At 48.8% G+C, this 72,089-nt stretch overlaps 1 protein-coding gene across 2 annotated transcripts; it reads right to left on the bottom strand.

Moving 5' to 3' along the window:
• Positions 1-14,935: 14,935 nt before the first annotated feature.
• On the bottom strand, positions 14,936-71,230 carry LOC140731928 (sodium/potassium-transporting ATPase subunit alpha-2). Of its 2 annotated transcripts, XM_073053918.1 has the most exons (23): positions 71,082-71,230; positions 67,562-67,657; positions 60,286-60,345; positions 58,360-58,563; positions 57,440-57,553; positions 56,417-56,551; positions 47,117-47,234; positions 45,436-45,704; positions 44,757-44,955; positions 43,901-44,010; positions 43,233-43,367; positions 42,343-42,544; positions 41,383-41,558; positions 41,162-41,298; positions 32,718-32,868; positions 29,772-29,940; positions 29,099-29,253; positions 28,061-28,184; positions 25,931-26,076; positions 25,681-25,811; positions 21,890-21,991; positions 17,653-17,744; positions 14,936-15,218 (listed from the first exon to the last, which is right to left on the bottom strand). In XM_073053918.1, exons 1-23 carry the CDS (start codon positions 71,091-71,093, stop codon positions 15,190-15,192), a joined length of 3,066 nt encoding a protein of 1,021 aa, XP_072910019.1. In that variant the 5' UTR covers positions 71,094-71,230; the 3' UTR covers positions 14,936-15,189. The 2 variants fall into 2 exon arrangements, with proteins under 2 accessions (XP_072910019.1, XP_072910020.1); XM_073053919.1 differs by lacking the exons at positions 28,061-28,184; positions 29,099-29,253; positions 29,772-29,940; ... (13 more) ...; positions 67,562-67,657; positions 71,082-71,230 and adding an exon at positions 27,476-27,488.
• Between the last annotated feature and the right edge of the window lie 859 nt (positions 71,231-72,089).

The raw sequence follows: 72,089 nt of genomic DNA, 5'->3' as shown, positions 1-72,089 counted from the left end.
CGACGTTTAAGAGAAATTTGAAAAGGTACATGAATGGGAGGGGTGCAGGACCATGAGGTTAGGCAGATTAATAGTTCACCACAGACTAGTGAGCTGCAGGAGGTGTAGTGGTTGAAAACTCCAAAGAGAAGACAATGTCTCTAATCCAGGCACCAATCTGGTATATCTCCTCGGTACCCTCTTAAAGCTTTCACATTCTTCCTATGATGAGGCCAGCAGCACAGAACACAATACTCCACAGCTGCAGTATTACCTCACAACCCTTGAACTCAGACCCTGACTATGATGTCTCATTACTGCTTATGGGTTTTTCCCACGTCTGTTTCTCAGGAAGGGGTCTATACTTCATTCCTTTCTCACTGATTATTGAAGCAATTTAAAATTGTTGGCAGGTCACGTTACAGTTGTTAGGTCACACTTGGAGTAACCACACTATAGGAAGTACATGGTACCATTAGAAAGAGTGCAGAAGAGATTCACCAGGATGTTGCCTAGTTATAGCTAGTCAGGCAGTTATAGCTAGCAGGTCAGGCAGCATCTCTGGAAACGAATAAACAGTTGATGTTTCAGGCCGAGACCCTTCATTGAGACTCGAAGGGAGAGGAAACCACAATAAGAAGGTTGGGGGAGGATAGGCGGGTGGGGGAGGGGTATGAAGTGAGAAGCAGGGAGGTGATAAGTGGACAAGGTGAAAGGCTAGAGAAGAAGGGATCTTATACAAGGTGGAGTGGATCAAGGGAGACAGTGAGGAGTCGGGGCACCTGGGGAGGTGATAGGCTGGTGAGGAGCAAAGGCAACAGGCCAGAGTAGGGAAATGAAGAAGTGGGATGGGGGAAGGGAAAAATTACCAGAAGTTGGAGAAATCAATATTTATGTCATCAAGGTTGAAGTTGCAAAGAGAGGTTATTCTTTCTGAGTTATTCTCAGGACAGCGCAAGAGGTTCAGGAGTGGTTAACAAAATTAAGGGCCCTAAATAAGAATAGATTTTCCCTGCCGGATAAGGAGGAATGAAACTAGAGAGCATCAGGTTTAAGGTGAGAATATACAGGTAGGAAATCAGAGCAGGAGTTGGCCCATCAAGCCTGCTCCACCATTCAATAACATGGCTGATCTCAAAGCTGAAGTAAACATTATCAAAGTGCACATAAATCACCATTTACAACCCTTTTCTTGTGGGCATTCACATTAAGTACAAAGAAACAAAATAATAACAACAATAATAATAAATAAGCAATAAATATCAAGGTCATGAGATAAGACCCTAAGACACAGGAGCAGAATTAGTCCATTCAGCCCATCGAGTCTTCTCCGCCATTCCATCATGGCTGATCCCAGATCCCGCTCAGTTCCATACACCTGCCTTCTCGCCATACCCTTTGATGCCCTGAACGATCACAAAATGATCAACTTCTGCTTTAAATATACCCACGGACTTGCCCTCCACTCCACAGACTCACTACTCTATGGCTAAAAAAATTCTTCCTTATCTCTGTTCTAAAGAGTCGCTCCTCAATTTTGAGGCTATACCCTTTAGTTCTAAATATCCCACCACAGGAAACATCCTCTCCACATCCAGCCTATCTAGTCCTTTTAATATTCAGTAGCTTTCAATGAAATTCCCACACATTCCTCTAAATTCCAGTGAGTGCAGGTCCAAAGCTGCCAAATGCTCCTATATGTTAACCCCTTCATTCCCGGAATCTTCCTCGTAAATCTCCTCTGGACTCTCTCCAATGACAACACATCCTTTCTGAGATATGAGGCCCAAAACCATTGACAATATTCCAAGTGCGCCTGACTGTTGTCTTATAAAGGCTCAGCATTATCTCCTTGCTTTTGAATTCAATTCCCTCTGAAATTTGTGTTCACTCTGAAGTTCTTTACCACAGACACAACCTGTAAATTAACCTCCTGGGAGTCTTGCACGAGGATTCCAAAGTCCCTCTGCACCTCTGATGTTTGAAGCCTCTCCCCATTTAGATAATAGTGGACTATTGTTCCTTTAATGCATTATCATCCATTTCCCAACACTGTATTCCATCTGCCACTTTCTTGCCCATTCTTCCAATTTGTCTAAGTCCTGCTGCAATCACATTGCTTCCTCAGCACTACCTACCCTTCCACCTATCTTTGTATCATCCACAAACTTTGCCACAAAGCCATTAATTCCATTATCTAAATCATTGACAAACAATGTGAAAAGTAGTGGTCCCAATACTGATCCTTGAGGATCACCACTAGTTCACCGGCAGCCAACCAGAAAAGGCCCCATTTATTCCCACTCACTGCCTCCTGCCTGTCAGCCATTCCTCTATCCATGCCAGTATCTTTTCTGTAATGCCATAGGATTTTATCTTGTTAAGCAGCCTCATGTGTGGCATCTTATCAAATGCCTTCTGGAAATCCAATAAATGACATCCACTGTCTCTCCTTTGTCCACCCTGCTTGTTACTTCCTCGAAGAACTCTAACAGATTCGTCAGGCAAGTTTTCCCTTTACAGAAACCATGCTGACTTTGACTTATTTTATCATCAGTCTCCAAGTACCCCGAAACCTTATCCTTAATAATAGACTCCAACCCTTTCCCAACCACTGAGGTTAGGCTAACTGATCTATAATTTCCTTCTTTTGCCTTCCTCACTTCTTAAAGATTAGAGTGACATTTTCAATCTTCCAGTCCTCCAGGACCATGCCAGAATCAAGTGATTCTTCAAAGGTCATGACCAATGTATCCATTATCTCTTCAGCAACCTCTCTCAGGTCTCTGGGATGTAATCCATCTGGTCCAGGTGACTTATCAACCTTAAGACCATTGAGTTTGCCCAGCACTTTTTCCTTTGTAATAGCAATGGCACTCACTCCTGCTCCCTGACATTCACGGACTTCTTGCACTCTGCTAGTGCAGAGAGTTCATCTGCCAAAAAAGTTCATCTGCCTTTTCGTTGTCCACCATTACTACCTCACCAGCATCATTTTCCAGTGGTCCAATATCAACTTGCACCTCCCTTCTACTCTTTATATAACTGAAAAGAAGTCTTTTGGTATTCTGCTTTATATTACTGGCTAGTTTGCCCTTGTATTTAATCTTTTCCTTTCTTATAGGCTTTTTAGATGCCTTTTGTTGAATTTTAAAAGCTTCCCAATCATCTAACTTCCCACTCACTTTTTCTACCTTATATGCTCTTTCCTTGGCTTTTATGCAGTCTTTGACTTCCTTTATCAGCCGTGGTTGCCTACCCCTGCTAACTGAGAACTTTTTCTTCTGTGGGATATATCTATCCTGCACCTTGTGAACACCCAGAAACACCAGCCATCTCTGCTCTGCTGTTATCCCCACCAGTATCCTTCTCTAATCTTCCTGGGCAAGCTCCTCTCTGATGCCTCTGAAATTCCTTTTATTCCATTGTGATGCTGAGACATGTGACTTAAGCTTCTCCCTCTCAAAATGAAGAGTTCTTGAAAGTGATTCCATAGTTTGTGGGGACAGTTCAGAATTGGGGAAGTGAAATTATCCTCTCTGGTTCAGGAGTCTGATGGTTGAGGGGTAATAACTGTCCCTGAACCTGGTGGTGTGAGTCCTGAGGCTCCTGTACCTCCTTCCTGATGATTGAGTAATAACTGTTCCTGAACTTGGTGGTGTGAATCCTGAGGCTCCTGTACCTCCTTCCTGAAGTGAACTGTGAGAAGAGAGCATGGCCTTGGTGGTGGGGGTCCTTGAAGATGGATGCTGCTTTCCTGCAACAGGTGCTCAGTGGTGGGGAGGGCTCTTCATTTTGTGGGCAATTTTGTTGAAGGACATTAGTGTTTCCATTCTGGGCTGTGTTGCAACCGATCAAAAAAACTACCTCAGCATGTAATTCCCTCTTTTTTTTGCACTACTTATTTAATTTTTTAAAAATATATACTTAATGTAATTTATAGCTTTTATTATTATGTATTGTAATGTACTGCTGCCACAAAACCACAAAATTCATGACATATGCCAGTTTTAAACCTGATTCTGATATTCAACCTGATTCTGAATCTAATATTAAACTTGATTCTGATATCAAACCCAATTCTGATTCTGATATTAAACCTTATTCTGATTCTGATATTAAACCTGATTCTGATTCTGATATTCAACCTGATTCTGATTCTGATATTAAAACTGATTCTGATTCTGATATTAAACCCGATTTTGATTCAGGTATTAAACCTGATTCTGATATCAAACCTGATCCTGATTCTGATATTAAACCTGATTCTGATTCTAATATTAAACCCGATTCTGATTCTGATATTAAACCTGATACAGATTTTTTTATTCATTTACGGGATGTGGGTGTTTCCAACTTAGCCAGCATTTATCACCCATCCCTCGTTGTCCTTGGGAAGTTGCTGATGAGCTTCCTTCTTGAACGGCTGCAGTCCCTGAGGTAATGTTAGGGATTTTAGGGATGTTAGGGAGGGAATTCCATGATTTTGATCCAGCGACAATGAAGGAATAGGGAAATGTTTCCAAGTCAGGATGAGTGACTTGGAGGGGTATTTCCAAGTGGTGGTGTTCTCGTCCTAGATGGTAGTGGTTGTGGGTCTGGAAGGTGCTGCCTTAGGAACTTTGGTGTATTCTTGCAGTGCATATTGTAGATAGTGCACACTGCTGCAACTGTTCGTCGATGGTGAAGGGATTGGACGTTTGTGGAAGGGGTACCAATCAAGTGGGCTGCCTTGTATTGGATGGTGTCAAGCTTCTTGAGTGATGGAGCTGCACTCATCCAGGTGAGTGGCAAGTATTCCATTACACTCCTGACCTGAGTCTTGTTGATGGTGGACAGGCTTTTGGACTCAGGAGCTGAGTTACACGCCACAGGATTTCTAACCTTTGACCTGCTCTGTTAGCTATGGTGTCTGTATGGCTAGACCAGTTCAGTTTCCACTCAGTGGTAGCCCTCAGGATATTGATAGTAGGGGATTCAGTGATGGTGATACCACTGAATGTCAAGGGACAATGGTTAGAGCCTCTCTTGTTGGAGATGGTCATTGCCTGGCACTTGCGTGGCTTGAATGTTACTTGCCATTTGTCAGCCCGAGCCTGGATATTGTCCAGGTCCTGCTGCATTTAGGTATGAACTGCTTCACCATCTGAGGAGTCACGAATGGTGCAGAACATCATGCAATCACCTGCGAATATCCCCACTTCTGACCTTATGACGGAAGGAAGGTCATTGATGAAGCAGCTGGAGATGGTTAGTCCTAGGACACTTCCCTGAGGATCTCCTGCAGTGATGTCCTGAGGATGAGATGATTGACCTCCAGCCATCACAACCATCTTCCTTTGTGTCAGGTAAGATTCCAACCAACGGAGGGTTCCCCCTAATCCCCATTGATTCCATGTTAGCTAGGGCACCTTGATGACATACGTGGACAAATGCTGCTTTGATGTTGAGGGCATTTACTCTCACCTGACCTCTGGTATTTAGCTCTTTGGTCCACGTTTGACTCTGCTATTAAACATGGTTCTGATTCTGATATTCAACTTGATTCTGATTCTGATATTCAACCTGATTCAGATTCTGATGTTAAACCTGATTCAGATTCTGATATTCAACCTGATTCAGATTCTGATGTTAAACCTGATTCAGATTCTGATATTCAACCTGATTCTGATTCTGGTGTTAAACCTGATTCTGATTCTGGTGTTAAACCCGATTCTGATTCTGATATACAACGTGATTCAGATTCTGATATTCAACCTGATTCAGATTCTGATATTCAACCTGATTCAGATTCTGATGTTAAACCTGATTCTGATTCTGGTTTAAACCCAATTCTGATTCTGATATTAAACCTGATTCTGATTCTGATTTTAAATCTGATTCTGATATTAAACATTTTTCTAATTCTGATATTAAACTTGATTCTGATTCTGAGAAGGTTCAAGAGAATAATCCCAGGAATGAGGAGCTTTTGATGACTGTGCTTGTCCTCGTTGGAGTTTAGAATGATGAGGGTGGATTTTGTTCAAATCTATTGAATATTGAAAGGCCGAGATAGAGTGGATGTGGAGAGGATGTTGCCTATAGTAGGTGAGTGTAGGACCAGAGGGCACAGCCTCAGAATAGAGTGATGTCCACTTAGAACAGGGATGAGGAAACTTTTCTCTAGCCATAGGGAATTTATTGCCATAGACAGTTGTGCTGGCCAATTCACTGGGCATATTTAAGGTGGAAGTTGATAGGTTCTTCATTAATAAGGGTATCATAGGTAATGGGAAGAGGCAGGAGAATGGAGTTGAGAGGGATAATAAATCAGCCATGATGAAATGGCAGACCAGCATCGATGGGCTGAATAGGCTCCTATGCCTATGTCTCATGGACTCCCAAGTCCCTTTGTACCACTGATTTCTGAATTTTCTCCCCATTTAGAAAATAATCTATGCCTCTATTCCTTCTACCGAAGTGCATGACCATACACTTCCTGTCTTCCCGACACTGTCTTGCATCTGCCGTTTCTTTGCCCATTCTCCCAACCTAAGTCCTTCTGCAGACTCCCTGCTTCCTCAACACTGCCTGCCCCTCCACTTATCTTCATTTTGTCAACAAACCTGGCCACAAAACCATCAATTTTTCATCTAAATCATCAACATACAACGTGACAAGAAGTGGCTCCAACACCGACCCCTGCGGCACACCACTAGTCACCGGCAGCCAACCAAAAAGCCATGCCAGTACCTTTCCTATAATACCATGGGCTCTTATCTTGTTAAGTAGCCTCGTGTGTGGCACTTGTCAGAGGCTTTCTGGAAATCCGAGTACACAACATCCATTGACTCTCCTTTGTCTATCCTGCCTGTTATTTCCTCAAAGAATTCCAACAAATTTGTCAGGCAAGATTTCCCCTGATGGAAACCATGCTCACTTTGGCATGTGTCTCCAAGTGCCCTGAAACCTTGTCTTTAATCATAGACCCCCACATGAAATCAGGCTAACTGGCCTAAAATTTCCTTTCTTCTGCCTCCCCCCTTCTTAAAGATTGGAGTGACATTTACAATTTTCCACTTATCCAGACCCATTCCAGAATCTCGTCATACTTGGAAAATCATTACTAATGCCTCCATCAATCAGCTCTTTCGGAACTCTGGGGTGTAGGCCATCTGTCCAGATGACTTATCTAATTCAGACAATCCAGCCTCCCAAGCACTTTCTCCTTGGTAATAGCAACTACATTCACTTCTGCCCTATAACATACCCAGGTTTCTGACATACCACTAGTGTCTTCCACAGTGAAGACTAATGCAAAATACTTATTCAGTTCATCCACCATTTCCTTGTCCCTCATTACAGCTTCTTCAGTGTCATTTTCCAGTGGTCTGATATCTACTCTCATCTCTTTTACTCTTTATCTGAAAAAAAAATTCTCTTGTATATTATTGCTAGCTTACTTTCATATTTCACCTTTTCTCTCTTTATGGCCTTTTAGTTGCCTTCTGTAGGTTTTCAAAAGCTTCCCCATCCGCTACTTTTGCTTTAGTACAGTCTTTGACTTCCCTTGTCGGTCAAGGTTGTCCCATTTTCCTTTTAGAATATTTCTACATCTTTGGGATGTATCAATCCTGTGCCTTCCAAATTGCCCCCAGAAACTCCAATTATTGCTGTTCTGCTGTCATTCCTGATAGTGTCCCCTACCGATCAACATTGGCCAGCTCCTCTCTCATGTCTCTGTATTTCCCATAACTCTGCAATACTGAGACATCTCACTTTATCTTCTCCCTCTCAAACTGCAAGGAGAATTACATCATATTATAATTACTTGCTCATAAGGTTTCCTTTACCTAATGAAATCCAGGCCATTACACAACAACCAATCTGGAATTGTCTTTCCCCTGGTGGGCTCAACCATGAGCTGCTCTAAAAAATCATCTTGTAGGCAGTCTACAAATTCCCTCCCTTGGGACTCCAGCATCAATGGAATTTTCCCAGTTTGCACGTATACTGAAATCCCACCAGTGTCCTGGATGACACAGCAAATCTCAAACCCCAGTGAAGTACAGTCACTGATTTTTCCCCAAACCGCATTAATGTATTTGGCCCAGGAAAGGTCCTCCGGGAGCAAGGTTGGATCACTCTGGGTGCTGAGCTGGTTTGAAGAGCTTGAGGACAGCTGAGAGAATCTGGGCCTGGAGTGAGTCACTGGTCAGTGTGATCTAGGCCTGGTACCTGGGTCCTAGTGCGAGGTACAATTTAAACACCATCCCAGATCTGAAGCAAAAGCCACTTCCTATTTCTCTGCAATGTCCACTCCTCTCTCCAGGGCACGGAGCTTTTTGCTGTTCCATCATTGGGTCAGTTTAAACACCAGTCCAGACAGACTGAAAAGACAGAGTATCGCTCAGGACAAGAGTCGATTTCACCTGTTCTCCACGATGGTTATCTTCATGGCACCGAAGCTGTGAAGTCTGCCCCGGCTGCTGTGCTGTGGGCCCGCTAATACAACAAACTAACAAATGAGGCTTTGGGCCTACTCTGAGCTGTTCCAGCATTAAGATCTATGAACTCAATTTTGGTTCGGAATGGGCCAATTGCTTCAATTGTTAACATGACTTTTTTTTTCCTTTCTGATCTTTTATTTTTATTTTTATTCTTATTTTTCTTTAATTAGGTTCTTTCAGGTTTTTTAATTTGTGGCTACCTGTGAGCGAACAAATCACAAGGTTGTATAATTTATACACTCTTTGATAATAAATGTATTTGAATCTCGAAATGTTTATTTTTGTATGGCACCTGAGGTGATAGTCAGCGAGGAGGAGAGGTCACCACTGATCTGCACTGACTGATCTCCGGACAAGGAAGTCCAGGACCCAGGGCAGAAGGACGAATCTGTTGAACAGCAAGCTGTAATTGGTTCATGTTCTATCCAACAGCCTCTTAAACACCTCTGCTACCAGCACAGGCACCCACCATTGTGTGTAAAAAAAAAAAAACCAAAAAAAAACGTGTCCATCACATCCCCTTTCAACCTACACCCTCCTCTTAAACACTCCTTTGTTGTATTAGCTATTCCAACCCCGGGGAAAAGGTACCATCTGGCTACTCTAGATGTTTGCTATAATCTTATAAACCTCAGTCAGATCTCCCGTCAGCCTCTGCTGAACCTTTTGTCCAGCCTCCTTGTAGCATGAATTCTGTAAGGCCTGAATATAATTCTGATCCGAGGCTGTAAGGGGTCTACATTCTCTTTATCTCTGACTTATAGACAATAGACAATAGGTGCAGAAGTAGACCATTCGGCCCTTCGAGCCAGCACCGCCATTTTGAGATCATGGCTGATCATCTACTATCAATACCCGGTTCCTGCCTTGTCCCCATATCCCTTGATTCCCCTATCCATAAGATACCTATCTAGCTCCTTCTTGAAAGCATCCAGAGAATTGGCCTCCACTGCCTTCCGAGGCAGTGCATTCCAGACCCCTACAACTCTCTGGGAGAAGAAGTTTTTCATTAACTCTGTCCTAAATGACCTACCCCTTATTCTCAAACCATGCCCTCTGGTACTGGACTCTCCCAGCATCTGGAACATATTTCCTGCCTCTATCTTGTCCAATCCCTTAATAATCTTATATGTTGCAATCAGATCCCCTCTCAATCTCCTTAATTCCAGCATGTACAAGCCCAGTCTCTCTAACCTCTTTGTGTAAGACAGTCCAGACATCCCAGGAATTAACCTTGTGAATCTACGCTGCACTTCCTCTACAGCCAGGATGTCCTTCCTTAACCCTGGAGATCAAAATTGTACACAATACTCCAGGTGTGGTCTCACCAGGGCTCTGTACAAATGCAAGAGGATTTCCTTGCTCTTGTACTCCATTCCCTTTGTAATAAAGGCCAACATTTCATTAGCCTTCTTCACTGCCTGCTGCACTTGCTCATTCACCTTCAGTGACTGATGAACAAGGACTCCTAGATCTCTTTGTATTTCTACCTTACCTAACTCTACACCATTCAGATAATAATCTGCCTTCCTGTTCTTACTCCCAAAGTGGATAACCTCACACTTATTCACATTAAATGTCATCTGCCAAGTATCTGCCCACTCACCCAGCCTATCCAAGTCACCCTGAATTCTCCTAACATCCTCATCACATGTCACACTACCACCCAGTTTAGTATCATCAGCAAATTTGCTGATGTTATTCTCAATGCCTTCATCTAAATCGTAAACAGTTGTGGTCCCAATACCGAGCCCTGTAGCACCCCACTAGTCACCACCTGCCATTCCGAGAAACACCCATTCACCGCTACCCTTTGCTTTCTATCTGCCAACCAGTTTTCTATCCATGTCAATGTCTTCCCCCCAATGCCATGAGCTTTGATTTTACCCACCAATCTCCTATGTGAGATCTTATCAAATGCCTTCTGAAAATCGAGGTACACTACATCCACTGGATCTCCCCCATCTAACTTCCTGGTTACATCCTGGGAAAACTCCAACAGATTAGTCAAGCATGATTTACCGTTGGTAAATCCATGCTGGCTCAGCCCAATCCTATCACTGCTATCTAGATATGCCATTATTTCATCTTTAATAATGGACTCTAGCATCTTCCCCACCACCGATGTCAGGCAGACAGGTCGATAGTTCTCTGTTTTCTCCCTCCCTCCTTTCTTAAAAAGTGGGATAACATTAGCCATTCTCCAATCCTCAGGAACTGATCCTGAATCTAAGGAACATTGGAAAATGATTACCAATGCATCCGCAATTTCCAGGGCCACCTCCTTTAGTACCCTAGGATGCAGACCATCTGGACCTGGGGATTTGTCAGCCTTCAGTCCCATCAGTCTACTCATCACCGTTTCCCTCCTAATGTCAATCTGTTTCATTTCCTCTGTTACCCTATGTCCTTGGCCCATCCATACATCTGGGAGATTGCTTGTGTCTTCCTTAGTGAAGACAGATCTAAAGTACTTATTAAATTCTTCTACCATTTCTCTGTTTCCCATAACAATTTCACCCAATTCATTCTTCAAGGGCCCAACATTGTTACTAACTATCTTCTTTCTCTTCACATCCCTAAAAAAGCTTTTGCTATCCTCCTTTATATTCCTGGCTAGCTTGCGTTCGTACCTCATTTTTTCTCCCCATATTGCCTTTTTAGTTAAGTTCTGTTGTTCCTTAAAAACTTCCCAATCATCTGTCCTCCCACTTACCTTAGCTCTGTCATACTTCCTTTTTTTTAAATGCTTACTGTGTGACTTACTGTGGAAACAATTTATATTTGCTGAGCAGTCGGAAATATTTACATTTCTTAGGGCACCTTGGCTAGCATGGCACTGTCAAAGCTCAGTGTTTCGGTCTTTTGTATATTATTGCTAGCTTACCTTCATAGTTCATCTTTTCTCTCTTTATGGCTTTTTAGTTGCCTTCTGTGGGTTTTCAAAAGCTTTCCCATCTGCTACCCTCCCAAAAATCTTTGCTCTATTGTATGCCTTACCTCTTTTGCTTTAGTACCGTCTTTGACTTTCCTTGTCAATCAAGGTTGTCCCATCTTCCTTTCAGAATACTTCTTCATCTTTTGGATGTATCTATCCTGTGCCTTCCAAATTGTTCAATTCCGGTGCCAAGGAGCTTGTACGTTCTCCCCGTGACCCCACGATTCCTCCGGGTGCTCCGGTTTCCTCCCACAGTCCAAAGACGTGCCGGTTAGTAGGTTAATTGGTCATTGTAAATTGCTCTGTGATTAGGTGTGGGCTGCTTTGTAAGTAAGTAAAATCAAACTGAGTTGTGTTAAGTTGAAGAGTGCTGTTTAATCGAAGGCTGAATTACGAGCTATGCTTTCCATGTGGATTCTATTCATTTGACGTATAGTGAGTATCCATTTATATTCCGTATATTGAGCAAGTTGCTGTCATAATGATACTGAGATGCTGCTGGTTGAGAAGAGTCCAACATTCTTTAAATTATCCAATTCCATGCCTCATATTAGGCACTTGACAAAATACCCCATGCAAGGCTTATTGAGAAAGTAAGGAGGCATGGGATCCAAGGGGACATTGCTTTGTGGATCCATAGGACACTCAAGGCTGCTATGCAGGTTGAATCTGTGGTTAAGAAAGCATACGGTGCATTGGCCTTCATCAGTCATGGGATTGAGTTTAGGAGCTGAGAGGTAATGTTGCAACTATATAGGACCCTGGTCAGACCCCACTTGGAGTACTGTGCTCAGTTCTGGTTGCCTCACTACAGGAAGGATGTGGAAGCCATAGAAAGGGTGCAGAGGAGATTTACAAGGATGTTGCCTGGATTGGGGTGCATGACTTATAAGAATAGTTTAAGTGAACTCGGCCTTTTTCTCCTTGGAGCGACGGAGGATGAGAGGTGACCTGATAGGGGTGTACAAGATAATGAGAGGCGTTGATCGTGTGGATAGTCAGAGGCTTTTTCCCAGGGCTGACACAGTTTTAAGGTGCTTGGAAGTAGGTACAGAGGCGATGTCAGGGGTAAGTTTTTTACTCAGAGAGTGGTGAGTGTGTAGAATGGGCTGCCGGCGACAGTGGGGGAGGTGGATACGATAAGGTCTTTTAAGAGACTCTTGTAAGAGGTTAGTACAGACATTACATGGTCCCTAGCAGAGAGCACAGCTCACCGGAGAGGGGTGGGCTGCATCTATTGGGTCTCTGAATCTGTGGCTCAGGAGGGAAGTGGGGAGAAGAGGACTGCAGTAGTGACAGGGCATTCCATAGTCAGAGGAGTAGGCAGGAGATTCTGTGGATGTGATAGAGACACCCGAATGGTTTGTTGTCTCCCAGGTGCCAGGGTCAGGGACGTCTCAGATTGGGTCCACAGGAGAGCAGCCAGAAGTCTCTGTACATATTGGTACCAATGATGTAGGTAGGAAAAGGGATGAGGCTTGAAGAGAGAATTTAGGGATTTAGGCAGAAAGCTGAAAAGCAGGACCTCCAGGCTTCCCGTCCCATGTGCCAGGGAGAGTAAGAATAGGATGATTTAGCAGCTGAATGCGTGGCTGAAGATTTGGTGCAGATGGGCAGGGGTTCAGATTTCTGTATCAATGGGATCTCTTCTGGGCAAGGGATGGGTTACACCTGGCAAGGGTGGTAGAGGCATATATATTAGTGACATTTAACAGACTCTCAGATAGGCACATAGATGAAAAGGAATGGAGAATATGTGAGAGGGAAGGGGGGGGGGAATAGATGGATCCCTTTAAAAGGTTATAAAGTTGGCACAACTTTGTGGCTGAAGGCCCTGTTCTGTTCTGTGTTGTGTGAATATTGAACATCACAGCCCAGTGCAGACTCTTGCACCAATCTACTAACATACTCCAAGATCAATATAAACTTTCCTGCTATTTAGCCCTCCATTTTGCTATCACCCAAGTACCTATCGAAGAGTCTCTCAAATGTTTCTAATGTATACCCTCGCCCCCCCCCCCCACCTTCAGCAGCACATTCCATACACCCACCATTTCTCTTCCTCCGGCTCTCCCCCTATACTGTCCTCCAATCACCTGCAAATTATGCCTCTTGTATGAGCCATTGCTGCCCTTGCTCTGCACTCCATCAGGACACCTCTCATTCTCCTTCAGTGCTCAGTGAAAAGCTCTGGCCCACTCAGCCTTTCCTCGGAAGCCATCCTGGTGAATCTCCTCTGCACCCTCTCTAAAGCCACACGCTTCCTGTAATGAGGCAACCATCACTGAACACAATTCTCATGTAGTCTAACCAGAGTCTTAGAGAGCTACAACATTACCTTGTGGCTCTCAAACTCGATACCCCAACTAATGAAGGCCAACACACCATATGTCCACCCTGTCAACTTGTACGGCAACTTTGAGGGGTGTATGGACATTGCTCCCAAGATCCCTCTGATCCTCCGCACTGCTACGAATCTTGCCATTAACCTGTACTCTGCCTTCAAGTGCCACCTTCCAAAGTGAATCACTTCACACTTTTCCAATTGAACTCCATCTTCATTTCTCAGACCAGATCTGCATCCTGTCAATATCCAGTTGTAACCTTCACAACCTTCAACACCATCCACAACTCCACCAGCCTTCCACACTGTCCACAACTCCACCAACCTTCGTGTCATCTGCAGACTTACTAACCCACCTTCCGCTTCCTCATCCAAGTCATTTATAAAATCACAAGAACAGGCCTCCACACAACACCACTGGTCACCTACCTAACTCCAGGCAGAATAGGTTCCACCAACAGCCACCCTCAGCCTTCAAAGTGTACTGCTAACATTTTAACATGCACACCCTGGGCCTGTCAGTAGTTGGGGAGACATTGGTTAATATCTCATATGTTTAGCTGATTTAAGCTGCTGAGCCACATTTAAAAGATTAAGACATTAAGGCCAGGGGCAAACAATGAACCAGTGTTCACTCACTACTCTGTGAGGCTTTACTCACTAAAGAGGCTCCGTGGCTCTGGCCTGCAGCTTTCGGGCTCCTGAACAGGTGCCTTGGCTCTAGCCTACAGGCATTGTGACTCTGCCATTCATGATCTGTGTGCTATTTGTTTAATTTTGTGTGATTTGTACCTTTTCTCCTACATTGGATGTTTGTCTGTTTTGGTTTTGCAGTGTTTCTACCTGGATTTTATCATGTTTAGTTGTTTTGTGAGCATCTGGCTGAAGAGGAATCTGGAGGTTGTTAATGATTTATATACTTTGATTATAAATGTACCTTGAAGTTTGAGATGTCAACTGGTATTGACCAGTCTCTGCTCTCCCCATGAACCAAAGCAGTGACTACTTCCCATGCTCCCCACCAAGGCTGACAGAGGGTGACAATGAAGCCTATCAATGCCCGTCAGCCATTCAGCCCATCAATGCTACCACGTGGGAACAGCAGGATGTGACAGCTCCCACCCAGAGGAGGCTGCCTGCCCAAACCGTGCATCTTCCATGGGAGACAGACAGACAGAGATCCAGCAGTCAACAAAAAGAGTTTATTTCCAAGGGGGGGGGGTGCAGAAAGGAGTTTGCTGTCACTGTGCAGAATTCTGGAGCTTGAGGAACCGTCTGGGGGAGTAGATGGTCGACCTGAGAGGGTCAGGAAGGAGGGAGCTCAGGAGAAGGTTACAGAAACAGAGGGGTGATAGGGAAAGGGGAAAGGAGAGGCAGCAGGGGGAATGGATACCAAAACTTGCTTGCTGTTCTCTGAGGGCAGGGGAGGGGTGCCGTCAGTAGTATGTCTCACGTTCCACCCAGCCTGGAAGAGAGGTTTTGGGGCAGAGGGTGGAGAGAGAAAGAAAATCAGTTGAAAAAATTCACACCTCGGTGACAATACTGAATGCGATGTGAAAGAGCACGATCCCACCCTACACCTAATGTGACCTGACGCAGTGCGATCCCACCCTACACCTAATGTGACCTGACGCAGTGCGATCCCACCCTACACCTAATGTGACCTGACGCAGTGCGATCCCACCCTACACCTAATGTGACCTGACGCAGTGCGATCCCACCCTACACCTAATGTGACCTGACGCAGTGCGATCCCACCCTACACCTAATGTGACCTGACGCAGTGCAATCCCACCCTACACCTAATGTGACCTGACACAGTGCGATCCCATCCTACACCTAATGTGACCTGATGCAGTGCGATCCCACCCTACACCTAATCTAGATAGCAGTGATAGGATTGGGCCAAGCCAGCATGGATTTACCAAGGGCAAATCATGCTTGACTAAAGTATTGGAGTTTTTCGAGGATGTAACCAGGAAGTTAGACAAGGGAGATCCAGTGGATGTAGTGTACCTTGATTTTCAGAAGGCATTTGATAAGGTCCCACATAGGAGATTGGTGGGTAAAATCAGAGCTCATGGCATTGGGGGGAAGATATTGACATGGATAGAAAACTGGTTGGCAGATAGAAAGCAAAGGGTAACGGTGAATGGGTGTTTCTCGGAATGGCAGGTGGTGACTAGTGGGGTGCCACAGGGCTCGGTATTGGGACCACAGCTGTTTACGATTTAGATGAAGGCATTGAGAATAACATCAGCAAGTTTGCTGATGATACTAAACTGGGTGGCAGTGTGACATGTGATGAGGATGTTAGGAGAATTCAGGGTGACTTGGATAGGCTGGGTGAGTGGGCAGATACTTGGCAGATGACGTTTAATGTGAATAAGTGTGAGGTTATCCACTTTGGGAGTAAGAACAGGAAGGCAGATTATTATCTGAACGGTGTAGAGTTAGGTAAGGGAGAAATACAAAGAGATTTAGGAGTCCTTGTACATCAGTCACTGAAGGTGAATGAGCAAGTGCAGCAGGCAGTGAAGAAGGCTAATGGAATGTTGGCCTTTATTACAAAGGGAATTGAGTACAAGAGCAAGGAAATCCTTTTGCATTTGTACAGGGCCCTGGAGTATTGTGTACAGTTTTGGTCTCCAGGGTTAAGGAAGGACATCCTGGCTGTAGAGGAAGTGCAGCGTAGATTCACAAAGTTAATTCCTGGGATGTCCGGACTGTCTTACGCAGAGAGGTTAGAGAGACTGGGCTTGTACACGCTGTAATTAAGGAGATTGAGAGGGGATCTGATTGCAACATATAAGATTATTAAGGGATTGGACAAGATAGAGGCAGGAAATATGTTCCAGATGCTGGTCCAGTACCAGAGGGCATGGTTTGAGAATAAGGGGTAGGTCATTTAGGACAGAGTTAAGAAAAAACTTCTTCTCCCAGAGAGTTGTGGGGGTCTGGAATGCACTGCCTTGGAAGGCAGTGGAGGCCAATTCTCTGGATGCTTTCAAGAAGGAGCTAGATAGGTATCTTATGGATAGGGGAATCAAGGGATATGGGGACAAGGCAGGAACCGGGTATTGATAGTAGATGATCAGCCATGATATCAGAATGGCAGTGCAGGCTCGAAGGGCTGAATGGTCTATTTCTGCACCTATTGTCTATTGTCTATTATCTAATGTGAAGCGACAGACACTATGTCAGACACCCTCCACCAGGCCATGCTCTCAGCACAGACAGCCGCACCCAAACCCCACCCCCAACACCCATTCCCCCCCCCCATCACGGGAGCAGTTTTCCTGAGAAGACTGAGGTCTTTTAACATCTGCCGGATGATGCTGAGGATGTTCTACGAGGCTGTGGTGGCCAGTGCTATCATGTTTGCTGTTGTGTGCTGGGGCAGCAGGCTGAGAGTAGCAGACACCAACAGAATCAACAAGCTCATTTGTAAGGCCAGTGATGTTGTGGGGGTGGAACTGGACTCTCTGACGGTGGTGTCTGAAAAGAGGATGCTGTCCAAGTTGCATGCCATCTTGGACAACAACTCCCATCCACTCCATAATGTACTGGTTAGGAACAGGAGTACATTCAGCCAGAGACTCATTCCACCGAGATGCAACACTGAGCGTCATAGGAAGTCATTCCTACCTGTGGCCATCAAATTTTACAACTCCTCCCTTGGAGTGTCAGACACCCTGAGCCAATAGGCTGGTCCTGGACTTATTTTTCCACTTGGCACGATTAACTTATTATTATTTAATTATTTATGGTTTTATATTGCTATATTTCTACACTATTCTTGGTTGGTGCGGCTGTAACGAAACCCAATTTCCCTCGGGATCAATAAAGTATGTCTGTCTGTCCGTCAGTCGCAAATCATTCTGGAAGGAGTGACTCACCGCCAGGGTGTCGGCGCAGAATAAACTTCCGCACTTCGTCGTAGATGAAGATGAGGAGGCTGTAGGGAAAGGCACAGAACCACCATGGCAGCCTAGTGAGGGGGTGGGAGGGAGAGGGTGGGCAGAGGGACAGGAAGGGGGAGGGAAGGGGAGAGAGAAGGAGGGGAAGAGAGAGAGAGAGATCGGAGAGGAGGCAGAGGGTGGAGAGAGGAGGGTGAGGGCAAGGGGGAGGGAATCAGAAAAATAAATTTCAAGGTGACAATCTCAGAGGATTTATCTTGGCCCCAACACACACTGGTGGCTCTACTTTACTGGAGGAGATTTGATATGTCACCAAAACTCCAGCAAACCTCCAAACATTACTGGTAGCATCACCATGTGATTTGGACACAATAGGAAGAGGCTTCAGAGGGTTGTAGACTTAGCCAGCTCTATCACGAGTCAAACCCCTCCACCATCAAGGACATAAGAGTAGAATTAGGCCATTCAGCCCATCGAGTCTACTCAGCCTTTCCAACATGGCTGTTTTATTATCCCTCTCAACCCCATTCCCCTGCCTTCTCCCCGTAACCTTCAACACACTGACTAATCAAGAACCTATGAATCTCTGCTTTAAATATATCCAATGTCTTGGCCTTCACAATCATCTGTGACAATCAATTCCACAGATGCACCGCCCTCTGATGAATGAGCTTCCTCCTCATCTCTGTTCTAAATGGATGTTCCTTTATTCTGAGGCTGTGCTGTCCCACTATAGGAAACACCCTCTCCACATCGACTCTTTCTAAGGCTTTCAGTACCTGGTAGGTTTCAATAAGATCCCCCTCATTCTAAACTCCAGTAAGTACAGGCCCAGAGCCATCAAACACTCCTCATAAGTTAACCCTTTCATTTCCGTTCCAATCATTCCCCATCTCTGTATAACAACCCCCACCCAGTCCCTGACACCCCTCCCGATGTCATCCTTCTGGTAATCTCCGTCCCAACAAAGCCAGTCACATTTGTCCTCTAAACCTTTCCTGTCCATGTTCCCATCCCAGTATCCTTTCAATGTTATCACTTCTATCTCTGCCATGTCTTGCAATGCCCTACGCTGTCCTGAATCTGTCACTCCACTCTCTCTAGCTTTGTAGAACACACAACACTCCAGGCCCCTCAACTAACCATCTAACCTACTCTAGTGTCAATTTAACCCTTCCCTGCAATGTTACTCTCCACTTTTCTTTCATTCATGTGCCTATATTAGAGTCTCTGAAATGTCCCTACCACCACATCTACCAACGCATCCACCACACCTACCACCATATCTACTACCATGTCTACCACATCTACCATGTCTACCACCATGTCCGGCAGGATGTTCCACGCACCTACCAGAGGTAAAAAATGTACCACAAGACCATAAGTCATAGGAGAAGAATTAGGCCATTCAGTTCATCGGATCTGCTCTGTCATTCCAGATCCCACTCAGCCCCATACACCTGCCTTCTCACCATATCCTTTGATGGCCTGACTGATCAGGAAACAATCAATTTCTGCAGTCTGTCGCAGAGCATTCCACATATTCACTACTCTCTGGCTAAGAAAATTCCTCCTTAGCTCTGCTCTAAAAGGTCGCCTTTTTCATTCGGTAGGTTTCAATGAAATGTCCATGCATTCTTCTAAGTTTCAGTAAGTACAGGCCCAAAGTTGCCAATTGCTCCTCATATGTTAACCCTTAATTCCCGGAATCATCCTCGTGAACCTCCTCTGGACTCTCTCCAAAGACAATTTATCCTTTCTGAGATATGGGGCCCAAAACTGTTGACAATACTCCATGTGCAGTCTGACTAGTATTTTCTAAAGGCTCAGCATTATCTCCTTACTTCATATTCTATTCCCTTTGAAATAAATACCAACATTGCATTTACCTTCTTTACCATAGACTCAACCCTGTAAATTAACCTTCTGCAAGTCTTGCACAAGGCCTCCTAAGTCCCTCTGCACCTCTGTAGTTTGAAACTTCTCCCCATTTAGATAATAGTCCACACTATTGTTCCTTTTACCAAAATGCATTATCATACATTTCCCAACACTGTATTCCATCTGCCATTTGTTTGCCCATTCTTCCAATTTGTCCTGCTGCAATCACATTGCTTCCTCAGCACTACCTACCCTCCACCTGTCTTCATATCATCCACAAACTTTGCCACAAAGCCATCAATTCCATTATCTAAATCAGTGAAAAACAATGTGAAAAGTAGCAGTCCCAATATTGACCCTTGAGGAACACCACTAGTCACCGGTAGCCAACTGGAAAAGGTCCCCTTTTATTCCCACTCACTGTCTCCTGGTTGTCAGTCATTCCTCTATCCATGCCAGTATCTTTCCTGTAACACCATAGGATTTTATCTTATTAAGCAGTCTCGTGTTGGCTCCTGCTCAAAGTCCCAATCATCCAACATACCACTCACTTTTGCTACCTTACATGCTCTTTCCTTGGCTTTTATGCAGTTATTAACTTCCCTTGTCAGCCATGGTTGCGTACCCCTGCCATTTGAGAAAGTCTTCCTCTGTGGGTCATATCTATCCTGTGCCTTGTGAACTATTCACAGAAACTTCAGCCATCCCTGCTCTGCCGTCATCCCCACCTGTATCCTCCTCCAATCCACCTGGGCAAGCTCCTCTCTCATGCTTCTGTAATCCCTGTTATTCCATTGCGATACTGATACATGTGACTTATTTGCAGTATGAATTCAATCATATTTTGATCACTGCCTCCTACATCAAGCTCCCTCATAAGATCTGGGTTATTACACAACACACAATCTAGGAAAGGCTTTCCCCGAATAGGCTCAAGCACAAGCTGCTCTAAAAAGCCATTTCATAAGAATTCAACAAATTCTCTCTCTTGCGATCCAACACCAACCTGATTTTCTCAATCCCGTTGCATATTGAAGTCCCCCATTACAATCGTGTCATTGCCCTTGTTACATGTCTGTTCCAGCTCCCTTTGTATTCTCAACCCCACATCTTGGCTATTATTTGGAAGCCTATATCCGATTCCCATAATGTTTCTTTTTACCCTTGCAGTTTCTAACTCCACCCACAAAGCTTCATCATTCTCTGACCTTATGTCACCTCTTTCTAAAGATGTAATTCCATCTCTTACGAGCAGAGCCACACCACCGCCTATGGCTTCCTGCCTGTCCTTTCAATACAAAGTATATCCTTTGGCATTAAGCTCCCAAATATGGCCACCTTTTAGCCATAATTCAGTAGCTCTTACATTCCCCCCCACGTTTCCGCCCTGGGAAAAAGTCTCTGGCTATCTAAACTCCTTTGTAGCCCCTTCCAACATCCCTGCACCCCATCCGATCTGATGGCCCCACCAGCTCCTACACCCATCTCTATCTCTGTAACCCATAAGATACAGGAGCAGATTTAGGCCGTTTGGCCCATCGAGTCTGCTTTGCCATTTAATAATGCCTGAAATGATCCTTTTATCTATCTCCTCCTCAACCCCAGTTCCTGGTCTTCTCCCCGTAACCTTTGAAGACATGCCCCGTAACCGTTTATGCCTATCAAACTCTGCCTTAAGTACACCTGACCTGGCCTCTACAGTTGCATGCAGCAACAAATTCCACAAATTCACCAAACTTCTGGCTAAAGACTCTCCCTCCATGGGAAACGTCCTTTCCACATCTACTCTGACTAGGCCTTTCAACATTCGAGAGGTTTCAATGAGATCTCTCCTCATCCTTCTGAACTCCAGCAAGTACAGACCCAGAGCCATCAAACATTCCTCATATGATAACCTTTTCATTCCCAGAACCATCCTTGTGAGCCTCCTCTGAACCCTCTCCAATCCCAGCACATCTTTTTTTCTAAGATGAGGTACCCAAGACTGTTCACAATACTCAGTGAGGCCTCACCAGTGCCTTATAAAGCCTCAGCATCACATCCTTGCTGTTGTATTCTAGACCTCTTGAAATGAATGCTAACGTCGCATTTACCTCCCTCAGCACCGACTCAACCTGCAAGTTAACCTCAGTGTGTTTTCTGCACAAGGACTCCCAAGTCCCTCTGCATCTCAGATTCCTGGATATTCCCCCCCATTTAGAAAATAGTCCGCACATTTATTTCTGCTGACAAAGTGCATAACCATGCATTTTCCAACTCCCTCCACCTCTTCTGACCCTGTGTCCTCTCTCCTCCCTGCACCACCCTCCCACGTGGAACTGGAAAGGTTGCTTACTTCAGAGGGTACATGCGGAGGGCGACATCCATTCCTGGGCAGTAGGAGAGGAAAGCAGCCAGCGCCGTCTCCTCGAAGAGGCCAAAGATCAGGATCTTGTTCCTGAACAGGGGTAGGGTAGGGTGACCGTGAGACATGGAGAAAATACAACTTGTCTTTTCCTTCTCCTAACCACTCCCTCGCCCTCATGCTCACTCCATCCTCCTCAGCCTTGATCCCCTCCCCCTTCCTTCCCCTGACACTCTTCCTCCCTCCCCTGGTCCTCCTCCTCTCTGCTTCCCATTCATGCTCTACCCCCAACACAGTAATGTAGGGATTAGCCTAACACTGGTACCCCGGTTCAGTTCCTGCTGCTGTCAGTAAGGAGTTTGTACGTTCTCTCCGTGACTGCGTGGGTTTCATCCGGGTGCTACGGTTTGCCCTCACAGTCTGAGTAAATTGTGGGTGTGTTATGTTGGTGCTGGAAGCGTGGCGACAGTTCCGGGCTGCTGCCAGCACATCCTCGGACTGTTGGTTATTGATGCAAAACGATGGATTTCACTGTATTTACTTATTTGTAGATATACACAAACAGGCCTTTCTGGCACCCTGAGCCACACCGCCCAGCAAAACAACTATTGAACCCAACCCTAATCACAGGACCATTTACAATTAAACTACCAAACAGGAGGGGACCCCAGAGAGGATGGTGCACCTGGAGGGGACAGTGGAGCCCGGAGAAAACCCACATGCATATGGGAAGGAGCATAAAAACTATGTTACAGAGAATACCGGAATTGAACTCTAAACTCCAACACTCCAAGCTGTAACAACATCACGCCAACCCCTACACTACCATCACGCCCACCCCTACACTACCATCACGCCCACCCCTACACTACCATCACGCCCACCCCTACACTACCATCACGCTAACCCTTACACTACCATCACGCCCACCCCTACACTACCATCACGCCCACCCCTACACTACCATCACGCCAACCCTTACACTACCATCACGCCCACCCCTACACTACCATCACGCCCACCCCTACACTACCATCACGCTAACCCTTACACTACCATCACGCCCACCCCTACACTACCATCACGCCCACCCCTACACTACCATCACGCCAACCCTTACACTACCATCACGCCCACCCCTACACTACCATCACGCCCACCCTTACACTACCATCACGCCCACCCCTACACTACCATCACGCCAACCCCTACACTACCATCACGCCCACCCCTACACTACCATCACGCCAACCCTTACACTACCATCACGCCCACCCCTACACTACCATCACGCCAACCCCTACACTACCATCACGCCAACCCTTACACTACCATCACGCCAACCCCTACACTACCATCATGCCCACCCCTACACTACCATCACGCCAACCCTTACACTACCATCACGCCCACCCCTACACTACCATCACGCCCACCCCTACACTACCATCACGCCAACCCCTACACTACCATCACGCCAACCCCTACACTACCATCACGCCCACCCCTACACTACCATCACGCCCACCCCTACACTACCATCACGCCCACCCTTACACTACCATCACGCCAACCCCTACACTACCATCACGCCCACCCCTACACTACCATCACGCCCACCCCTACACTACCATCACGCCAACCCCTACACTACCATCACGCCAACCCTTACACTACCATCACGCCAACCCCTACACTACCATCACGCCCACCCCTACACTACCATCACGCCCACCCCTACACTACCATCACGCCAACCCTTACACTACCATCACGCCAACCCCTACACTACCATCACGCCCACCCCTACACTACCATCACGCCAACCCCTACACTACCATCACGCCAACCCTTACACTACCATCACGCCAACCCCTACACTACCATCACGCCCACCCCTACACTACCATCACGCCAACCCCTACACTACCATCACGCTAACCCCTACACTACCATCACACCCACCCCTACACTACCATCACGCCAACCCTTACACTACCATCACGCCCACCCCTACACTACCATCACGCCAACCCCTACACTACCATCACGCTAACCCTTACACTACCATCACGCCCACCCCTACACTACCATCACGCCCACCCCTACACTACCATCACGCTAACCCTTACACTACCATCACGCCCACCCCTACACTACCAACACGCCAACCCTTACACTACCATCACGCCAACCCCTACACTACCATCACGCCCACCCCTACACTACCATCACGCCCACCCCTACACTACCATCACGCCAACCCTTACACTACCATCACGCCCACCCCTACACTACCATCACGCCAACCCCTACACTACCATCACGCCAACCCTTACACTACCATCACGCCAACCCCTACACTACCATCACGCCCACCCCTACACTACCATCACGCCAACCCTTACACTACCATCACGCCCACCCCTACACTACCATCACGCCCACCCCTACACTACCATCACGCCCACCCCTACACTACCATCACGCCAACCCCTACACTACCATCACGCCCACCCCTACACTACCATCACGCCAACCCCTACACTACCATCACGCCAACCCCTACACTACCATCACGCCCACCCCTACACTACCATAACGCCAACCCCTACACTACCATCACGCCAACCCTTACACTACCATCACGCCAACCCTTACACTACCATCACGCCAACCCCTACACTACCATCACGCCCACCCCTACACTACCATCACGCCAACCCCTACACTACCATCACGCCAACCCTTACACTACCATCACGCCCACCCCTACACTACCATCACGCCAACCCCTACACTACCATCACGCCAACCCTTACACTACCATCACGCCCACCCTTACACTACCATCACGCCCACCCCTACACTACCATCACGCCCACCCTTACACTACCATCACGCCCACCCCTACACTACCATCACGCCCACCCTTACACTACCATCACGCCCACCCCTACACTACCATCACGCCCACCCTTACACTACCATCACGCCCACCCCTACACTACCATCACGCCCACCCTTACACTACCATCACGCCCACCCCTACACTACCATCACGCCAACCCTTACACTACCATCACGCCAACCCTTACACTACCATCACGCCCACCCCTACACTACCATCACGCCCTATGAACGTTTCAATATACAGAGGTAATCAAGGTAATCATCACCCTTAATGTTATCTCTGAGTCCATTCTGCTCCTGTCACCCGGAGGGTCACTCCCTCGTACCCACACCTACCCACACTGCTACTCGGAGGCTCCATCCCTCGTACCTACACTGCCACTCGGAGGGTCCCTCCCTCGCACCCACACCTACCCACAGTGCCACTCGGAGGGTCCCTCCCTCGTACCCACACCTACCCACACTGTCACTCGGAGGGTCCCTCCCTCGTACCCACACCTACCCACACTGTCACTCGGAGGGTCCCTCCCTCGTACCCACACCTACCCACAGTGCCACTCGGAGGGTCCCTCCCTCGTACCCACACCTACCCACACTGTCACTCGGAGGGTCCCTCCCTCGTACCCACACCTACCCACACTGCCACTCGGAGGGTCCCTCCCTCGTACCCACACCTACCCACACTGCCACTCGGAGGGTCCCTCCCTCGTACCCACACCTACCCACACTGCCACTCGGAGGGTCCCTCCCTCGTACCCACACCTACCCACACTGCCACTCGGAGGGTCTCTCCCTCAGACCCGCACCTGCCCACACTGCCACTCGGAGGGTCTCTCCCTCAGACCCGCACCTGCCCAGCTGCCACTCACTTCATGCCCTGTTGGAAGATGGAGTTCCTTCGTGTTTTGCAAATGAGCAGATCGGCCCACTGCACCACCACGATGCTGGTAAAGAACGCTGTGTGGCAGGTGAACTCCACGATCTTACGCTGCTCGTATGTCTGCGGAGGAAATGGGGATCAACGCTGAGATGCGTCTATGGCACAATGGGTCCCATGGTCGTGGCCTCGCTCCCTCCCTCCCTCCTTCCCTTGCCCCTCCATGCCGAGGGAAGCCTCACCCACTCTTGCCCATAACTATCCTCCAGGTCATTGCGGGTCCGGTCGTCCCAGTCGAGTCGCAGATTGAGGAGGCGCGAAGGCAAGAAGCCGTTCTCAGCCAGGATCACAAAGTAGGTGAAGAAGCCGCCTAGTGCCTGGATCATCCCTGTTGGGAAAGAGCGGAGAGAGAAGGAGAGGGAGAGTTGGAGGGGGGGGGGGGGGGGAGGAAGAGAGAGAGAGATATATGATTTCTAGTTGTAATTTATAGAAATTTTTTTTCACATATTTCACTATATTGCTGCTGATTTCACGCTGGATGTCAGTGATAATAAACCCGACTCTGATTTGATTTAGAGATACAGCCAGGAGACCGAGGTGGAGTTAAGATGGCGCTAAATGGTGACTCCTTTGCTTGCATCTTTGGAAACAGTTCTATTTCCATGTTTAATGTTTTTATTTTTCCCTCTCAAGGGTTCTTTTGAAGACCCTGACCTGACGTTACACGCTGACTACGATTCTTTGTGGAAATGGGACCCGTTCTCGGGGTTCCACGACTGACCGCTATTCGGCATGCCAAGGGTTTGGCCTGAGAATCTCGACTGTGTTCGGAAGCCTAAGATCTCGGGACTCTGGAGACGGGTGTCATGGCTGGAGACTCTGGAGACACAGGGAGGCCAGAAAATCTTCTGCTAAGGTCTTTGTGATCTTCAGACACAGAGCTCAGAAAAAGCGACGAAACGGACTTTTAAGATTGTAAACCAGTGTGATGTTGTTGTGTCTCCCGTCACTGTGAAAATGGGGGACACCCCCCCTCTCCGTTGCCAGGGAGAGAGAATCTGTGGGTTGTCAAATTACAATGAAATGCAAAGTTTATGGGGTAATTTTGGTCACTTAGCACACGCTTGGGCTCAGTGACGGTATCGATGCGCGTTTATTTTTGCTCGTGGAGGAGGGGGGAGTTGTGCAGGGGGGACTTTGGGGTTCTCGTGTTTAACTGTCATTCATTCTTTGGGGCAGTTCTCTGTTTTCGTGGATGTTTTGTGAAGAAAAAGCATTTCAGGATGAATATTGTATACATTTCTCTGACATTTGGACCTTTGGAAAGGCTCTCCCGGCTCAACAAGCTGCAGAGCCCCACAATCCACCGACCAATCACAGGACATCTTAAAATGAGCAATTAACCAAGGAACTGGTACATCTTTGAGTTGTGGGAGGAAAGCGGAACACCCGGAAGAAGTCTATCTGCACACTGGGAGAACATAAAAACTTTCAGAGGAAGCCGGAATTTAAATCTGAACTCTGATGCCCCGAGCTGTAATGGAGTGGTGTTAATAATAATTGGTACCGTGGTGTCCTAACCTATATAAATTTTATGTAGTGCTGATGAGAAACAACAAAACACACCATATGTCAGTGATATTAACCCTGATTCTGACTCAGCATCTTCTAAATCAGCCTTTACACTGAGCACTTCTCCCTCGGCATCTCCAACACACTCACCCATCTGTCCGTACGCCATCTATTTACACTGAACACCCCACCCCTCGGCTCTCTCCTACACTCACCGATCTGTCCGTACGCCATCTATTTACACTGAACACCCCACCCCTCGGCTCTCTCCTACACTCACCGATCTGTCCGTACGCCATCTATTTACACTGAACACCCCGCCCCTCGGCTCTCTCCTACACTCACCGATCTGTCCGTACGCCATCTATTTACACTGAACACCCCGCCCCTCGGCTCTCTCCTACACTCACCCATCTGTCCGTACGCCATCTATTTACACTGAACACCCCGCCCCTCGGCTCTCTCCTACACTCACCCATCTGTCCGTACGCCATCTATTTACACTGAACACCCCGCCCCTCGGCTCTCTCCTACACTCACCGATCTGTCCGTACGCCATCTATTTACACTGAACACCCCACCCCTCGGCTCTCTCCTACACTCACCGATCTGTCCGTACGCCATCTATTTACACTGAACACCCCGCCCCTCGGCTCTCTCCTACACTCACCGATCTGTCCGTACGCCATCTATTTACACTGAACACCCCGCCCCTCGGCTCTCTCCTACACTCACCCATCTGTCTGTACGCCATCTATTTACACTGAACACCCCGCCCCTCGGCTCTCTCCTACACTCACCGATCTGTCCGTATGCCATGCTGATCAGTTTTTCGTTGACCAACTTGTCGGTTTTCGGGTTTCGGGGTTGCCTCTTCATGATATCGCTCTCTGCTGCCTCATAGGCCAGTGAGATTGCAGGGACCTGTAGAAAGGACAACGGCTTTCAGTAACGGTCCAACTCACATTAAATGACTCCGTGATCCTGAAAACCAGCTCTCTAATCCCATTGTGTTCCTCTTGCCAGACCCATCTATGTCACCGTCCTCCTCCTCATCCTCCCCAGCTCCTCTAGTCCTGTCACACTCTCCCCATTCCCACCAACCACAAGACATACCATAGAAGGAAATACCCTTCGAAGGACATACCCTTCGGTCCATCCAGTCTGCTCTGCAATTCCATCATGGCTGTTTTTTTTTTATCCCCCTCAACTCCATTCTCCTGCCTTCTCTCCATAAACTTTGGCGCAATGACCAATTAAGAAACTATCAATTTCCACTTCAAATAAACTCAATGTCTTGGTTCTGACAGCTGCCTGTGGCAATGAATTCCACAGATTCACCACCCTCTGGCTAAAGAAATTCCTCCTCAGCTCCGTTCTAAATGAATGTCCATGTTTTCTGAGGCTGTGTCTTCTGATCCTAGACTCTCCCACTTTAGGAAACATCCTCTCCACATCCACTCTATCTGTGCCCTCTGGTCCTAGACTCCCCCACTATAGGAAACATCCTCTCCACATCCACTCTATCTGTGCCCTCTGGTCCTAGACTCCCCCACTATAGGAATCATCCTCTCCACATCCACTCTATCTGTGCCCTCTGATCCTAGACTCCCCACTATAGGAATCATCCTCTCCACGTCCACTCTATCTGTGCCCTCTGGTCCTAGACTCCCCCACTATAGGAAACATCCTCTCCATGTCCACTCTATCTTGGAGCAGATCACGCCTCCACCATCCCCTCCCTTCAGCCCCCATTTAGCAGTTCTCTTTTATCCCACTATCCCTCGCCATCTCTCTTTGTGCCCTGATTGCCCACACTCTCCAGGCTCAGCCCTCACCATGTCAGTCCCCAGGTCGATGCAGAGGATGGTTACGGTGCCAAGGGGTAGGGGAATGTTGGCCACGATGAACAGCAGGAAGGGGGTGATCTCAGGGATGTTGCTGGTCAGGGTGTATGCAATAGACTTCTTCAGGTTGTCGAAGATGAGCCGGCCTGTGGGGTGGGAACGAGAGGGTGAAGGGTCCTGTCTGCAAACTCTCTCACACACACACTACTCCAGTCCCTCCTCTACTCCCCCAGCCACCACCTTCCCCTTCCTCCCTGTTCCTTACCCACCTCCCACCCCCTTCCCTCTTCCTCCCACCCGTGTTTCTCCACTCTCCCTCCCACCCTCCTCTCTCCATCCCCTCTCCCTCTCATTACTCTCAGACCCTCGTTCATTCCTTCTACACTCCCCCCTCATTCCCTCCCCTCCACAACTTTCTCCCCATTCCCCTCTTCCCCTCCCACTCCTCCCTCAGCACCTGCTCCTCATCTCCTCCCCTACTCTCCCACACCTCACCTCCCCTTCCCCTTCTCCTCAGCCCAATTCACACAGCCCTCCCTCCTCACCCCTTAACTCTTCCTCATTTACCGCATCCCTTCACAACCCTTTTCCTCCCCTCCCCTTCCCCACAGAGCCCACCACCCACCTCTCACATGCCCGACCCACACCTCTGCTCCCCCCTCACCCTCTTCCACTCCTGTGACAATGGAGGCGAAGTTGTCGTCCAACAGGATCATGTCAGCCGCCTGCTTGGAGACATCTGAGCCCGAGATCCCCATAGCAACACCGATGTCGGCCTTCTTCAGGGCAGGTGAGTCATTGACACCGTCGCCGGTCACCGCCACAATGGCTCCCTGTGGTGGATGGGTGGCACGTAACTAGCATCAGCAGAGAAAGGGCCCCTCCCATCACGGAGTCGGGGCAGGAGCTCAGGGATGCTGACTTAATTCTTAGATTAGACTGATTAATTGATATATTCTTCATAGTTTACCAATTTAATTATTAGCTTGTATTTTACATAATTACTTCTACAGAACTAACTACCAAGTATGTTTCGTAGTGGTCACAGTGTTCAATGCAGCCCCATGTGGTTATATTGGTATAAATCAAAGTATTGAGTATAAGAGTTGGAATGTTATGGTGAGGTTGTATAAGACATTGATGAGGCTGAATTTGGAGTATTGTGTGCAGTTTTGGTCACCGAATTACAGGAAGGATATTAATAAGGTTGAAAGAGTGCAGAGAAGGGTTACAAGGATGTTGCCGGGACTTGAGAAACTGAGTTATAGAGAAAGGTTGAATAGGTTAGGACTTTATTCCCTGGAGTGTAGAAGAGTGAGGGGAGGCTTGATAGAGGTATAAAAAATTATGATGGGTATAGATAGAGTGAATGCAAGCAGGCTTTTTCCACTGAGGCTAGGGGAGAAAAAAAACAGAGGACATGGGTTAAGGGTGAAGGGGGAAAAGTTTAAAGGGAACATTAGGGGGAACAGAGAGTGGTGGGAGTGTGGAATGAGCTGCCAGATGAAATGGTAAGAAAAACTTTTAAGAAAAACTTGGACAGGTATATGGATGAGAGGTGTATGGAGGGATATGGTCCAGGTGCAGGTCAGTGGGACTAGGCAGAAAACTGGTTCAGCACAGTCAAGAAGATTTCTGTGCTGTAATATTCTATGTTCTATGTTCTAACTCTGTAAAATTCCAGAAGCTTCTCAGTACTGCATTAATTGAATCAGGGCTTTCTCATTGCTTAACTCTTTACTACAAATGTAAATTTAGTTTTCCGTATCTTTTAAAAATAGGTGACAAGGCAGCACCGTCTTAATCTTAGTCTTTTAGCAGCTTAGTCTCTTTGTCTTTAAGCCTTCTGCTATGAGCTTCTGTTCCTGTTCAACACACACAGGAACTCAGCAGGCCAGGCAGCATCTATGGAAAAAAAGTGCAGTAACGTTTCGGGCCAAAACCCTTCGGCAGGACTGAAGAAAAACAAAGTTGGGGAGTAGATTTAAAAGGTGAGGGATGGGAGAGAGAACCACCAGGTGATAGGTGAAACCTGGAGGGGAGAGATGAAATAAAGAGCTGGGAAGTTGATTGACGAAAGAGACAGAAGACCATGGAAGAAAGAAAAGGGGGGAGGAGCACCAGAGGGAGGCGATGAGGCAGGCAAGGAGATCAGTTCAGAGAGGGAAAAGGGGATGGGAAATGGTGAGGTGGGGGGAGGCGGCATTATTGGAAGTTTGAGGAATCATTGAGGAATTGAGAGAAGAGGTTGGTGTTTTTACAAGTAACGGGGTGGGGCTCTTTTCCTAGGTGCTCCTTGATCTGCTGAGTTTCACCAGCATCTTGCTCATGATTTCCGGTGTCAGCAGAACCTTGTCTTGATCGGTTATAATAATCCGAATTTCTCCCCACACTTTCACCAGCTCACACTGCCACCTCCATGCTGAGCCAGTGAACCGGGTTCGATCCCAACCTCTGCTCCTGCCTGTGTGGAAGATGTATGTTTGCCCTGTGATGGTGTGCGTCTTGACACACAGACCACAGAATTGTAAGTTGTGGGTGTATTGCCTAGTGTATTTCACTAATGATTGTGCACGGTGCCCCTGGTGTGGTCTGACCCAGGGATATGAAGACAGAACTGTACACGGTGCTCCCAGTGTGGTCTGACCCAGGGATATTGAGACTGGAACTGTACACGGTGCTCCCGGTGTGGTCTGACCCAGGGGTATGGACACTGGAACTGTGCACGGTGCCCCTGGTGTGGTCTGACCCAGGGATATGAAGACAGAACTGTACACGGTGCTCCCAGTGTGGTCTGACCCAGGGATATTGAGACTGGAACTGTACACGGTGCTCCCGGTGTGGTCTGACCCAGGGGTATGGACACTGGAACTGTGCACGGTGCCCCCGGTGTGGTCTGACCCAGGGATATGGAGACTGGAACTGTACACGGTGCCCCCGGTGTGGTCTGACCCAGGGATATGGAGACTGGAACTGTACACGGTGCCCCCGGTGTGGTCTGACCCAGGGATATGGAGACTGGAACTGTACACGATGCTCCCGGTGTGGTCTGACCCAGGGATATGGAGACTGGAACTGTGCATGGAGCATAATTAGGCCATTCAGCCCATCAAGTCTGCTCTGCCATTCCATCATGGCTGATCCCAGATCCCACTCAACCCCATAGACCTGCCCTTTCACCATATCCTTTCATGCCCTGATGATCAGGAAACTATCAACTTCCACCTTAAATATTCCCACAGATGTGGCCTCTACCACAGTCTGAGGCAGATCATTCCACAGATTCACTGATCTCTGGCTAAAAAACATTCCTCCTTACCTCTGTTCTAAAAGCTTGCCCCCCCCCCCCCCAAATTTGAGGCTGTGCCCTCTGGTTCTGGATACCCCCACCACTGGAGACATCCTCTCCTCATCCACCCTATCTAGTCCTTTCAACATTCGGTAGGTTTCAATGAGATCCCCACGCATTCTTCTAAATTCCAGTGTGTACAGGCCCAAAGCTGCCACTCCTCATATGTTAACCCCTTCATTCCTGGAATCATCCTTGTATGGAGAGTGGAACTGAGGGATGGGGTATAAAGCTGAGGGAGGGTGTCTGAGAGTGGCCCACCTGCCTCTGGCAGCCCTCCACGATGATGAGCTTCTGTTGTGGTGATGTGCGGGCGAAGACGATCTCGGTGTGGTTGGCCAGGATCTGGTCCAGCTGCTCTTCTTCCATCTCCTTGAGGTCGGAGCCATGGATCACACAGGCCTTGGCATCTCTGTGCAGAGAGGAAGAGCAGTGAACACTCCTCGAACTGCAGCGAACTGTTACCCCCCCTCCACCACCCCAACCACCCTGCAGGGCGCCTCGCCAACCCATGCCCGGGGAGTGTGTAGAGGGCACTATATGGAACATTGAGCAGCTCGGCCCTTCGGCCCATTACTCACTGCTAACCGAAGCAGAGGGCAGCACGGTGGCAGAACGGTCAGCACCGGTGATCATGATGGCGGTTCGGTCCCTGCTACTGTCCGTCAGGAGTTTGTACGTTCTCCTTGTGACCACCTGGCTTCGTCCGGGTGCTGCCGTTCCCCCATGCAGGCCAGAGCGAGGGAGTGTGGGCACGTTTGCATGCTGACATCACGATAAAGGCAAGGCTAACCTGGAATTCTGAGAACTATTGAGGCTCTTTTAAAGAAGAGCTACTTAGCAGGGAACATTGTAGTTTTTGGTTTACTCTGTTCCAATTGTTAGTTCCATGAATTGAGTGCGTATGCCTGTAAAGACTGAATCTCGGGGTTGGATATGGTGACATATATGTACGTTGGTAATAAGGTCCCTTTCAATTTTGAACACTGACACCGACACAGGAAGCGTGGTGAGACTAGTGAGCATTGTCGGGCTGTTAATGTACATTTCACTGAATTTTTATGTTTCAAAGTACCTGTGACAAATAAAGCTAATCTTTACAAAAATCAAATGAATCCCATCTGTCTGCACAAGCTCTCTAATTGTCCATTCCCTGGCTGCACGCACGTGTGTGTGTGTGTGCCTAGTTGCATCTTACACTCTGCTGTCGTAACTGCTTCCACCTCTTGCCCTGCCTGTGTGCTCAGGTACCGGCTGCCCTTAATGTAAAATAACATAATAAATCTCACACATCTCAGGCCCATGCCCTCTAGTTTAATTTCCGCCCTGACGACAAGATGATAGAACAGTACCGCACAGAAGGAGACCCTTCAGCCCATCTAGTCCATGCTGAATTGTCAACATGCACCCTGACCACAGCCCTCCATACCGTCCCAGTGGAGGGAGTTTCACTCTGACTAACTGCTGGGAGTGTGTGATGGGACAGTGTAGAGGGAGTTTCACTCTGTGTCTGACCCTTTTTTTTAAAATACAAAATCCTTTATTACAAATATCGGTGCTATACAATATGTACAAAACAGTGGCAAACACAATTACTTCACTACAAATAGACAATAGACATTACACCAGAATGTTGCCATCTCTATCAACAATGGCATTTAGCCCAACGGTCTCGAAACTCCTCTAAGGTCGCCGTGGACTGCACGTGTTCTTTTTAAATATTTACCCGGGCATGAACATACCACCTAAACATTGCCAGGCAGTCTGCCCGGGGAGATCCTCCCGCCACCCGTTTCCAAGACCCTCGAATGGCGGATTTTGCCAGTCCCAGGAGCAAGTTTACAAGGACATTCTCATCCCTCCATTCTCCCCTCCTTACTGGATGACCATATATAAATAGGGTGGGGCTAAAATGCAGCCAGAAGGCAAGAAGCCGCCCACACAAATACGCAAAAAGGGGCTGCAGCCTCACACACTCCATGTACATGTGGTACACGGTCTCCTCCAGCCCGCAGAAGTGACATGCGGGTGGGAGATCCATGTACAAACTGAAGAACTTATTGCAGGGCACCGCTCTATGCAGCACCCTCCAGCCGAGATCCCCCAGGTACATGGGAAGAACCCCCTCGTAAAGGGACTTCCATTGGGGACCCTCCTCACCTCCGGGTGGAAAGACCGACCGCCATGGCATGTTGGGACGGTGGGCAAGGAAGTGGAGGGTGTGGAGCAGCAGCCCATACAGATACCTTCTTGCATCCCTGAATGGGACTGTGGGTATCGATGAGAGATGGCTCAAGTTGTGTGGACACGGCTCCCGGAGAAGACTGCGGGGTGTTATGACCACAGCCCCCTCCTTCTTGAGAATCGCAAGATCGCTATTAATTCGGGTCTTGGACGCAGGAAATGAGAGAGAATCCTCAAGGTTTTGGAATGTGTCCTGGCCCCTCAGCAAGACAAAACCATGGATAACGGCCATTGTTTCTTGGAGACACCTTTGTGGATTGGGGACTGGGCTACGTGCAAGCCCTCGGGGCACCGTGGGCTGGGTGACGGGGAGAGATTGCATCATCCACCAACCTGATTGACATCTTCAACCCTGCAAGTCAGGATAAAAGAGGAGCTGTAGGAACAGCCCCCTTCAGACGCACCAGAAGACACGCTAGTGATCCCGTAATAGCGGGCAGCCATTTGAAGGAAGCCACGTGCGTTCGGTTCCCTTGCCTGGGAGCCGGTGGCGGGTATCACAGAAACAATTTTCTTGAACTAACAACGGGGAACCAACTCCCCCGACTCAACGGATTGGCCTCATCAAAAGACCCGGGCAAGTTTCTTTTCTCACAAATCTCTCTCTCTCTCCAACAAGTGAAAACCCAGCGGTCCCCAAAAAAACCAGAAGCCTGCAGGAACTGAGTGACTTTTATATTTCCAACGGACAATATATTACCCCCTAGACAAACAATAGAGCTACTTCTTATTGATGATTATTACTATACCCGCGCTTTAGATTGAGTATTGACGACATATATTATCTGAATGTTTGTATTAACCTTGTTTTTGTGCCCCTTTATAAATAAAAACTTTAAAAAATTGTACCATCAGACTTCAACGGACCTCTCTATCTTTGCTGGTAAGTGACCCAGTTACGGGGTACGTAACAGGGGCCTGGGCCCAACAAGCAGCTCGGCCTGAGTTGGTCCACACACCTAAGCCGCACCGACATCCACTGAGGTCGGGCAAGGGTCGGCCAGGACTCCGCCTTCCACCAAAGGAGGGGATTCCCAGCCTGAGGCGACCATGTTCCAGACTCGCAATAGGTCCTGATAGAAGCCGGGCAGACTCCGCAAAGCAGCACAGCTGACGCCCGCCGGTGGTAGCCGCATGTCTTCGTGAAGACAGCAACCCCTCTGGAGGAAAAAAGTCACCAACACGTGCCACCTGGGGGTGCTCGGTGTACAGGAATCTCTGCAGAGTCCTGAGGCGGAGAGCTGCCAGTCGCGTTCGAACGCACACCAGCGACTGTCCGCCCTCTCCCACTGGGAGACTCAAGACCGCTGCAGAGACCCAGTGTTTCCTGTTGCCCCAGAAGAAGTCCACTAACTTCCTCTGCATTCTTGCAACAAACGGGGCAGGAGGGGCCAAGGGGACCATCCGATACCACAACATGGAGGCCACCAGCTGCTTTATGACCACCACCCTGCCTCGATAGGAAAGCACCCTGAGAAGGCCTGACCAGCGCCCCAGCCGGGCCAAGACTTTCGTCTCCAGGTCCTGCCAGTTCGCCAGCCAGGTCTCCCCAGAAGGACTCGGGTAGACTCCCAGATAGAGGAGGCGCCTAGTGCTCCACTCAAAAGCTCTCATCTCCTCCGGCAGTGAGTCCACCTGCCACTGACCCACTAAGAGTCCGGAACATTTCGCTCAGTTGATCCTAGTGGAGGATACCGCCGAGAAAACTTCTTGGCACTCGTGCATCTTCCGCAGGTCATTGGGATCTGTCATCATGAGGAGTACATCATCGGCATAGGCCGAGAGGATGACCTCCATGTCCGGTTCACGCAGAACCAGACCTGTCAGCCTTCGCCGAAGAAGGCTCAGGAATGGCTCGACACAAGTCGTGTACAATTGACTGGACATGGGGCACCCCTGACGTACTCCTCTCCTGAAGGGAATGGGCGCTGCCAGTGATCCATTGACCTTAACAAGGCACTCTGCGGCAGAGTATAGGAGCCGAACTCAGGCCACAAAGTGTGGTCCGAGCCCAAAGGCCCGCAGAGTGCCCACCAGGAAACTGTGGTCTACCCGGTCAAACGCCTTCTCCTGGTCAAGAGAAAGAAATGCTGCCCGGGACCCAGTCTCCTGCTGCAGATGGATCAGGTCCCATACTAGGTGGACATTGTCCTGGATGGAGCGGCCCGGGACCGTGTAAGATTGGTCAGGATGAATCACCTGTCTCAGTACTGAACCAAGATGGTTGGCCATTGCCTGGGCGAAGATCTTGTAGTCCACGCACAAGAGGGAGACTGAGCGCCATTTCTTTAGCAGGCGGAGGTCTCCCTTCTTGGGCAGTAGGACCACAACAGCTCTCCGCCATGAGAGGAGGCTCTCCCCTAGAACAAGGCAGTAATCAACCCCCAGGACATCCCAAAAAGCCTGATAAAACTCCACACTCAGACCATCTAAGCCAGGGGACTTACCCCTCTTGAGTTGCCGAAGGGCAGTAGATAGCTCCTCCCGAGTCAGGGGAACATCCAGACTCACTGCATCCTCTGGGCTCACCTTTGGCAAATCTTCCCAGACCTCACTGCACGCCCCCGCATTTGACGGATCTGGTGAGAATAAGGACCGATAGAAAGTGCGGACTTCTTTGATAATTTCGTCGGGGTCCGTGATGGAGGAGCCATCAGCAGCCAGTAGCTCCACCAGCTGCTTTTGAACTCCCAGCCGCTTCTCCAACGAGTAGAAGGGTGAGCCGCGGTCCAAATCTTGCAGCATTTGGATCCACGACCTCACATATGCACCTCGGGACTGCTGAAGCTGCAGATTCCCTAGTGCGTCCTTCTTTTCCTGGTATTCCTGCCACAGTTGTTGGTCTCCAGCTCTCTCAAGCCACTCAATCTCAGAGCCCCACCTCTTTGTCGAACCCCTAGTGTACTCCTGACATAAAAACCGGATGTGGGCTTTGCCCACATCCCACCACAGCCGTAGGGAGCAGAACCCAGAATGCTCGGAATGAATCCCTGAATCGGCTGTCCTCCAGCAGCTGGTTGTTAAAGTGCCAATACCCAGATCCCACCCGAGGGTGCAGAGGAGTAAATTCCATCCACATAAGGTGATGATCCGAGCACGACACCGGCCGCATGGAGGACGCCGACACGCGGGAGACATAAGCCTGAGAGATATATTGGCGGTCTATCCAGGAACCCCCCTCTAGATCTTCTGGAGAAGGCGCTAGAGTCGGGGTGAAGATTCCGCCAGCTGTCCACCAAGTCAAAGGAGCTGACTAGCTCCTTTAACTTTTTTGCCGCTGCTGGGTTGCGTTGGAGGCCCGAGCGGTCCTCCACCTCAAGGGTACAGTTGAAGTCTCCCCCGAGGATGACACAGTCCCCAGGATCGATGGAACTCAGCAAGGTGGACAGCTGACAGAATAGGCGCGTCTGCATCACCCTGCGCCTTGGAGCATACACGTTGATAAAATGCAGCGGTACTCCATCCAGGCACACAGCCAGGTGGAGCAGACAGCCGGGCACAACATCTTGGACTTCTACGATTTCTAGCTGAAAGGTTGGGGCCAATAGGATCGCCACTCTGCTGGAGTTGGAGCTAAGGTGACTCAGGTAGACCCCGCCCTGCCACTCCAGAAGCCAAGCGGACTCGTCCCCCGGGGTGGTATGGGTTTCCTGCAGGAAACTCACCACATATCTCCCATCCCTGAGGACTGAGAGATTGTTATATCTGCGGAGAGAGCCCCTGCTACCGTTTACATTAAGACTAGCTATGGTAAGTTTCATGTCGGGAGAACACTAGGCCTCAGCACCAGTCCCCTTCCCACTGAGAGCGGTGGCGCCCTCAGCCGCACTACACCGAAGAAAACCAAAAATATTCTTTGCTTTCCGGGCCCGACTGCTACCATCTCTACCCTGTGACCCACCATCTCCCAAAGGAGCGAGGCTGCTTTTCACCCTGATGTCCCTCACCAGGTCATCCAGGAAGGATTTCAGCTGCTGTCTGTCATTCCCCGACACAGCATTCTTCTTCCCCTTCCCCTTCCATCTGAGGATGACTCGCAGGGACTTCACCAGCCTCGGCATGCTAGGCCAGCGAAGCGAGGCTAGTTTAGGCCGATGCTTTGCACCCACAGAGGAGTGAATAAACTCTCTGATCTCCTCCACTGGTATCAATGGGGATTTCTCAGGAGGGGTGAGGATGTCCATTGTCTTGCTATCAAAAGAGTCTCCCTCCAACCCCTCACTACAGACAGATCCCCCATCTTCCTCCTCATGTATTGTATAAGGTGGCTGCCCTTGTAACCCACACTGCGCAGCGGGTACCTCCCTCATACCTTCCCCCTCCACCATCACATCAGTCTTATCCACAGTTACGACGATGGGGGGAAAATCCCCAGGGACTCCCTGCAGGCCATTAGTTGATGGGGTCGGCATGCAGGTTATATCACCCTCCCCAGGAGACAGGTATGAAGGGAACCCCAGCAGCCTGATGCTGACAGTGAGAGAGCTTGGTCTCCTCTCTGCTCATACTGTTTAATACACTTGCCTCCAGGGAGGCGCTTACTGCTAAGTCCTGGGTGGAGGGCTCCAGGTCTGTTTTAGTTGTGCAAACAGGCCTAGCACTAGCTTCCTGCACAACCACACCACCTACCACAGGACTGGTAGCTACATCTGGGGATTCAGGGTTAGACACACCTTCCACCCGGATTCCCACCCTTTCTGGGACTCTCCCGCATCTACATTCCCTTCTCTTCTTTAAGCCGGAGGAGCACACAGGTGCGGGATTCACCGATGGAGCGTTACTCCCCGCTTCCATCACCCCGTCCGACTGTGCACTTCCCCGAGCCACCCACTCCACTTCAGGACAAATGGGCGTGAGCTCTGCGGTCTCGGTCTGCGGACCGAGTCTGCGGACTTCTTCAGGTGTTTGGATTTCTTCCTCGCTTTCCTTCCCCACACAGGCTCCACCTCGTCCCTCGCCTGAACCTCCCTGCACGTAGCCTTAGGATCACCTGCCTGAACCACAGGGGTAGGAGCAGAGACTGGAACAGATGTAGGAATAGGGACAGGGGTAGAGACAGGGTCAGGGGCAGGAGCAGGGGCCGGCACAGGTGTAGGAGCAGGAATGGGATCAGGGGCAGAGGTAGCTGGGGCACTAGTTCCCGAAGTGGACTCCCTGGGTTTTTAGGTGCTCGGGCAGTCCCTCCGAAAGTGCCCACCTCCCCGCATGCATGGCACCGTGGGCGCTCAGAGCTCCAATACACCTGATAATCTACCTCCTCGTGCTGGACAGTAAACCGGCCCTCAACTTCGTCCTCCCTTTCCAGCTGTATGAATACCTGTCGCCGGAAAGAGATTACGGTCCGGAGGGTGCGTCTCCTGAATTTGTGCCTGATGGCAGTTATTTCTGACCTTACTTGCCCCAAGCGTGCTAGTGCGGGAAGCAGGTCCTCGTTGGGGATGAAAGGCTTTACGTGACCGAGGACAATGCGTTGTGTGGGAGCTGTCACTAGCTCCATCTGTAAAAAGACAGATCCCCCTACTGAGGGCCCGATGCACCGACTCATCATTCCTCAGATAAAACACTGCCTTCCTGAACTCTTTCTCAGTGGCCAAAACACCATCTCTCCCCAACAAGTCCTCCATAGCCTCCGCGCATTTTTCCAGGGTAGTTCCAGGACGCAAAATACATTGCACCCCGCGTTCCACTTTCACCGACCGAAACAGGGCGTTGTCCGAGGCTGGAGAGGCAGCCGCCTTGGCATAACCCCCCGAAGGCCTGTGACTCCCTGTAGACCAGTCCAGCATGTTGCTTCTATGTCCCAATCGAGAACTAGATGGTGGTGCTGCTTATAAAGTCCTGGAGCTAGTTGAATAACTGGCCGGAAAAGTTTGTACTCGACAGTACCTTGCTGGCTCAGTGCCAGAAATTCCAACGCCAGGAAAGGCTCCGTTAATCCTGCAGAACTTCCAGGCCATGAGAGGTCGAGACGTCTCAAACGATGCTTCGGCTCCTACACTGAATGTGAGTCATGACGATAGAGATGGAAGGAGGTTGTCCCGATGTCAGTGAGGGAACAACGGCGTTTGTCTCCGGTTTTTGGAGCGGCTTCCTGGCGAATTGCCAGCGGCCACAGCAGGGTGCTACGCTGTTCGCAGCTGTCAACGAGCCCCGTCCAAACTGGCAGAAAAAACTCCAAACGAAGCTTCCACACTAAACCAGCCGCTCACTTAGATGTCCAAGAGACGTTTCAAACCAACTCCAAGTAACTCACGACCTTAATACAGCAGTTTTCCCTCGATTTCTCCCAGCGTATTCTGAACAGCTCCACTCTGTGTCTGACCCTGGGAGTGTGTGATGGGACATCGTAGAGGGAGTTTCACTCCGACTAACTGCTGGGAGTGTGTGATGGGACAGTGTAGAGGGAGTTTCACTCTGACTAACTGCTAGGAATATGTGATGGGAGATGTTCTCTGCCTTACCTTGGGTTAACCTGACTAATTGGGATGTTCAGTCTCTGAGCTATGTCTTCCATCGTCTCATTCCCCTCGGAAATGATCCCAACGCCCTTGGCAATAGCCTTGGCAGTGATGGGGTGATCCCCCGTGACCATGATCACCTGTGGAGAGAGGCAGGCAGATGATAGGTTGGTAGTATTTCCCAGGGCACAGGGAAGGGTACAGCGGGTGTTCTGGGGTCTCACCTTGATCCCAGCGCTCCTGCACTTGCCCACAGCGTCAGGGACCGCAGCTCGAGGAGGGTCAATCATCGACATGAGGCCCACAAAGCACAGAGTTTGCGTTGGAAAATTCATCTCATCTGCGTCAAAGGGAAAGCCAATGGGGAACTGTTCGGGGGAGAGGCTGAGGTGACAGAAGCCTTGAGGGAGGGAGAAGCACAGGTAAATCACTGGAGGAATGCTGCAGATCAGCTAGCATCTATGAAGGGGAATAAATAGTCAATGTTTCAGGACGAGACCCTTCTCCAGGACTGGAAAAAGCCAATTATCAGAATGTGGGGGAGGGGAAGGAGGACGTGTTAGGATTGGGTGGAGGGGTGTGTGAGTGTGGATCGAGTAGGAAGCAGGGAGGGGATAGGTGGGAAAGCTGAAGGTCTGAAGAAGAGGGAATCTGATAGGGGAGACAGACCATGGGAGAAAGGGAAGGAGGAGGGGCACCAGTGGGAGAAGACGATGGGCAGGTGAGGAGAAGAAAAGGCATGGGGGGGAGCCAGAACAGGGAATGGAAGAAGAGAGAAGAGGGGGAGTTGAATGGGGGGGATAAGGAGGGTGCAGGTCAAGGAAGAGAGCAGGAGAGTATGCCGGCCAGATTCCCCAACAGAAGCATGCACAGTAAGATCCCAGGTAATCCAACGTACCTCCACTGAGACAACAGTCTTCACCCTCCCCTCACCCACATACACAATGCACAGGAAGATCCCAGGGATCCCTTCGCTAATGGGTACAACAACATTCCAAACCGTATCACTCCCCCCACCCACTTTCACAGCAACAACCCAGTTACTTTCCCTAGTCCACCCTTGACATGCAGTAGAAGATCCCAGTGCATCTTCCCTCCTCTGCCCTCATCCCTCATCTCCCTCCTGACAGTCAGCCTGATCACACACCCACAGGCAAAACAGTCCAGTGGAAGGCGATACTCACCCAAGACGCGCTCCCCAAGACCCCCCAGCTCAAGGTAGGCATTCTGGAAGGCTTCACGCATCTCCTGGTCCAGGGGAGCCTCCTGGCCATGCATCAGGATGGTGGAGCAGCGGTCAAGGATCCGTTCTGGGGCTCCCTTCATCACCAGCAGGTGATGGGGCTCGGCTGAGCCCTCGCCGGCTTCCATCTTGTGGATGGAGAGCTGAAGAGTGGGTGGGGTGGGGGGAAGGAGGGATGAGGAGGGAGGTGAGGATGGTAGTGACAGTCTCACAAACAACCCCCTCCCAATCTTCCCCCTCCCGACGGTCAGCTCAATTCCCCTGCGCCCATCCACGTTGAATGGGTTAATGGCTGAGGAGCATTTGATGGCTCTGGGCCTGTGCTTGCTGGCGTTTGGAAGAAATAGGGGAAATCTCATTGAAAAATATCAAATATTGAAAGGCTGAGACAGAGTGGACATGGAGAGGATGTTTCCTATAGTGGGGAGTCTAGGACCCCAGAGGGCACAATCTCAGACTGGAGGGACATCCATTTAGAACAGAGATGAGAAGGAATTTCTTTAGCCAGAGGGTAGTGATCTACGAAATTCATTCAATTACAGTTGTGGAGGCCAAGTCATTGGATACATTTAAAGCAGAGGTTGATTGATTATTGATTAGAGGGTGGGAGAAGTTAAGAGATTGGGGTTGAGAAGGATGGTAAGTCAGCCATGATGGAATGGTGGGGCAGATTCGATAGGATGAGTAGCCTAATGCTGCTCTGTGTCTTATGGTCACTCTGTCCCCTGCCCAACTGCCCACTCTACTCCTCCCTCCTCCACCACACTCCCCTCACCCCATGCCAAGAGCCAAGGTCCTGGCTCTCCCTGCGGAAGGGGAGCAGGCTCCTACCTGGTACTTGTTGGTGGAGTTGAAGGGGATCTCGGTCACCTTCGGGCTCTGCTCACGCATCTCCCGCACGGAGCCGCAGGAGAGCTCAATGCATTTCAGCAGTGCTGACTCCGATGCATCCCCGGCCGTCTCACGCTGCAGGAAAGAGGGGCAATAGGTGGTTACAGGCCTGCGGAGCCTTTCCTCCATTGCATCCACTGTAATGATTATCTTTACCAGAATCAGGGTTAACATCACTGGCTACGTTGTCATATTTGTAGTTGTATGGCAGAGGGAATGGGGAGAGAGAGAGAGAATGGGAGGAGAGAGAGGGAGGAGGGGAGAGGGGGAGAGAGGGGGGAAGGAGAGAGGGGGAGGGGGAGAGTGGAGGGGGGAGAAGGGGAGAGGGAGGGAGGGGGAAGGGGAGGAAAGGGGTGAGAGAAGGGAGGGGGTAGAGAAGGGGAAGGGGAGAGAAAATGGGGAAAAGAGGGAGAGAAGGGGAGGGCGAGAGAGGGGAAAGGAAGGGGAAATAGGGAGAGAAGGGGGAAACTAGGGGAGAAGGGGTGGGTCTGGGACTTGGGGGAGGTGAGAGAGTATGTGGGAGTGATGTGAGAGGTAGGTTTGGGTGGGAGGAAGGTGGAGAAAGAGATGTTGAGGGGTGGTGGTGGATCTGACTGAGAGTAACACACCTTGGAAATGGACAGGTGCTCCTGGCCGGGTTTGAAGACAGCACGGTTACAGAGAGCCGCGATGCGAGAGAGTGCACTCCACGTGGGTGAAGTCTTATCAAAGGCCGAACCTGGGGTGTCAACGACAGGAAGGTCACACATGCAACTCTACCACATGGCTGCACAGGGAGATCCCATCAAATGCCAGCAGCTTGGGCGTCGACATTGTTAAAACTTAGATATAATACAATTTGTCCAAACCCTCCCTCGAACCCATCCTTCCCCGATCCCCATCCTTCCCCATCTCCCTAAATCCTCCCTGTCCCTCTAAACCTCTCTGCAAGCCTGTATAGCCCTTCCCCCTCACCAAAAACCTTCCCCATCCCTCTAAAGCCCTCCCTGTCCTCCTAAACCCCTCTCCATTCCTTTAACTGCCACCCCGCCCCACAAAAAACACCCATCACACTAAAACTACTCCCCATCCTAAACCCCTCCTCATCACATACACCTCTCCCCAACCCTTCAATCCTCCCAGACATTCTCTCTCTCTGTAACTCTCCCCTTTCCCTCAACACTCTCCCCAGCCCAGACTCCCTCCATCTCCCTGTCTCTCTCTCCAACCTGGACACCCTCACTCTCACTGTAACTATCTCCATTCCAGACTCCCACACTCTCCCTGCACCCTCGCTCTCCCTGTGACTCTCTTTCCCTGCACCCTCACTCTCCCTGTGACTCCCTCTTTTCCTGCACCCTCACTCTCCTTGTGACTTGCCCCAGTCTGGACACCCTCACTCTCCCTCTCAACTACTCCATACGAGGACAGGAGGCAGTGCTCCCTGTGAGGTCTCTCAGGCAGAGATGCGTCTAACGGCTGTACCGCTCTGATCCTCTGTTGTGTCCGCCTCGTGTATTTGATTGTCAAACCACATATGTGCGACTGTCATGCGGTTCTGTGTGAGTGTCCCCGTCTTGTCCGAGCAGATGGTCGAGGTGGACCCCAGGGTCTCGACCGCTTCTAGGTTCTTCACCAGGCAGTTCTTGCGAGCCATTCTCTTGGCCGTGAGGGTCAGGCAGACCTAGGCAGAGTGAAGAGTGTGAGTGGGGAGTGGGAAGTGTTGGGGGAATGGGGTGCGGGCAGAGGATGGATGGAGACGGGTGGGGGAGAGGGGGGTGTTGGGGTAGGGCACAGAGAGGGAGGGAGGGAGGGGGAAGATGGGGTGGGAAGGAAGGATGGAGGGAAAGGGAGTGGAGAAATGGGGTTGGGAGGGAGGGGTGGGAAGAGGGGTACAGAATGTGCCTAGAGAGAAGAGGAAATGGAAGCAGACACAAAGAAAGGAAAGAAAAGTAGGGAAAGAATCAGAACAAAGGATTGGGAGGGAAATGTGGGGAGACAGGGGGGGCATGGGGGAGAGTGAGAGAGGGATGGCACGTACAACAGCACAGTGAGCCCCATTACCTTCCATCCCTTCAGCGCCCCAGAAATGACCATCTCCTGCCCTCCTGTCCAACACCCCGACTTTGACCGCACTGAGCCCTGAGCCCTGAATCCAGCTTACAGTGACGGTGGCCAGCAGTCCCTCAGGAACATTGGCCACGATGATCCCGATGAGGAAGATGACAGCCTCCAGCCAGGTGTAGCCCAGGATGAGGGAGAGCACGAAGAAGGTGACGCCCAGGAAGACGGCCACGCCTGTGATGATGTGGATGAAGTGCTCAATCTCCATGGAGATGGGAGTCTGACCCACCTCCAACCCTGAGGCCAACGTGGCAATGCGGCCCATAACAGTCCGGTCTCCCGTGAAGATCACCACTCCCCGGGCTGTTCCTGCACATGCCAGAGGTCCCAGGTCAAAGAACATCAGAGAGTCAACAAAGCATACTTCACCAACACAAAGAGCTTGGTTTAGACACAGAGTGAAACTCCCTCTACACTGTCCCATCACACACTCTCAGGGTCAGACACACAGTGAAACTCCCTCTACACTGTCCCATCACACACTCTCAGGGTCAGACACACAGTGAAACTCCCTCTACACTGTCCCATCATGCACTCCCGGGGTCAGACACAGAGTGAAACTCCCTCTACACTGTCCCATCACGCACTCCCGGGGTCAGACACAGAGTGAAACTCACTCTACACTGTCCCATCACGCACTCCCAGGGTCAGATACAGAGTGAAACTCCCTCTACACTGTCCCATCACACACTCCCAGGGTCAGATACAGAGTGAAACTCCCTCTACACTGTCCCATCACACACTCCCAGGGTCAGACACAGAGTGAAACTCACTCTACACTGTCCCATCACACACTCCCAGGGTCAGATACAGAGTGAAACTCCCTCTACGCTGTCCCATCACACACCCCCAGAGATAGATACAGAGTGAAACTCCCTCTACGCTGTCCCATCACACACTCCCAGGGAAGGGTTGCAATGGAAAGTGGTTTCTTCTGCCCTTGCAAACTGCTTGGCAATGGTGCAAGGGTATATCCATGCCCTGGGAACTGTGGAAAAGGTACACATGGTCTCTCTGGGTTCTATAACAGTGTTACAGGCACCACTTGGTCCTGAATCCTTGACTGGGATGGGAACACTTTAGTTTATGTTACTGTGTTAGTCCCTATGATTGTTGTGGTACTACAGAAGGTGATTTGTAATAAACATGCACACAATGGGCATTTTATTGAGTGCCTTCTGTATCTAATGAAGTGGCCACTGAGTGTATGTTTCTGATCTTCTGCTGCTGTAACCTGTCCAGTTCAAGGTTCAACATGTTGTGTGTTCAGAGATGTTGTAATGCATTTGAGTTACTGTCGCCTTCCTGTCAGCTTGGACCAGTCTGGCCATTCTCCTCTGACATCTCTCTTTAACAAGGGGTTTTTGCCCACAGAATTACTGGTGGACGTTGTCCCTTTTGTTTTCCACGCCATTTCCTGTAAACTCTACAGACTGCTGTTGTGAAAATCCCAGCAGATTTCGGTTTCTGAGGTTCTCAAACCACCTCATCTGGCACCAATAATCATTCTGAGGTCAAGGTCACTCTGATCGCATTTCTTCCCCATTCAGGTGTTTTGGTCTGAACGACAACTAAACCACTTGACCATGTTTTCATGCATTGAGTTGCTGACAAATGATTGGCTGATTAGATATTTGCATTACAGGTGCACCGAATAAAGTGGCCACTGAGTGTATTTCTGTGAAAAAAGGGAAAGGGTTACAAATCAGACACTGAATTACCTTCCACACAGTTGGTACTGAAGAAGGCAATATTCCTGGTCTCGAGTGGATTGTCGTTGGTAAACTCTGGGGATCGGGTCTGAGGTTCAGACTCTCCTGTAAGTGACGAGTTATCAACCTACCAAAGTGGAAGAGAGAAATGCATCAGTATTGGCAGTGTCCATATTATCAGTGATGGAACTTTTCCCGAGAGGGTGTCATTCATCTCAGGGCACAGGTTCCTGTGGCTGCAAAAAAAGCAGGAGGAACATAAAATGGCAGGTCAGAGGTCCTCCACAGTAGAATAAGGATTAAATGGCAAGATAATGGGAAAAGATGAAATCAGACACAGTGTAACACTCCCTCCAGACCGTCCCATCACACACTCCCAGGATCAGACACAGAGTGAAACTCCCTCTACACTGTCCCATCACACACTCCCAGGGTCAGACACAGAGTGAAACTCCCTCTACACTGTCCCATCACACACTCCCAGGGTCAGACACAGAGTGAAACTCCCTCTACACTGTCCCATCACATACTCCCAGGGTTAGACAGAGTGAAACTCTCTCTACACTGTCCTGTCACACACTCCCAGCATCTCCTCTATCTGGGAGTCTATCTGAGCCCTACTGGGAAACCTGGCTGGCGAACTAGCAGGACCTGGAGACGAAAGTCATGGCCCAGCTGTGGCGATGGTCAGGCCTTTTCAGGGTGCTTTCCTATTGAGGCAGGGTGGCGGTCATAAACTAACTGGTAGCCTCCATGTTGTGGTTCTGGATGGTCACCTTGGCCCCTCCTGCCCCTTTAGTTGTGAGATTGCAGAGGAAGTTGGTGGACTTCTTCTGGGGCAACAGGAAACATTGGGTCTCTGCAGCAGTCTTGACTCTCCCAGTGGGAGAGGGCTGGTGTGCGTACATACGCGACTGGCGGCTCTCCGCCATAGGGCTCTGCAGAGATTCCTGTACGCTGAGCACCCTCCCAGATGGCACATGTTGGCAACATTCTTCCTCTGGAGGGGCTGCTGTCTTCACAAAGATATGCGGCTACCACCAGCGGGCATCAGCCCTGCTGCTTTGCGGAGTCTGCCCGGTTTCTATCAAGACTTACTTAGAGTCTGGAACATGGTTGCCTCAAGCTGGGAATCCCCTCCTCTGGCAGAGGGTGGAGTCCTGGCCAACCCTTGCCCTACCTCAGTGGATGTCGGTGCGGCTCAGGTGCGTGGACTGACTCAGGCTGAGCTGCTTGTCGTGCCCAAGCCTCGCAATCTTCTCCGAGATCTGAGTCCACACAACTTGAGCCATCTCTCCTCGACACCCACAATCCCATTCAGGGATGCAAGTAGGAGGTATCTGTATGGGCTGCTGCTCCACACCCTCCACTTCTTTGCCCTTGTCCACCGTCCCGACATGCCATGGTGGTCGGTCTTTCCACCCGGAGGTGAGGAGGGTCCCCACTGGAAGTCCCTTTATGAGGGGGTTCTTCCCATGTACCTGGGGGATCTCGGCTGGAGGCTGCTGCATAGAGCGGTGCCCTGCAATAAGTTCTTCAGTTTGTACATGGATCTCCCACCCGCATATCACTTTTGCGAGCTGGAGGAGACCATGTACCAGATGTCCGTGGAGTATGTGAGGCTGCAGCCTCTTTTTGTATATTTGCGTGGGTTGCTTCTCGCCTTCTGCTTGCATTTTAGCCCCACCCTATTTACATATGGTCATCCAATAAGGAGGGGGCATGGAGGGATGAGGATGTCCTTGTTAACTTGCTCCTGGGGCTGGTGAAATCAGCCATCCGAGGGTTTTGGAAACGGGTGGCGGGAGGATCTCCCCAGGAAGACTGCCTGGCAATGTTTAGGGGGTATGTTCGTGCCCGGGTGAATATTGAACAGGGACATGCACAGTCCACAGCGACCTTAGAGGCATTCCGGGACCGTTGGGCTCCGTGGGGTGTAAATGCCATCATTGATAGAGATGTCAACATTTTGGTGTAATGTGTATTGTCTATTTGTAGTGAAGTAATTGTGTTAGTCACTGTTTTGTATATATTTTATAGTACCGATATTTGTAATAAAGGAATTTTGTACAAAAAAGGGTCAGTCAGAGAATGAAACTCCCTCTACACTGTCCCATCACACACTCCTGGGGTCAGACACAGAGTGAAATTCCCTCTACACTGTCCCATCATACACTCCCAGAGTCACACACAGAGTGAAACTCCCTCCACACAGTCCCATCACACACTCCCAGGGTCAGGCACAGAGTGAAACTCCCTCTACAGAGCAGGGTTTAGGATTTCTTTGTCATTGGGATTTTGTTTGGGAAAGGTATGACTGGTACAAAAGGGAAAGATTATGCCTGAGCCTGAGGGACCAATATCCTTGTGGGCAGATTTGCTCGAGCTGTTCTGTGAGGTTTTAAACTAATTTGACAGGGGGATGTGAACTGGAGTGATAGGGCTGAGGATGGGGCAGCTCATTTACAAACAGGGACAGTGTGTAGTGAGGCTTCTTGCAAGGACAGGCTGGTGATAGGGCAACTTTGCATTCAATGGGCTGAGTTGCAATGTAAAAATCAGGATAAGATTGAAAAGGTTGACAAATAAAAGACTGAATCCATGCAGTATATGGAATAAGGGAGAGGAATTTGTAGTGCAGTTACAGATTGGCATGTATGATGTTGTGGGCATCGCTGAATCATGGCTGAAAGAAGACTATAGCTGGGAGCTTAACATCCAAGGAGACACAATTGTTCAAAAGTGCAGACAGTTAGAGGAGGAAGAGTGGCTCAGTTGGTAAAAGATTAAATCAAATCCTTAGAAAGAGGTGACAGAGGATCGGAAGGTGTAGAATCCTTGTGGGCAGAGTTAAGAAACTACAAGGGTAAAAGACCTTGATGGGAAGTAAAACCAGGCCTCTGAACAGTAGGAAAGATATGGGCTACCACTCACAACAGAACATAAAATGTTCATTCAAAGGGCAATGTTGTGATAGTCATGGGGGATTTCAATATGCAGGTAGATTGTGTAAATTACCTTGGTGCTGCAACTTGAGAGGAAAGTTTTAGAATGCCCCAAGATGTTTCTTTAGAGCAGCTCGTGGTTGAGCGCAATTGGGGATCAGCTACTCTGGATTGGGTATTGTGCAATGAAATGGAATTGATTAAAGAGCTTAAATTAAAGGAACCCTTAACGGTAAGTGATCATAATATGATAGAATAATTCACCCTGCAATTGAGAAGAAGCTAAAGTTACATGCATCAGTATTACAGTGGAGTAAAGGGAATTACAAAGGCATGAGAGAGGAGCTGGCTAAATTTGATTGGAAGGGGACCCTAGTAAAGATGATGGCAGAGCAGCAATGGCCGGAATATCCGGGAGCAATTTGGAAGGCGAAGGATAGATACATCTCAAAGATGACAAAGTAGTCCAAAAGCAGGGTGATGCAAACATGGCTAACAAGAGAAGTCAAAGCCAACATAAAAGCCAAAGAGGGGGCATATAATAGAGCAAAAATTAGTGGGAAGTTAGAGGATTAGGAAGCTTTTAAAAAACAACCAGAAGGCAACTAAAAAAGGAAAACAAGTAATATGAAGGAAAGCTAGCTAATAATATTAAAGAGGATACCAAAAGTTTCTTCAGATAAATAAAGAGTAAAAGAGTGGTGAATGTAGATATTGATTCACTGGAAAATGATGCTGGAGAGGTAGTAATGGGGAACAAGGAAATAGCAGACAAACTGACTAAGTTTTTGCATCAGTCTTCACTGTGGAAGGCACTAGTAACATGCCAGAATTTCAAGAGTGTCAGGAGGCAGATGTGAGTGCAGCTGTGTTTAATAAGGAGAAGATTCTTGGGAAACTGAAAGGCCTGAAGGTGGATAAGCTACCAAGATCAGATGGACTACACCCAGGGTTCTGAAAAGAGATAGCTGAAGAGACTGGGAAGGCATTAGTAATAATCTTTCAAGTATCACTAGATTCTGGAATGTTCTGGAGGACTGGAAAATTGCAAATGTCTCTCTACTCCAAGAAGGGAGGGAGGCAGAATAAAGGAAATTATAGGCCAATTAGTTGACCTCAGTGGTTGGGAAGATGTTGGGAGTCCATTGTTCAGGATGTGGTTTTGGGATACTTGGAAGCACATGCCAAAATAGGCTAAAGTCAGAATGCTTTCCTTGGGAGAAAATCTTGTTTGACAAATTTTTTAGAATTAGAAACATAGAAAACCCTCAGCACAATACTGGCACTTCAGCCCACAAAGTAGTGCCGAACATGTCCCTACCTCATAAATTACTAGGCTTACCTATAGCCCTCTATTTTACTAAATTCCATGTACTTATCCAAAAGTCTCTTAAAAGACCCTATCGTATCCGCCTCCACCACTGTTGCCGGCATCCTATTCCACACACTCACCAATCTCTGAGTAAAAAACTTACCCCTGACATCTCCTCTATACCTACTCCCCAGCACCTTAAACCTGTGTCCTCTTGTGGCAAACATTTCAGCCCTGGGGAAAAGCCTCTGACAAGGGATTTGGACCAGTTGGAGGAATGGGCTGAAAAATGGCAGATGGATTTTAATGCAGGCAAGTGTGAGGTATTGCACTTCGGAAGGTCAAACCAAGGCAGAACATACAAGGTAAATGGTAGGACACTGAGGAGTGCAGTAGAACAGATGGATCTGGGAATACAGATACATAATTCCCTAAAAGTGGCATCACAAGTAGATAGGGTTGTAAAGCGAGCTTTTGGTACATTGGCCTTTATAAATCAAAGTATTGAGTATAAGAGTTGGAATGTAATCTTGAGGTTGTTGAGACCAAATTTGGAGTATTGTGTCCAGTTTTGGTCACCTAATTACAGGAAGGATATTAATAAGGTTGAAAGAGTGCAGAGAAGATTTACAAGGATGTTTCCGGGACTTGAGAAACTGAGTTACAAAGAAGGTTGAATAGGTTAGGACTTTATTCCCTGGAGTGTAGGAGAATGAGGGGTGATTTGATAGAGGTGTATAAAATTATGATGGGTATAGATACAGTGAATGCAAGCAGGCTTTTTCCACTGAGGCCAGGGGAGAAAAAAACCAGAGGCCATGGGTTAAGGGTGAAGGGGGAAAAGTTTAAAGGGAACATTGGGGGGTGGATTCTTCACACAGAAGTGGAGGGAGTGTGGAATGAGCTGCCAGATGAAGTGGTGAATGCGGGCTCACTTTTGATATTTAAGAAAAACTTGGACAGGTATATGGATGAGATGGGTTCGGAGGGATATGGTCCAGGTGCAGGTCAGTGGGACTAGGCAGAAAAATGGTTCAGCACAGCCAAGAAGGGCCAAAAGGCCTGTTTCAGTGCTGTAATGTTCTATGGTTCTATGGTTCTATCCACACGATCAATGCCTCTCATCATCTTGTACACCTCTATCAGGTCATCTCTCATCCTCCGTTGCTCCAAGGAGAAAAGGCCGAGTTCACTCAACCTATTCCCATAAGGCATGCTCCCCAATCCAGGTAACAGCCTTGTAAATCTCCTCTGCACCCTTTCTATGGCTTCCACATCCTTCCTAACAAGCAGAAGAGACAAAGGAGAATTGGTGATGTTGTGTACATAGATTTTCATAATGCCTTTGACAAGGTTCCACACATGAGGCTGCTAAACAAGAGCTCACAGTATTACAGGAAAGATTCTAACATGTACAGAACATTGGCTGATTGGCAAGAGGCAAAGTGTGGTAATAAAGGGACCGCTTTCTGATTAGCTGCTCATGGCTCATGGCTGTTCTGCAGGGGTCAATGTTGGGACCACCTCTTTTGACATTGTAGGTCAATGTTTTGGGTGACAGAGTCCATGGCTTTGGGGCCAAGTTTGTGGACGATAGAGATAGGTAGAGGGGCAGGTTGTGTTGAGGAAGCAGGGAGTCTGCAGAAGCACTTGGACAGATTAGGAGAATGGGCAAAGAAGTGGCAGATGGAATACAGTGTCAGGAAATGTATGGTCAGGCACTTTTGTAGATGGAATAAAATTTAAATTATTTTCTAAATGGAGAGAAAATTCAAAACTCAAAGATGCAAAGGGACTTGGGAGTCCTCATGCAAGTTTCCCTAAAGGTTAATTTGCGGCTCCATTCAGTGGTGAGGAAGTCAAATGCCATGTTAGCATTCATTTTAAGGTGACAAGAATACAAAAACAGCAATGCATTGTCAAGGCATTAAGGTACTGACGAGGCCTCACTTGGAGCACTGGGCCCCTTTTTTAAGAGAGGATGTACTGACATTGGAGAGGGTTCAGAGGAGGTTCATGAGAATTTCCAGGAATAAAAGGCATCATATCAGGAGCAATGGATGACTCTGTGCCTGTACTTGATGAAATTTAAAAGAATGAGGGGGTATCCCACTGAAACCTATTGCATGCTGAAAGATCTGGATAGAGTGGATGTTTCCTATGGTGGGGAAGCCTAGGTCCCGAAGGCACAGCCTCAGAGGGATGTCCATTGATAATGGAGATGAGGAGAAATTTCTTTAGGGGGAGGATAGTGGATCTCTGGAATTTGCTGCCATAGACAGCAGTGGAGACAAGGTCGTTGGCTGTATTTAAGGTGGTGGTTGATAGATGCTTGATTAATCAGGGTGTGAAAGGCAACAGATAGATAAGTGATGATGTAATGGTGTAGCAGACTTGATGGGCCAAATGGCCTAATTCTGCTCCTATGCATTATGGTCTTATAGACACAGAATGAAACTCCCTCTACACCATCCCATCACACACTCCCAGGGTCAGACACAGAGTGAAACTCCCTCTACACTGTCCCATCACATACTCCCAGGGTCAGACACAGAGTGAACCTCCCTCTACACTGTCCCATCACACACTCCCAGGGTCAGACAGAGTGAAACTCCCTCTACACCATCCCATCACACACTCCCAGGGTCAGACACAGAGTGAAACTCCCTCTACACTGTCCCATCACACACTCCCAGCATCTCCTCTATCTGGGAGTCTACCTGAGCCCTACTGCGGAGACCTGGCTGGTGAACTGGCAGCACATGGAGATGAAAGTTGTGGCCCAGCTGGGGCACTGGTCAGGCCTTCTCAGGGGGCTTTCCTATCGAGGCAGGGTGGTGGTCATAAACCAGCTGGTGGCCTCCATGTTGTGTTACCGGATGGTTACCTTGACCCCCTCCTGCCCCCTTTGTCATGAGAATGCAGGGGAAGTTAATGGACTTCTTCTGGTGCAATAGGAAACACTGGGTCTCTGCAGTGGTCTTGAGACTCTCAGTGGGAGATGGCGGACAGTTGCTGGTGTGTGTACGTACGCGACTGGTGGCTCTCCGCCTCAGAACTCTGAAGATTTCTGTACGCCGAGCACCCTCCCAGGTGGCACGTGATGGCAACATTCTTCCTCTGGAGGGGCTGCTGTCTTCACGAAGATATGTGGCTACCACCGGCATCAGCCATGCTGCTTTGCGGAGTCTGCCCGGCTTCTATCAGGACCTACTGAGAGTCTGGAGCATGGTTGCCTCAGGCTGGGAATCCCCTCCTCTGGCAGAGGGTGGAGTCCTGGCCGACCCTTGCCCTACCTCAACGGATGTCGGTGCGGCTCAGGTGTCTGGAACGACTCAGGCTGAGCTGCTCGTCAGGCCCAGGCCCCGCGACCTTATCTGAGAGCCAAGTCCACACAACTTGAGCTGTCTCTCCTCGACACCCACAGTTCCATTCAGGGATGCAAGTAGGAGGTATCTCTATCGGCTGCTGCTCCACACCCTCCACTTCCTTGCCCTTGTCCACCGTCCCGACACACCATGGCTCCAGGTCTTTCCACCTGGAGGTGAGGGAGGTTCCCAAAGGAAGTCCCTTTACGAGGGAGTTCTTCCCATGCACCGGGGGATCTGGGGTGGGGGCTGCTGCATACAGCGGTGCCTTGTAATAAATTCTTCAGTTTATACATGGATCTCCCACCCGCATGTCACTTTTGCGAGCTGGAGGAGACCATGTACCAGATGTACGTGGAGTGTGTGAGGCTGCAGCCCCTTTTTGTATATTTGCGTGGGTTGCTTCTCGCCTTCTGCTTGCATTTTAGCCCCACCCTATTTGTATATGGTCATCCAGTAAGGAGCGGGGCATGGACGGATGAGAATGTCCTTGTCAACTTGCTCCTGGGGCTGGCGAAAACAGCCATCCAAGGGTCTTGGAAATGGGTGGCAGGAGGATCTGCTCGAGCAGCCTGTCTGGCAATGTTTAGGGGATATGTTCATGCCCGGGTAAATATTGAGAAGGAACACAGGCAGTCCATGGCGACCTTAGAGACGTTGAACTCCATGGGAGGTTAGTGCCATCATTGAGAGGAATGGAAACATTATAGCTTAATGTTGTTTGTCTAGTAGTTGTGGTGTAATTGTGTTATTCACTGGTTTGTATAAATTTTAGCAATGAATTTGTAATAAAGAGATTTTACAAAAAAAAAGGTCAGACAGAAAGGTCTACACCGTCCCATCACACACTCCCAGGGTTAGACAGAGTGAAACTCCCTCAACACTGTCCCATCACACACTCCCAGGAAGTTTTGAAAGGCAATTGGCTGGAGGCGAATATACCACTGAAACAAATGATTAAGACGGCAATTTGCAGCAGCTACTATGAACCAGCACATTCTGGGGATATGGGGGACAGTGGAGCAGCTGGAGGAAACCCAGAGGGTTCTGTTGGATGGGTTTATGTGCACAGAGTGTCCTTTGGTGAGGGTTAATATTTACACAAAGACACGGTGGAGGGGTTGGGTTTGGTCAACATTTGGAGGCTTTAGCCAACATTGCTTAATATTTATTAGAGTGATGGAGTTATAGATCACTGCAGCACAGAAATTGGCCCTACAGCCCACCTAGTCCCTCCTAAATTACTATTTTGCCTAGTCCCATCTGAAGTATAGCCTCGCTGTACTCCTCCCCTCCAAGTCCTTAGAGCACTGCATAGCCCTCCAATCCACATCCTTAATCAAACGTACCCTTCAATCCATGTTCTTATCTAAAGCTCTCTTCGAAAATGTAGTCAAACCTGCATCCACCACTTCTGCAGGCAGTTTGTTCCACACTTGCACCACCTTTGAAGTGAAGGAGGTTCTCCTGAAATTCCCCTTAAGCATTTCAATTAATTTATGACCTCTATTACCTTCTGCATGTGTTTCTCTGGCGTTCTGTCTGTATCTTTCTCTCTCTCACTCCCTCTGTTCTTCATTTCCTGTCTTTGCCCTGCTCCCTGCCCCCTGCAACCCCAACCCACTGATCCCCGCCCCCTGCCCCTGACTCACCGCCCTCTGACCTCCTGCCCCCTGCCCCTCACCTTGCAGCCATGCGAGGAGATGATGCGGAGATCAGCCGGAATTCGGTCACCCCCTTTCACCTCCACCAGGTCACCGGTCACCACGTCCTCTGCATTGATTTGCACCTTCTCACCTTCTCGGATAACCAGGGCTTGCTATGGAGAGAACATGAGGTTGAGGAACGGGGAGAGTGGAGAGAAGGAGAAGGAAGGAACAATGGTGGGTGCCGGGGCAGGTGGGGGTGTTGTTGAGGGGAATGTGTGAATTATCTTGTGTCTCCTCCCTGCGAATCTCTCCCATCCTGCAGTTTGCCAACGTGAACCTTCACCAGCCCTCTCCTCCACCTGGGCATCCTGATGCAGGCCTTTGACCCAAAACGTATACAATCCATTTTCATCCACAGACGCTGCTCAACCTCCTGAGTTCCTCTGGCTATTTGTTTGTGCACCCTACCTGATGATCTGTGACCCCAAACTCACCCTGTCAATCTGTGACGCCAAACTCACCCTGTCAATCAGTGACCCCTAACTCACCCTGACTGTCAATCTGTGACCCCGAACCCGCCTACACTGGCACCTCTCACAACCCCCTCCCCTCTCCGAAAAGCTCGTCTCCACCTGCCCATTGTACAAGACCCATAATTGCCTCACCTAGAAACTCCACCTCCAAAAGCCATGCCCTCACACAATCCTCTCACAAGCCACCCATCTCCCAGAACATCCCCACCCTTCTCTCAGAACCCTCCCACCCAACTCCCAGAAACCTCCACCCTGTCTCCCAGAACCCCATAACTCTTTTCTCAGAAACCCCCCCATCTGTCAGAAACCCCACCCATCTGTCAAAAATCTCCACCCATCTCCCTGTACCCCCCACTCTTCTCTCTGAAACCTCACTCATCTCCCAGAACACCCCTCACCCACCTCCCAGAAATCCCCCACCCTTCTCTCAGAAACCCATAACCCTTTTCTCAGAATCTCCCACCCATCTCTCAGAAACTCCCACCCTTTCTCTCAAAACCCCCCACCCATCCCCCATAAACCCACCTGGGGCACCATGCTTTTGAAGGAGTCCATGATTCGAGAACTCTTGGCCTCCTGGTAGTAGGAGAAACAGCCAGTGATCATCACCACGGCCGCCAGCACGATGCCCAGGTACAGCTGTGGGCAGAACAAGTCAGAGGGTACCATCACTGGGGGGACGAGAAGGCAAGGGTCCTGGCAGGGGCCTCAGGGCTCCAGTGAGGGGCTGAATATACAGGGATAGGAATGCTCAGCTCCTCTCTAAACACTTCAGCACTCCTCTCTCCCCCTGCACACCACGCGGTAGATCTGAAGAGATGAAAACAACTGTGGGGGAGGGGCAAATGTAAGCTGCTGTACAGGGTGCAGTAATGAGGTTGTGTGAGGAGAGACTGTCAAGGAAGGCCTCAGGACACAACTTCAGAGGTCAAGGATTGGGATAGGGAGTCAGGTTAATGATTGGGTATTAGGCCAGGGTCAGAGGTCAGGGATTGGGACGGGGAGTCAGGTTAATGATTGGGTATTAGGCCAGGGTCAGAGATCAGGAATAGGGATGGAGAGTTGGGTTAATGATTAGGTATTATGCCAGGGTCAGAGGTCAGGAATTGGGACAGGGGAGTCAAGTTAAAGATTGGGTATTAGGCCAGGGTTAGAGTAGAGGGATTGGAAATGTTTCAGGGACTGATATTAGGTGCTGGGTGAGGGTTAGAGGAAAGGGGTTTGGGTTGGGAATGTGAGATGGTTCAAACTCAGGGATTGAGTGTTGGGTCGGAGGAGAGGGGTAAGGGAAAAGGGAGGGATCAAGGGTTGAGGTTTGTGTTTGTGATGAGGTCATATTAGATTCAGGGATCTGGACTGGAGGATTGGGTTGGTGTGAGTATTGAAGCTGGAGTCAGAGGGTGGGTGTTGGGTGAGGGTTTGGGAGCAGTGGGGAGGATACTCACGTTGTCGTTGGATGGTTCGTCCTCCATGGCGGCCTGGATGCTGTAGGCCAGGAAGCAGAGCACAGCCCCGATCCAGAGGAGTATGGAGAACCCTCCAAACAGCTGGCGGAAGAACTTCACCCACTCCGGTGTGGTGGGGGGTGGGGTCAGGGCATTGGGGCCCTCCAGGGCCAGGATCTCAGCCGCTCGTGCATTGGTCAGGCCCTGGGTGGGGGGAAGGCAAGGCGGTAAATGCATATGAGAGTTAGAGAGAGGGAGAAAAGGAGAGAGCAAGAGAGAGTCAGACAGAGAGACAGGGTGGGCAAAGAAAAGGAGAGGAAGATAGAGAGAGAAGGGAAGATGGGAGAGGTGCGAATCGGAATGAATGTAGAGGGAGGGAGATGGGGTGAGGGATGCGAGTGTGGCAGGAAGGTGGAAAAAGGGAGAAGGGAAATGGAGAGAAGGTGTAGTGAGAGACAGGAGAGGGAGGCAGAGTGAGGAAGGGGAAGGGAGGGAAAGGTGGAGGGGAAGTGGAAAGTGGGGTAAGCAAATGAAAGTGTGCGAGGAGAGGGAACAGATGGGGAGGAAGAGGGAGGATACAGAGAATAATGTAAAAATGGATGATTCGTGATCACCTCACCCAGCATTCACTCCCTTTCCCCCTTTCACCCAACCACCCCACCTCATCCTGTCCTTCTCCTATATCCCAGTTTCTGGCCAAAAGGGGACTTTCCCTGAGCTATATGACTGCCCCAGGCAGGCAGGCCTGGAGCTGCTACCCAGAGAGACTGAAGCCCAGGGGCTGGAGGGGTGGGTGGGGGGAAGTGTGCGAGAGAGGGCCGCGCAGGGAATGGAAGGTTGTCTGGGAGAGTGAGTGGACATGTGGGAGAGGCAAGGGGATAAAGGGGAGACCTATTCCACAATCAATGTAACCCCTCCCTCCTACAGACTGGCTCTTAGGTCTCCATTTTTCTTTCATCCATGTGCCTATTGAAGAGTCTCTTAAATGCCCCTGAAGTCCCTGCTGTGAACAGTGAATTCTGGACACTCACCACTCCTTGTGTAAAATGGTACTGGCTGTCCATTCTATCTATGCCTCTAATCATCGTGCACACCTCGATCAAGTCATTTCTCAACCTCGTTTGCTCCAAAGAGAAAAGACAGCTCGCTCAACCTTTCCTCATGAGGCATGATCTCGAATCTAGGCAGTACCCTGGTAAACCTGCTCTGGCAGAGATTGATAGATTCTTGATTGGGCACAGGATTAATGGGAAAAGGAGGAAGAATCGACCATGATTCGAAGGGCTGAGGAGCCTAACCCTGCTCTCAGTTGCCATTTTATTAGGTACACCAGCTCTTTAATGCAAATATCTAAATAGTCAATAATATGACAGCAACTTAGTGCTTAAAAGTATGCAAATATGGTTAAGAGTTTCATTTGCTGTTCAGACCAAATATCAGAATGGGAAAAAAATGTGATCCAGGTGACAGTGGTCCTGAAACAATTGTTGATACAGGCAGGGTGGTTTGAGTATCTCAGAAACTTCTGATCTCCTGAGATTTTTAAGCACAACAGTCTCCAGAGTTTACAGACAATGGCGTGAACAAAAAATCCAGGAAGTGAAAATGCCTCATTAATAAGAGAGATTAGAGGAGAATGGCCAGACTGGTTCAGACTGACAGGAACTCAGATAACCACACATTACAATGGTGGTGTGTGTGCAGAAGAGCATCTCTGAACACACAGCACGTTGAATAATAAAATGGATGTGCCACAGCAGCAGCAGACCATGAACATATACTTGATGGCCACTTCATGAGGTACAGAGATGGCAGCGGAGTATATCTTATACGAGGAAGCATAGATTTAGGCAGAGTGGGGAAGAGTCAGTCAGACAAAGGATGGCACAGAGGTCAGGTGGAGGACAGAGTGTCAGGAGCACTTACCCTGGTCAGATCCGTTCCGTACTTACGGCTCAGCTCATCCAGGGTCAGCCTATGATCCTCCTGTGGGGCAAAGGTCAAAGGTTGGAAGGATATTTCCAAATTTTGGAATGAGAGTAACCAAAATGAGGCAGTTAAGTGGGAGTGGGAGGAAGAATATTCTGCCCCTTGAGTCTATCACAACATTGACCCCTGGTGCAAGCTGTACAGGAAGAAGAATTTTACCTTGAATCTGGTCGGAAGAGGCTGTTTATAGAAACAGAAAACCTACAGCACAATACAGGCCCTTCGGCCCACAAAGTTGTGCTGAACATGTCCCTACCTTAGAAATTACTAGGCTTACCCACAGCCCTCTATTTTACTAAGCTCCATGCACCATTCTAAAAGCCTCTTAAAAGACCACCATTGCTGGCAGCCCATTCCACTCACTCACAACTCGCTGAGTAAAAAAACTTACCCCTAACATCTCCTCTGTACCTACTCCCCAGCACCTTAAACCCGTGTCCTCTTGTGGCAACCATTTCAGCCCTGGGAAAAAGCCTCTGACTACCCACACGATCAATGTCTCTCATCATTTTGTATACCTCTGTGAGGTCACCTCACATCCTTCTTCGCTCCAAGGAGTAAAGGCTGAGTTCACTCAACCTATTCTCATAAGGCATGCTCCCCAATCCAGGCAACATCCTTGCAAGTCTCCTCTGCACCCTTTCTATGGCTTCCATATCCTTCCTGTAGTGAGGTGACCAGAACTGACCAAGTGGGGTCTGACCAGGGTCCTATATGGCTGCAACATTACCTCTTGGTTCCTAAATTCAATTCCATGATTGGTGAAGGCCAATACACTGTACGCATTCTTAAACACAGAGTCTGGTCCCGGCGACTTATCCAACTTGATGCTTTCCAAAAGCTCCAGCACATCCTCTTTCTTAATATCTACATGCTCAAGCTTTTCATTCTGCTGCAAGTCATCACTACAATCACTAAGATCCTTTTCCATAGTGAATACTGAAGTAAAGTATTCATTAAGTACCTCTGCTATTTTCTCTGATTCCATACACAGTTACCCACTGTCATACTTGATAGGTCCTATTCTTTCATGTCTTGTCCTCTTGCTCTTCACATACTTGTAGAATGCCTTGGGGTCTTCCTTAATTCTGCCTACCAAGGCCTTCTCATGGCCCCTTCTGGCTCTCCTAATTTCTTTCTTAAGCTCCTTCCTGTTAGCCTTATAATCTTCCAGATCTCTAACTTGCTCTCTGAACCTTTTGTAAGCTTTTCTTTTCTTCTTGACTAGATTTATTACAGCCTTTGTACACCATGGTTCCTGTATCCTACCTTTCCCTGTCTCATTGGAACATAACTATACAGAGCTCCACACAAATATCCCCTGAATATCTGCCACATTTCTTCCGTACTTTTCCCTGAGAACATCAGTTTCCAACTTAAGCCACCAATTTTCTGCCTGATAGCCTCATTAATCCCCCTACTCCAATTAAATGCTTTTTGAACTTACCTGTTCCGATCTCTCTCCAATGCTATTGTGAAGGAGATAGAATTATGATCACTATCTCCAAAATGCTCCCCCACTGAAAGATCTGACACCTGACCAGGTTAATTTCCCAATACAAAATTAAGTACAGCCTCTCCTCTTGTCAGTTTATCTACATACTGTGTCAAGAAACCTTCCTGAACACACCTAACAAACTCCAACCCATCTAAACCATAAGCCTGTTACAAAGGAACCAAGATGCCTTTCCCCAACCCAAACACATACTGTAGGACCTTGAACACATGAATTCAGTGGCATTTTCTACTCCAAACACATGGACACACTCAAAGAAATTAGATGTCCATTAGCATGCATTGAAATCACTCAGCAGCACTACCACCTGGAGTGTGTGACCTGTTGACATAGGAAATCCTCATTGTTGCCCTGTTGACATAGGAAATCCCCAATGTTGCCCTGTTGACATAGGAAATCCCAATTGTTATCCTGTTGACATAGGAAATCCCAATTGTTATCCAGTTGACATAGGAAATCCCCATTGTTGCCCTGTTGACATAGGAAATCCACATGTTGCCCTGTTGACATAGGAAATCCCAAATGTTATCCTGTTGACATAGGAAATCCCCATTGTTGCCCTGTTGACATAGGAAATCCACATGTTGCCCTGTTGACATAGGAAATCCCAAATGTTATCCTGTTGACATAGGAAATCCCCATTGTTGCCCTGTTGACATAGGAAATCCCCATGTTGCCCTGTTGACATAGGAAATCCCCATGTTGCCCTGTTGACATAGGAAATCCCCATGATGCCCTGTTGACATAGGAAATCCCCGTGTTGCCCTGTTGACATAGAAAATCCGAAACGTTATCCTGTTGACATAGGAAATCCCCATGTTGCCCTGTTGACATAGGAAAACCCAAACCTTATCCTGTTGACATAGGAATTCCCCATGTTGCCCTGTTGACATAGGAAATCCCCATGTTGCCCTGTTGACATAGGAAATCCCTGTGTTGCCCTGTTGACATAGGAAATCCCCATGATGCCCTGTTGACATAGGAAATCCCCATGTTGCCCTGTTGACAAAGGAAATCCCAAACGTTATCCTGTTGACATAGGAAATCCCCATTGTTGCCCTGTTGACATAGGAAATCCCCATGATGCCCTGTTGACATAGGAAATCCCCGTGTTGCCCTGTTGACATAGGAAATCCCCATGATGCCCTGTTGATATAGGAAATCCCCATGTTGCCCTGTTGACATAGGAAATCCCAAACGTTATCCTGTTGACATAGGAAATCCCGATGATGCCCTGTTGACATAGGAAATCCCCGTGTTGCCCTGTTGACATAGGAAATCCCCATGATGCCCCGTTGACATAGGAAATCCCCATGTTGCCCTGTTGACATAGGAAATCCCAAACGTTATCCTGTTGACATAGGAAATCACCATGTTGCCCTGTTGACATAGGAAATCCCCATGATGCCCTGTTGACATAGGAAATCCCCGTGTTGCCCTGTTGACATAGGAAATCCCCATGTTGCCCTGTTGACATAGGAAATCCCAAACGTTATCCTGTTGACATAGGAAATCCCCATTGTTGCCCTGTTGACATAGGAAATCCCCATGATGCCCTGTTGACATAGGAAATCCCCGTGTTGCCCTGTTGACATAGGAAATCCCCATGATGCCCTGTTGACATAGGAAATCCCCATGTTGCCCTGTTGACATAGGAAATCCCAAACGTTACCCTATTGACATAGGAAATCCCCATGATGCCCTGTTGACATAGGAAATACCCGTGTTGCCCTGTTGACATAGGAAATCCCCATGATGCCCTGTTGACATAGAAAATCCCCATGTTGCCCTGTTGACATAGGAAATCCCAAACGTTATCCTGTTGACATAGGAAATCCCCATTGTTGCCCTGTTGACATAGGAAATCCCCATGATGCCCTGTTGACATAGGAAATCCCAATTGTTGACCTGTTGACATAGGAAATCCCAATTGTTATCCTGTTGACATTGGAAATCCCCCATTGTTATCCTGTTGACATAGGAAATCCCAATTGTTATCCTGTTGACATAGGAAATCCCAATTGTTATCCTGTTGACATAGGAAATCCCCATTGTTATCCTGTTGACATAGGAAATCCCCATTGTTGCCCTGTTGACATAGGAAATCCCAATTGTTATCCTGTTGACATAGGAAATCCCCGTGTTGCCCCATTGACATAGGAAATCCCCATGATGCCCTGTTGACATACGAAATCCCCATGTTGCCCTGTTGACATAGGAAATCCCAAACGTTATCCTGTTGACATAGGAAATCCCCATTGTTGCCCTGTTGACATAGGAAATCACCATGTTGCCCTGTTGACATAGGAAATCCCCATGATGCCCTGTTGACATAGGAAATCCCCATGATGCCCTGTCGACATAGGAAATCCCAATTGTTGACCTGTTGACATAGGAAATCCCAATTGTTTCCTGTTGACATAGGAAATCCCCCATTGTTATCCTGTTGACATAGGAAATCCCAATTGTTATCCTGCTGACATAGGAAATCCCCATTGTTGCCCTGTTGACATAGGAAATCCCCATGTTGCCCTGTTGACATAGGAAATCTCCATGTTGTCCTGTTGACATAGGAAATCCCCATGATGCCCTGTTGACATAGGAAATCCCAATTGTTGACCTGTTGACATAGGAAATCCCAATTGTTGACCTGTTGACATAGGAAATCCCCATTGTTGCCCTGTTGACAGAAGAAATCCCCATGATGCCCTGTTGACATAGGAAATCCCCATGTTGCCCTGTTGACATAGGAAATCCCAAACGTTATGCTGTTGACATAGGAAATCCCCATTGTTGTCCTGTTGACATAGGAAATCCCCATCTTGCCCTGTTGACATAGGAAATCCCCATTGTTATCCTGTTGACATAGGAAATCCCCATTGTTGCCCTGTTGACATAGGAAATCCCAATTGTTATCCTGTTGACATAGGAAATCCCCGTGTTGCCCCGTTGATATAGGAAATCCCCATGATGCCCCGTTGACATAGGAAATCCCCATGTTGCCCTGTTGACATAGGAAATCCCAAACGTTATCCTGTTGACATAGGAAATCCCCATTGTTGTCCTGTTGACATAGGAAATCACCATGTTGCCCTGTTGACACAGGAAATCCCCATGATGCCCTGTTGACATAGGAAATCCCCATGATGCCCTGTTGACATAGGAAATCCCAATTGTTGACCTGTTGACATAGGAAATCCCAATTGTTTCCTCTTGACATAGGAAATCCCCCATTGTTATCCTGTTGACATAGGAAATCCCAATTGTTATCCTGTTGACATAGCAAATCCCCATTGTTATCCTGTTGACATAGCAAATCCCCATTGTTGCCCTGTTGACATAGGAAATCCCCATGTTGCCCTGTTGACATAGGAAATCCCCATGATGCCCTGTTGACATAGGAAATCCCCATGTTGCCCTGTTGACATAGGAAATCCCCATGATGCCCTGTTGACATAGGAAATCCCAATTGTTGACCTGTTGACATAGGAAATCCCAATTGTTATCCTGTTGACATAGGAAATCCCAATTGTTATCCTGTTGACATAGGAAATCCCCATGTTACCCTGCTGACATAGAAAATCCCAATTGTTGCACTGTTGACATAGGGAATCTCCATGTTGCCCTGTTGACGTGGGAAAACCACATGCTGTCCTGTTGACATAGGAAATCCACATGTTGCCCTGTTGACTTAGGAAATCCCCATGTTGCCCTGTTGACATAGGAAATCTCCATGTTGTCCTGTTGACATAGGAAATCCCCATGATGCCCTGTTGACATAGGAAATCCCAATTGTTGACCTGTTGACATAGGAAATCCCAATTGTTGACCTGTTGACATAGGAAATCCCATTGTTGCCCTGTTGACATAGGAAATCCCAATTGTTATTCTGTTGACATAGGGAATCCCCATTTTTGCCCTGTTGACATAGGAAATCCCCGTGTTGCCCTGTTGACATAGGAAATACCCGTGATGCCCTGTTGACATAGGAAATCCCAAACGTTATCCTGTTGACATAGGAAATCCCCATTGTTGCCCTGTTGACATAGAAAATCCCCATGTTGCCCTGTTGACATAGGAAATCCCCATGATGCCCTGTTGACATAGGAAATCCCAATTGTTGACCTGTTGACATAGGAAATCCCAACTGTTATCCTGTTGACATAGGAAATCCCCCATTGTTATCCTGTTGACATAGGAAATCCCAATTGTTATCCTGTTGACATAGGAAATCCCAATTGTTATCCTGTTGACATAGGAAATCCTCATGTTGCCCTGTTGACATAGGAAATCCCCATGATGCCCTGTTGAGATAGGAAATCCCAATTGTTGACCTGTTGACATAGGAAATCCCCATTGTTGCCCTGTTGACAGAAGAAATCCCCATGATGCCCTGTTGACATAGGAAATCCCCATGTTGCCCTGTTGAGATAGGAAATCCCAAACGTTATCCTGTTGACATAGGAAATCCCCATTGTTGCCCTGTTGACATAGGAAGTCCCCATGTTGCCCTGTTGACATAGGAAATCCCCCATTGTTATCCTGTTGACATAGGAAATCCCAATTGTTGAGCTGTTGACATAGGAAATCCCAATTGTTATCCTGTTGACATAGGAAATCCCCCATTGTTATCCTGTTGACATAGGAAATCCCAATTGTTTTCCTGTTGACACAGGAAATCCCAATTGTTATCCTGTTGACATAGGAAATCCCAATTGTTTTCCTGTTGACACAGGAAATCCCAATTGTTATCCTGTTGACATAGGAAATCCCAATTGTTATCCTGTTGACATAGGAAATCCCCCATTGTTATCCTGTTGACATAGGAAATCCCAATTGTTTTCCTGTTGACACAGGAAATCCCAATTGTTATCCTGTTGACATAGGAAATCCCAATTGTTGTCCAGTTGACAGAGGAAATCCCTTATTGTTGCCCTATTGACATAGGAAATCACCATGTTGCCCTGTTGACATAGGAAATCCCCATTGTTGCCCTGTTGACATAGGAAATCCCCGTGTTGCCTGTTGACATAGGAAATCCCCATGATGCCCTGTTGACATAGGAAATCCCAATTGTTGACCTGTTGACATAGGAAATTCCAATTGTTGACCTGTTGACATAGGAAATCCCCATTGTTGCCCTGTTGACAGAAGAAATCCCCATGATGCCCTGTTGACATAGGAAATCCCAATTGTTATCCTGTTGACATAGGAAATCCCCATTGTTGCCCTGTTGACATAGGAAATCCCAATTGTTGCCCTGTTGACATAGGAAATCCCAATTGTTGTCCTGTTGACATAGGAAATCCCAATTGTTGCCCTGTTGACATAGGAAATCCCAATTGTTGTCCTGTTGACATAGGAAATCCACATGTTGCCCTGTTGACATAGGAAATCCCAGTCGTTGCCCTGTTGACATAGGAAATCCCCATCGTTGACCCGTTGACATAGGAAATCCCCATCGTTATCCTGTTGACATAAGAAATATCCATGTTGACATGGGAATTCCCCATGTTACTCTGTTGTCATAGAAAACCCCATCGCTGCCTTAGGATGTTCGTAACAGGAATTCAACCACAGGTGTCATGTCTCAGTCGAAATCCAAAACTTTAGGGGGGGTGGGAGGGTGTTGTACAATGGCAGGATATTTGGAAGAGTTCGAGGGTTTGAGGAAAGGAAAAAGATGAAGTCACTCACCATAGAGACTTCCTTTTTAAGCTCATCCATGTCCTTCTTGGCTTTTTTCTTCTTTGGACTGTCTGAGGAGTCCGTGCTGGTGTATTCCCGTCCATCCTGAGGCGAAGGCAGGTGGGGTAATAAGTGTCGCCTCAAGATAATCACATCAGTCGGCACTCCAACCCTGAACCCACCCCCATGCTCTGAGTAGTCCGGCAGCAATCAGTGCCACAGTCCGGGGCGAGGGTAGCTAAGGGGGAGGGGGCAACACTGTTCATCCTTCAACAGGGATCACAGTGCTTTTGAACTTAGTCACCATGGCATTGCTGGTTGTGGGATCTTTCCGTGCTAAGGATGGGCATGAGTTCCTGGTTCACAACAAGGGGCATACATCAGCCAACCTGAGGCGCTGTCTTGTGTTGTACAAAATCCTTCATGTCTCCTTCTCCCACCACCATTGCCCGATGTTGGGTATAGCAGGAGGGACAATAGTGGACAGACCAAGTTGAATAATTCTTTGTTCTGAATTAACATGCATGAGACAGGCACCTGTAGGGAGTGACTTGTCAAGAAACTGCGCAGCATAAATCATTTGAATGCAGTTCCCATGTGAGACCCGGTGCTGTGTACCAGCGTTTCTCTTTGCGTTTGTAGGCAGTGGAAGACAAGGAGGGATAGGGCCGAAAGCGAGGATGAGAGAGTGGGGAGTGTGAGGGAAGGAGAGAGGAGGGAGCGGGGTTCTGGGAGAAGAGGCTGAAGTGAGCAGGACTGGAAGCAGAGTTGGGAGGGGGAGGGGAGACGGCCGGCAGCGAGTGGGGGTGGGGGGTGGTAAAGGGAGATCACAGCTGCTCCTGTCCGTCGGAAAGTTAAACCCAGCTGTGGGAAGTTCTGGAGCGGGTCCCAGCGGCCCTGCCCTACCCTGTTCCGCGTCAGCCTTGTTTAACTCTTAAACAGGAGGACGGTTGAATGCCGTTGAATCATCAAACAAACCTTGTTTACAGCCGGGCACCCAAACTGTCCCCAAAAAGCAGGTGAGGAGGCAGCTGCGGGGTGGGGCACACAAGCGACTGGAGCCCGGCGTTTGGGATGTAAATTCCTTCCCGAAATGGCAATGTGTTTATCCCTGGGATAGAGCCAGGATCTTCTGCACGCAGCTTCACTCCGATCGCAGGCTGAGAGGTGGTGGATGGAGGGGCGGGGCTAACAGCCGAGGTGGGGGGGGGGGAGGAAAAGAGAGAGAGAGAGAGAGAGAGAGAGAGAGAGAGAGAGAGAGAGAGAGAGAGAGAGAGAGAGAGAGAGAGAGGGTGATAGGCGAAGAGACGTGTCGGCAGGAGAGGAGGGGGCAACAGGTGAGGAGGGGGAAGGGTGACAGGTGAAGAGGGGAGTGGTGACAGGTGAGGAGGGGAGGGGTGACAGGCCATGTGGGAAGGGGGTGACAGGCGAGGAGGGGAGAAAGGGCTGACAGGTGGGGGAATGTAACAGGCGAGGAGACAGGTGGGCGGAGTGTGGGTGACGGGGGGGGGGGGGAAGAGAAGCGCAGCAAATCCCACCAGAAGGACAGATGAGGGAGCCTCCTCACACACCTCTCTTCATTTCTCTCTTCTCCACCTCCTGTTCTCTCCCTCTCCCTATCCCATTACCTCTCCCGTCCTGTAATTTTCCTCTTTTTTTCCTCTGAAAAAGGGACACAAAGATCACTAGAAGGGCCAGAAATGATTGCGGTTCCCAGCACTGGACATGGAGTTGATGAGATTAACTCCCTCCTCGCCTCCAATCCTCCTGTCAGTTATGTGTGCCTCCGTGTCAGTCTCTCTACCTCAGTTCTGCCTATCCGTTTTTGTGCGTCTGTGCGCGTGTACGTGTATCTCTCTTTTCGTGCTCTCTGTGTGTTCCCTTATCTATACTGTGTGTCTCTGTTTATGTGACAGTGCTTGTGTGTGTAAGCGTTTATCTGTCTGTGTGTGACTCTGTGTGTTTGTGTGTGTGTGTGTCCCCGCGCTTGTGTATGTGGTGTTCTCGCCTTCTCTCTCTCTCTCTCACACACACACAATGCAACCCCCCGTCACTCGGCCCGAAAAATCGACTGTACTCTTTTACATAGATGCTACCTGGGCTGTTGAGTTCCCCCAGCATTTTGTGCGTCTCTCTCACCCTTCCTGTTCCGCCACCCACACAGCCTCCCTGTCTCTCTCACTACTCCGTTCTGCCATCCTCTTTTTCTCTGCGCAGTGAGTGATGGTTTAACGAACGCTTTCCCCCCCAGTTGTCAGCAAAGGTAAATTGCCCAAACTCTAAACTCACTAATTCTGCACAAATCCCATTTGGCCCTCGATCCCCCCCACCCCCTAAGCTTGCTGAGGGAAAGCTCGGCCCGCACTTGAGGATTAGCTCCGGTCTGTGTGAGCTACTGTCTGAAATCGCCGGGCGATTGCTACCTATTCCTGCATTTTCACTGAAAAGCTCGCTTACTGGGAGTCGCAGATCTAGACCATAACATCAAAAGACATTGGAGCAGAATTAGGCCGTTCGGCCCATCGAACGTACTCAGCCATTCTATCATGGCGATTTATTGTCAGTCGCAACGTCATTCCCCTACCTTCTCCCCGTAACCTTTGACGCCCCGACTAATTAAGAACATGTCAACCCCCCGTTAAGTATATCCAATGACATGGCCTTCACAACCGTCCCAGGCAATGAATTCCACAGATTCATCAGCCTCAAAGTTCGCTCTAATTTTATTTTACAACTGCGCGGACCAGCCATTGTTCTGAGCAGGAATTTTGCGCGGCACTTTAAATTTTCTTTCGTAGTATGTATACCATGAATATTTGGAACGAATAACTGCACGGCAACAAAGGCTATGTGCACTTGAGCATTTTAGTTCCTGCGCGGCCGCGTACCCGCGCAGCTTCCAGGGAACAGTGCCTCCTCATCTCTGCTCTAAAGTGAACTTAGCCTAGAAGTAACACTCCCTACCCAGAGTGCGCACATACTGTGTTCTTCCTTTCTCATTCTCCCTCTTTATACTCGCTCCCTCTTCACTGTCGCTCCATGTCGCACTCTTCTCCTCTCGCTCCTTTTGCTCCCTTCGCTCTCCTTCGCCCCATCTATCTTTACCCCCCATACACACACCACTACCTCTCTATTCTCTCCCTCATCTCCTCCAATTGCCTTCCCTATCTGTTTATTTCCATCGTTGAGAGACATAAATAGCAGAGAGAAGGATAGAAATAGAGACAGACGGGGGCGGGGGAAGGGGCAGGGGGAGTGGGGAGTCGAAATGTCGACTGCTGGATACCCCTTCTCATTGTGTCGCCGTCACTGGAGTCGTCAGCGAAGGGTTTCTCGCCATGTCTCCCCCTTCTCTCAGCGGCTCCACAGCCACCCCCAGCGTTGTCAAACTCCAGAAACTTTCTGAACGCAGGATCAGAACTCATGTAGTCGCATGCTCCGGATTTGAGACGTTCACCCACCCAAAGTCGGGTGTCATGCGCCTCCCACCTCCACCGCCATCCCCGCACCCCTCGCCGAAAAAACTCACCCCTTTCGCCATTGTGTCCCGATTCGAAGCGGTGGCGGTGTGTGTGGCGATGACCTGAGGAATGGCAAAGTGTGCTGAATCGGACCCCTTGGTCTCTGTCTCTGTCTCTGTCTCTGTCTCTGTCTCTGTCAGACTACAGCCCCCTCCGTATACACTGCACTCCCCCTCGCTCCTCTCCGTTCATTTAAGGGAACGGGTTTCCTCGGCCTGGCCAATCAGAGAGTACCCACCTCTATGTGCGGGGCGGATACACTCAGCCAGTCAGAGAGTCAGGAATCCTACCGCCCGTCCTCACTGGGAGGAGCCAGGGGTGGTGTGTGTGTGTGTGTGTGTGTGTGTGTGTGTGTGTGTGTGTGTGTGTGTGTGTGTGTGTGTGTGTGTGTGTGTGTGTGTGTGTGTGTGTGTGTGTGTGTGTGCGCGCGCGCGCTCCATACTCCTGCCTCTTTACTCCCTCAGTCCCCTCTCTGTCTCTCCCTCTCCTTTATCTCTTTATCCTGTCTGTCCCTTTCTCTGTCACACTCTTGCTGCCTGCCTCTATCTTGTTCATTTCCCCTCTCTATCTCTTGATCACTCTTTCTCTGTGTCTCTTTTTATCTGACTCCGTTTCTCCTTTAGTCAATCCATCTTTGACATGTTCCATCTCTCTCTCCCCTTCCCCCTCGCTTCCCTTTCTCTCTCTCTTTCTGTCTCTCTCCCCTCTCTCTATCTTCCCCTTTGTCTTTCACAACATTTCTAATTCATAAATCCTACGACACAGGAGCAGAATTAGGCCATTCAGCCCATTGTTTGCTCCATCATGGCTGATTTACTTTCCGTCTCAAACCCCATTCTCCCGTCTTCTCCCCATAACCTTTGATGCCCTGACTAATCAAGAACCAATCTGCTTTAAATACACCCAATATCTTGGTCTGCACAGCTGTCTGTAGCAATAAATTCCACAAATTCATGACCTTCTGGCTAAAGGAATTCTTCCTCATCTCTGTTCTAAGTTGATATCTCTCTGTTCTG

This window comes from Hemitrygon akajei, chromosome 8 (assembly GCF_048418815.1).
Source record: "Hemitrygon akajei chromosome 8, sHemAka1.3, whole genome shotgun sequence".
NCBI lineage: Eukaryota > Metazoa > Chordata > Chondrichthyes > Myliobatiformes > Dasyatidae > Hemitrygon > Hemitrygon akajei.
The sequence above is the reverse complement of the archived record's forward strand: the minus strand, read 5'-3'. Positions and strand labels throughout refer to the sequence as shown.

Bases quoted from the DNA above. Each gene is read 5' to 3' on its own strand.
- LOC140731928 (XM_073053918.1), bottom strand. The intron at 60,346-67,561 runs GTGAGTGACTTC...TTTGCCCCACAG, and splicing joins TTAAAAAGGAAGTCTCTATG to GAGGATCATAGGCTGACCCT. The intron at 26,077-28,060 runs GTGAGTGTAGGA...CTTTCCCAACAG, and splicing joins CATGGCATACGGACAGATCG to GGATGATCCAGGCACTAGGC.